The sequence below is a fragment of the Mesoplodon bidens genome (genome assembly GCF_964165515.1).
Source record: "Mesoplodon bidens genome assembly, chromosome: 12".
NCBI classification, from domain to species: domain Eukaryota; kingdom Metazoa; phylum Chordata; class Mammalia; order Artiodactyla; family Ziphiidae; genus Mesoplodon; species Mesoplodon bidens.
The window spans coordinates 65,251,446-65,323,534 of record NC_138168.1 but is presented as its reverse complement, the minus strand read 5'-3'; the positions used below and the strand labels follow the sequence as shown (position 1 = coordinate 65,323,534).

General features: G+C 38.0%; 1 long non-coding RNA gene across 1 annotated transcript; it reads left to right on the top strand.

The window, feature by feature from the left end:
* The first annotated feature begins 13,084 nt into the window (after positions 1 to 13,084).
* Positions 13,085 to 44,199, top strand: LOC308625971. The gene is made up of 3 exons (XR_014017175.1): positions 13,085 to 13,465; positions 35,723 to 35,763; positions 44,048 to 44,199. It is a non-coding gene; the product is annotated as an uncharacterized lncRNA (long non-coding RNA).
* Positions 44,200 to 72,089: the final 27,890 nt, after the last annotated feature.

The window sequence follows — 72,089 nt, the reverse complement described above, 5'->3', positions numbered from 1 at the left end:
CAAGCTAAAACCAGAGAGACTGATTAAAATCTGTTTAAGAACAACTAAGTGTTCATAATATTATATAACCATTGAATGTTAATTTTATGAACAATTGTCACATTCCCTCAATTCATTGAGAAAACGAAGAAAATGAAGTTATGCATGAAGAGTGGGATAAGGGTGTAAGAAAGTTAAATTCTCATCATCCATAGTATGAAATTAATGAAAATACCTAAAACTGAAAAATCAAGAAAGAGAAGCATAAACGTGTTATTTTTTTAATAGAGGGGAAATAGCAAAAAAAAGCTATAAAAAAGTTGGAAATTGTTGTATCTCAGGGACAGAGTAAGTGATAACATGGAACTGTTATTGTTTGCAATAAGCCTTGTCCAATATTTAAATTTAAAATTAAAGAATTTAAATGTACTCAAATGGGATCTTAGCAATGCAGTTTGTTGTTCACCTTGCCTTTTCACTTAACTATGACTTGGTGTTCTTCCTAAAGCGGTACATATAGATCTACTTCTTTCTCTTTTTCTTAATAACTGCATAATCATCTGTTTTATTGATATAATGCAATTTATTTAACCAAGCTTATACTAATGAACATTCAGTTTGGTGTCAGATTTTTTTTAAATAAAAAGCCTTAGTGGCAAATCTCTCATGGCATATTTTTGCTTGTATATATTTAGTATAAACTGCTAACAGTGCATTTTTAATAGATTATTTGAAAAAGAGTTTTTTTTTTTTTTTTTTTTTTTTTTCTTTTTGCGGTATGCGGGCCTCTCACTGTTGTGGCCTCTCCCGTTGCGGAGCACAGGCTCCGGATGCGCAGGCCCAGTGGCCATGGCTCACCGGCCCAGCCGCTCCGCGGCATATGGGATCCTCCCAGACCGGGGCACGAACCCGTATCCCCTGCATCGGCAGGCGGACTCTCAACCACTGCGCCACCAGGGAGGCCCAAGAGTTTTGTTTTATGTTTTGCATTTTTTAAAAATAAACGTTTTATTTTGGACTAGTTTCTTTTATTAATAAAAAATGTGAAGGTAGTACAGAAAGTTCTCATATACTGCACATTGAGTTTCCCATTTTAGTGTGGCCCATTTTACATTAGTGCACCAATATTGATAAATTATAATTAACTAAAGTGCAAACTTTATTCAGATTTCCTTAGTTTTTAACTAATGTCCTTCTTCTATTCCAAGATGTTTGTTTTTTGGTATTTATCCTGCATTTTTTTTTTTTTTTTGGTTTTATCAGTTTCCTGGATCTGAGGTTTGGTGTTGGTCATTAATTTTCGAAAATCCTTCGCCATTATTATTTCAAATGTTTCTTCTGATCCATCCTCTTTTTCTTCACCTTCTGATATTTTAACTACATGTATGTTATACTTTTTTAAAATTATATTACAGTTCTTAGATGTTATGCTCTGCTGTTTTTTTTGAGGGGGGGGGAAGTTTCTATTGATCTAACATTAAGCTAATCGATTCTTTTCTCAGCCATGTCCAGTCTACTAATAAGCCTCTCAAAGTCATTATTTTCTATCACAGTGGTTTTTGTTTTCAGCATTTCATTTTTAGCCTTTCTTAGAGAGTTTACACTCTCCACTTACATTACCCATCTCTCCTTGCATGACAGTTCCTTTCAACATCTGTGTCATATCTGAATCTGCTTCTGATGTTTGCTTTATCTTTCCAGAGTGTGTTTTTCCTGCATTTGGCCTGCCTTATAATTTTTTGTTGAAAACCAGACATGTTATATTGGGTAATAAATAGGAACCGGGGTATATTGGCCTCTAGTGTGAGCTTTTATGTTAATTTGCTAGGAGTAGGGCTGTGTTTAATGTCTGAAGTAGCAATCGGTGCCAGTGACTTTGAATTTCTCTGGTTTTCTTGTTTCTGACTTCCCTCTTGAGTGATGGCTCCCTGCAAATGCTCCCCACTCAGAGTTTGCAGATTTCAGCTCTAACTCTGCAACTCCCAGTCCTTTCTCTATTTCAGGCTAGACCACATTCAGACTCCAGCAATGTGTCAAAATTGCCTTGTAAGTGTTCCTACCAGAGTGGCACCTGCTTCTGATAAGCAGATGTGACTCTCTGGATTCTAGATTTTGGGGTGCCAATTTGTTCTGTGACCTCAGCTCTCCAATGAATCTAAGAAAAGTCATTGATTTTCAGTTTGTTCAGTTTTATCTTGTTGTAAGAAGGGGAGTGACCACTTTCAAGGTCTTTACACATCAGAGCTGAAACTGGAAATCTCCTAGCACAGGAGATAGTTGGCTAGATATTGGCAAGTTGCTTTCCAAAAAAATTTTACCAATTTACATTTTCATCAACGTAACTTAAACTTATTTTTAAATAGCTTGACATCCACACTTCCTTGTATTTGACCTTGAGACTGTGAGACAAACCCTAGAGAGTAGATATTGGAGAAAGTCTTAAAAATAACTTACATCAAAATGTAAATGTATTTTTGTTATGCATTCACATATCCTATTAAATTTTATTACAATGGTGGTTGTTGTCTATTTTGATTTCCAAAGGGACTCATTAGTTTGACTTAAAGAAAGATAAAGTAGGGTGAGGTGGGTTGTATTCAAATGTATTATAAGTTAAGAATTCCTCCAGTTATTCTCCTTCTTAATAGGTAATAGGCAAGTAATAGGCAAAAACATTGATTTTTCTATCAAATTGATAGGTTTACATGTATCTGGACTTCCAGATACAGGATGTGTCACAATTTTCCATAAGTTAGGAATCAAAACTGAAATTTCTGACTTTGGTCTGGCTTCAGGAGAGAGCATAGCTCAGCTATTGTGTGTATGCAGCTGACTTTTACACAGGAATTAATCCTCAACAGTTTCAAACCCTATTTCTTCTTTCTCTTTTAAAACAGAAATATCCTTCACTAGAATTTCTGTTTCCTTGATTATTTGCCAGGAAAACAATGAGTGCTTTTTCCCTATCTATCTTTCTGTGCAGAGATGATGAAGCAGCAATGAGTAGATTTTTCTCTTTTCCCACATGAATGTTATTTTTCCATAAATATTTTTTCTGTAAGTGGAAAATACACTTCAAAATCCAGTAAATGCTTTTTCAGTCAGCAAATGGCAAAATTCTAGCAAGCCAATGATGTTTTTTCTGTTGAACACAACCTTTCAACAATGATTTCACCTCACTGAGTATTTTATCCTGAAAATAGGTATTCTTTGCTGTAAGGAAAAATGGATGAAAGAAAGTTGTAATATATATTACAGAGTCAAAATGAAAAAGAATTGAGTCAAATAGATTTGAATAACCAAGCCATCTTAACTCAAGCTTAATTTACTCCAAAAGTGAAAGAAGTGAAGACAATATAAGGGCTACGTAATTATTGTTAAGAATCACAGTGTCATTTGTTCACTCACTTTAGTATAAATGTCTACAAATAATAAATTAATTCTATATTCCAAGGAATGTCAAAAGGCTCTCCATCCTTGTAAATAATAAGTTATGGAAAGGAAATGAATATGAAGTAAAGCTAAAGTTTTTACTGCAGCTTTGTTTTGTTAAGCTCTATACTCATAAGAAATTGAGCCACAGTGAAATGTGACTTTACAAAATGTTATCATTTAATGTCTTAAAAAATGAAAAAATGAAACAAGTCACACTAGATGCTGAGATGGGACAAACTGAAGAAGTTTCCACATTTATATGGTAATGCTACTATAAACAGTGTTGAAAACTGTCCAATATTCAAGTTTTTAAAAAATAATTCAGGTCAAAGCCCTCTAACCATGGAAGTATATCTATTTTGTAGTTTAATCCATCACCCATCTGGATACCTATCCAATTCTTTTAGACATTCACCATCTTTTACTAAAACCAATTTTAGAACCTAAAGATTTGAGGTAAATATGAATTATGCTTTTTAAAAGAGATCATGCTGCCAGTAAAAGTGAAATTACCAAAATGAAAGCTTACTATCTGAACATAAGGCTTTTCACTCCCAAATCCCTCTGCTTCTGTTTTAACAGAGTTTCTGAGTGGGAGAATGTACCGAAATCGCCCACTTTACAGCTCACTTTCTAAACCAGCAGCCTAGAATTAGAGGAATTTTATCCATGTACAGATAGGCAACAATAGTTAGAATATCTTCTACATTCAGGCATCAGGAATTTCCCTTGCTCTATTATTTTTCCTCAAGTCAAAAAAAAAGTTTCTCAAAAGATTCTCATGCTACTAAATTATGCTTCAATGTTTGTTTATGTCATCAAAATTGTGGCACCTATAATTTATGTGTCTTTTCTTTTTCTTGGTTTGGATAGAAAATATCATTCCAGAGAAAGTGCTCAATCCTAAAAATTTTTTTATCATGAGAGAAACAATAACAGGAATGATGGTGCCATTTAGATGTGTAGCCCTGTCAAATAAACACTAACCCTAAGCTTCTGACAAGAGTCTTGCAGATGAGACTAATCCATTTCATGATGGTTTGGGGGTTAAAATTTAGTGTATGAACTTATAGAGTGGAGACTAGCTACTTTCAATAAGTGGAATGTCAACTCTTTATCTGTGGGTTAGATCAGAGATTCATTTTATTCTGAGAAGGCTAGGAACAATGGTAGGAAATGAGAAAGAATGGAGAGAGAGAAGTGGGAAATACAGTTGACTTTTTACTGTTGGAAAATCGGGCATTTCATATAGGTGATCTACTCTCAGATGCAAGAGTGAGAATGTGCTTGCAGTAACAACCAACCCATGTGCCAGTAAAAGCCATGCTAGTGCCATGTCAAGCACATGTGTAGTAAGCTACCAACTCTTTTTGGAGACCCATTACCTCCTCTCTTTTTCTCCATCCATCTAACTACGTTTCACCTTCTCCAAAAATGTGTTGTTGTTCACAACCAATGGTTTGGGGTTTTTTGCCCTCTTTTTACTGGTTTTGCCTTTTTGAGCTCTGATAGCAGCATCCTGAAACAATTTGGACCTAAAAAAGTCTATACAGTTCAGTAATCTTTTTGTTGAAAATGTATTATTCCTAGCTTGTGTGATGCTACCAAATACAGCATCTTCTGGTGCAATGAAGTAGGAGTCAATGTAGAATAATGAGTAAGAGCTCAAGCCCCAATGTGAGAAAGTGTGGGGCTGTGTCCCATTTCCATCACTTTATAGATGAGTGTTCTTAGCAAAGTACATTTATTCACTGAGTCCTTGTTTTCTCATTGGCAAGTGAGTGTGAAAATAAAAACTTGTTTTGTGGGTTTTGAGTCAATATTAAATGAGCTCCTCGCTGAATATCACTTAGCTTAGAGCATGGGATATAATAGACACTCAGTAAATGTTACCATACAAAAAAGTTTCAGCAAATGACATAAATCTACTCTAACTGGAAAGAAATTGAATACAGTATCCATACCTTGTTTAAAGCAATTCCTTGGAAATGTGGTGAGGAGTTTAAGGTTGATGGATATGCATCTTAGAATCATGTGCTGAGTGTGCAGCTTTCTGGATTCATGACACAGCTTAGAGGGCATAGAACAGTAGCCAACTGATTCTGATAGGCGACAGAGCCTAAACGTAATCCATTACGCCTAAGGCGTCAAATCTGTGGTATTCTTAACATCAGTCATTCCTAATTCATTTAGATATTAAAGCAAGATTGCATCACAGGGAGAGTTCCTGCCACTCAAGTAAGGTCCAAAGGCTTTTATCAAACAAGGTCCAAAAATAGACAGTCCATTTTAAGAAGCTGTTCCTTACAGGATGACTTAAAATACAGTGTAGAACTTTAAGAAGCTTCCCTTCTAGAATCATTGAGACTTGGCCTTTTAGTTACACATCATGATTCAGACACAGACATGATACATGATAGGGACACAGACGTAGAGAACAAATGTATGGACACCATGGGGGGAAAGGGGGAGTGGGATGAATTGGGAGATTGGGATTGACATATATACACTAATATGTATAAAACAGATAACTAATGAGAACTTGCTCTATAGCACAGGGAACTCTACTTAGTGCTCTGTGGTGATCTAAATGGGAAAGAAATCCAAAAAAGAGGGGATATATGTATACATATGGCTGATTCACTTTGCTGTACAGTAGAAACTAACACAGCATTGTAAAACAACTATACCCCAATAAAAATTAAAAAAAAAAAAGAATCTCCGATTATTTCCTAGCCAATTACTTCTTGCTAATTTTGACTGAATTCACATTTCTATAATAATGTATGACTTGGAATTTAAAAGCTATGTGCTAAGTGATATAAGTGTTCCTCCAAACAATAGGCTCAGTGCTCCAGTTTTGTTCTTTGTGAGCTCCTATAGTTGTATGATATAGTCATGTAGAGTCCAAGTAAATTAGTCATTTTTTTCATAGCAATGTGCAATAGTCATTTGCTTGTTATCCTTTGTTTGTTTATGGCTACCCAACAATGCTCTGATCCAGTCTTTGACATTTATTCCTGCAGGTCAGCAGATGACATAAAAAGAAATTAAACACTGAGTTGTCAATTGACTCTTTGTTAGTAAGTCTGGTGGAAATTTTGATAGAAAAGTGACAGTCAAAAACAACTGTTTAAAATAAAGTTTGTGAATGATGCATGGTTTCCAATGATCTATTCTTTCCTTTTTCTCTTTTACCACTGATAATCAAGATTTGGCTATAAATACCTCTCCAGATGCAGAGGCTAAAACAGCCAATCAACATTCTCTGCAGTGTCTTTTATGAGTTCCTGGATGAGTGCCTTCCCATTTTTTTTTCTGGTAAGGAAATGTGTCCAGCATGCCTTATGCTGGGTACTTCAATATTAGCTCTTTTCCCTCAGGACATTCTAGTTTAATATACACAAAGTCATAGATGCTAGCTGACATATACAAAAAAGCCATGTAAGATATTGACATTATCACCAAGAAATTTCTTTAAAGTGAGCCACGTTCTAAGGCAGTGTTCCTCAAAATGATACCACTGCAACTCAAAGGAGGCAAAAGAAGCAATCCTTACTTACCTTTATGATCTCCTAGGAAAAGCCCTGCAGTGTCCTGGTGCCTTATACCCCATATTGAGGAATCCTAAGGTAACACTTAGCCTATTTCCTCTTGCTTCCTGGTTGACAAGGGAGCCCTATGGGCTCGGACTTCCTCTGCCCAAGATGAAAAACAGACAATGGTCTAGCTACAAGGGTCATTGTTGCAGGGTCTTGAGTGAGTGAGGTTAAAATTGGTAATAGTCATTAAGATATTAGAGCAAATCATTTCAATCTTCATCTCTAATTTAATAAAAAGTCTTTGACTCAGGTAAGTAAAGTATTTCTCCACGTGTGTTTCCCTGCAATTGGTTTGTCTTACTGCCTAGTTTCTATGAGGTTGAGTTATAGATTGCACTGCTGTTAATCTTGCTGCCTTGTCTCTGTGGAGCAGGGTTGTAAACTGGAGGAGACTTTGCTGATCCCAAAAGATTTTCTGAAATAGCTCTGTGGTCAAAATAAGAAATAATTATAGGGAAGAAGCAGTTTCTCTAGACAATAGTTTAAAAAGCTTTAGGAGTATTTGTCAATTGCCCCCAGAGCTGGCTTCATGGGCATGCAAAGTGCTCAGGAGAGCCTTGGGCTTGGTTTAATGCTCTGCTATTGCCAATTTAAGATTCTTAACTTTATTCTTGAACTTGTGTTTAAGTGAAACCAACAGAATAATGGAACACATGCATGAGCAGAGAAGATACATATGCTATGCATGATTGCTATGATTCCTTTTGCTCCATTCTCATCGAGTGTTCATGATAAGCCCTGAGCACAGCAAAAGAATTCACAGCATAGGAATTCATTGAGACTTGAAGCAAGTACAAGCGAGCGAGTTAGGTCTATGACTAAGTAAGGGGTGGGGGGCGGGCAGTCTGGCAACTATGAGAGGCCATGTTTTCCTTTCGAATGAGAACTTGCTTCAAACGTAGATAGAAAACAATGGAGTTCTAAGAAAATTGAACAACTAAGGAACTCTATCATATCCTTTCTTATTCATGTTTACTTCCCTGTTTTAGCCGATCGCATGTGTTAGAAATCATGACATAAAGGAAAGAGAAAGATAGTGATCCATTATTACCTTTCCTTTTAGTCCTTCCTTACCCACCTGTAAGTTGAAGTAGAGAGTGTTAGTAGAATATAATGAATATTGAGAAGTGAAATAAAAATAGTTGAGTTTGTATACTGTAGCATTTCTACTTTTCCACAAAATATATATTCATGTATGAGCTACAAAATACATATTATGTAATTTTGATGATTTTGATGAGTTAAGTGCTTTTATATTTGTTTTTAAGACTGGCATGCACAACATAAAGATGAATGGTAAAATTCATGATAAGAATTTAAAATTTTATCTTTTCTCTATAATGACATTAAATTAAAAATTAATAAAACACCATAAATCAAGAGAAAGACTGTGGAAGAAAGGAAAAAGCTTTATATCTAATATTTCTGATAGTACATTGTTTTCTGCTTTTTGAATAAGGGGTTCTGCATTTTCATTTCATTCTGGGCCTGCAAATTATATAGCTGGCCCTGGTTGCTCCAGAGCTGCCTCTTCCTGATTTTGCTAAGTCATTAAGAGATGGGGTTTGGGAGGAATGGAAGGGGAGGTGAGGCACTGAGGAATCCCTCAAACCTCTTCTCTCCTGAGGCCCTGTGGACTTTATTGTTTTAATGAAGGTCTTTCTTGCCTTATTCTGAAATTATTTTAATAGTAGTAGTTTCTATCAGTTTCCCAACCAAAGAGTGTTCTCAATATTCCTCGTTTCTGACTTTCTAAACACACACAAACTTAAGTCACCTTTGCTTTCATTGCTTCCCATAGGGCAAGTTCAAGAGGCTGTATTCAATCATCTACCTTCAAAACCATTTCCTTTTCATTCCATTTTTAATCTCATAATTTGAGGTCACTAAAAATATGCTGTATGTATCCTGCAGAGTTTGATCCTCTCCTTTCTCCTTTTTGTTTGTGTTCCAATTTCTTTCTCATTTATTCTTAGGTGCAAAGAACTGCAGTCAGGACCTAGGCCTTTGTAGATGCCTTGTTGGTTTCTAAGGAAGAAAAAAAATGAGTCACGTTGCTAATGCTCTTTAAAGTTCTCCTAAGAGATCATAACCAACTGACTAAGATGTCAGTAATGTTTTAACCCTGCCTTCAATTCTAGTTGCCTTTCATAACCTTAAAGTAAATTTTTTGATCTTAGCATAGGCTCTAGTCTTGCCTTTTCAGTTGCTTTGATCCCAAACCTCACACTGTCTAATTCCTGGAGTCTTAGTATCAGAAAGTGCTAAGAACTAAATCGTCTTCTGATTTCTCTTATCCATATCCTAACAGAAACTTTAAAATCTCAGAACAGTCTTCATACCTGGCCCCTACAGATGTACCCTGCCTCATTTCTGCCTTATTGTCGACAATCCAGAAATACCAAGTTATGATAGTCTTTCAAATGTGCCTAGTGTATCAGGTCCCCTTACTTTTCTCATATTAGTCCTTCTATTTAGAATTTCCTTCCCTATCTTCTTCACCTAGATAATTACTTTTCAAGCCTTGAGTGTCATCTCAGGCATTACCTCCTTTAGAAGAATTTCCTATTCCTTAGTAAGGTGAGTTAGGGCCCCAGTTAAGGCCCATGCTAACCTGGGTATCACTCCACTCAGCACATGCTATATTATACCAAAATCATCTGTTTATATGATTGCCTTTGGACCCCACTGTGAAGTCCTTGAGAGCAGAGATTTATCTTTTTATTTTCTAAAAGTTTTAGAGTCCTGGGCACACAGCAGGTATTTAGCACATATTTTTTGCCTGAATTAAAATGAACTGATGAATCACTATGTTGTGTACCAGGAACTAACATAGTGTTGAAGATCAATTATATTTCAAAAACAAACAAACAGACAAACTCATTTTAAAAAAATATCAGATTTGTGGTAACCAGAGGCAGGGGATAGGGGCAGGAGGAATTGGATGAAGGTAGTCAAAAGTTAAAAACTTCCAGTTATAAGATAAATAAGTACTAGGAATATAATGTACAGCATGATAAATATAATGAACACTGCTGTATGTTCTATATGAAAGTTGTTGAGAGAGTAAATCCTACCAGTTCTCATTACAAGGAAAAATATATTTTTCCATTTCTTTAATTCTGTGTCTATATGAGATGACGGATGTTCACTAAACTTATTATGGTTATCATTTCATGATGTATGTAGGCCAAATTATTATGCTGTACACCTTAACTTATATAGTGCTGTATGTCAATTATATTTCAAAAAACTTGAAGAAGGGCTTCCCTGGTGGCGCAGTAGTTGAGAGTCCGTCTGCCGATGCAGGAAACATGGGTTCGTGCCCCGGTCCAGGAGGATCCCACATGCCGTGGAGCGGCTGGGCCCGTGAGCCATGGCTGCTGAGCCTGCACATCCGGAGCCTGTGCTCCGCAACGGGAGAGGCCACAACAGTGAGAGGCCTGCATACTGAAAAAAAAAAAAAAAAAAAAAAAAACCTTGAAGAAATAAATAAATAAAATAAACTGAATTACATGTGCTCTAATCTACCATGTTATATATCTTCTGGATATTATTTATGTGGTCCTAACCCAAAGAACACTGATAAACGTATAGGAATTATATGCACCAGCATTATTCTCCTAGGATTTTTACAGCTATAAAATCTTAAAATTAGGAAGAACCCCAGAATATCCTACTCAATGCAGGAATCCCTTTTACAAAGTTTTGATCACTAGTTATCCATTTTTTTAAATTTATTTTTTTATACAGCAGGTCCTTATTAGTCATCAATTTTATACCCATCAGTGTAGTTATCCATTTTATTTTGTCATTTCATTTTATTTTATTCTTTTAACCAGGGTTGAGGGAAAAGGATGATTGAGGAAGTGATAGTTTCATGTGTGCTTTCTACCCAAAGACAACCGTTAGCATAAATTTTCTTTTCCAGAAGACCACTGCAATCAGGAATGAGCTCTTCAAGTCAGATGTAGGGGAAAGGTCACCAGAAACTTTTACTATACCTAGATTCAGGCAAATCCTTTCCCAAGAATATCCCAGAGAATACTCCACAAAATTTTCAGGTATTCAAGAGTTCTGGGGACTTCTCTGGTGGTGCAGTGGCTAAGAATCCACCTGCCAATGCAAGGGACGTGGGTTTGACCCCTAGTCCGGGAAGATCCCACATGCCATGGAGCAACTAAGCCCATGCACCACAACTACTGAGCCTGCGTGCTACAACTACTGAAGCTCGTGCGCCTAGAGCCCATGCTCCGCAGCAACAGAAGCCACCACAATGAGAAGCCCGCACGCCACAACGAAGAGTAGCCCTGTTCGCCGCAACTAGAGAAAACCCTCGCGCAGCAACGAAGACCAAGCACAGCCAGAAAGAGAGAAATAAATAAATTTATGCAAAAAACTGAGTTCTGTTGTTAGCTCAGCTAAAGATTAGCCATTTAGAGAGCAGTTGTGGGTCCTTCTCATGGGGTTTAGCTAGAATTTTGATTTCTTGGGACTCTTTCAATTCTTTCCTTCCTGGGAAAGTTAACTGCATGGGTTGTCATTTTCTTGTGTCCTGCACCACTTACAAAATTGACGTCTGTTCTTTTTAGACTAGAATAAGTACACTGGATTCCACGAAATAACTTACAGGTTTTTCAAGTTTTCCAGTATCAGTATCTCCTTGTATATCTGTCACATCTACCTTCACATAAACACAGAGACATATGTAGGACTTTAGCCCTCTGGTGGTGATGAAAGCCAGGCTTGAGGGTCAGATTGAAGACTGATCACCTGTCCACATGTCTAGGGGACCCAATCTGATGAACAGGGCCTGGGCCAGGAATCCCACACATGAGTTTTCCTTCATGTACTGCTTGCCAGTTCTTTATGAGATTTAAGGGTCTCTGAGCCTTTTCTGTCTCTCTGCCGATTCCCACTATCGCTGAAATAGGCAATGCCTGCCTAACTTCTCCAGCTTATTTTGAGAGTCGATGGGAAAAAATATATATATGCAGAGTTAAGTGCCATGGAAGTGGAAAAGTATCATGTCCACTCTTCTATCCATATTGAGAGTTAATTGTTTAGCTTACTTTGCATTATAAGTTGGTTAGTCTAGGTGGAGTGGAGCAGAGAAGGAAGGTCAGTGATATATGGGAGGATGTGTCTAGAAAGAAGGAAGAATGGACTAAACAATATTGGCTTATTTCTCCATGTATTGATTTAGACCTCTGCTTCTTTTTTTTTTTTTAATTTTTTTTAAGATGTTGGGGGTAGGAGTTTATTAATTAATTTGTTTTTATTTTTGCTGTGTTGCGTCTTCGTTTCTGTGTGAGGGTTTTCTCTAGTTGTGGCAAGCGGGGGCCACTCTTCATCGCGGTGCACGGGCCTCTCACTATGGCGGCCTCTCTTGTTGTGGAGCACAGGCTCCAGACGTGCAGGCTCAGTAGTCGTGGCTCACGGGCCCAGCCGCTCCGTGGCATGTGGGATCCTCCCAGACCAGGGCTCGAACCCGTGTCCCCTGCATTAGCAGGCAGATTCTCAACCACTGCGCCACCAGGGAAGCCCCTAGACCTCTTCTTAATCGGAGAGACTCTTTATTAATCCAGAATGTTTTTCTCTGAAAAGAAGATGAATTGTTAGTAACTTAGGACAATAAGATGGCGAAACTTCTTACTTATGATTTGACACTATGGATTACTTCTTCCTCCCCGTTTTTGTCTTTTGAGAGCCAGAATCACCCCACAATGAATAATGGAGAACAACATGCTACTGGGCAGGTTCTCTGAGTGTCCACAGCACTCAGACCATAGTTAAGTACCACTATTTGTGGCCTGTGGCATTGTGCTCACTGCAATAACTAAAGCAGCAAATACTTCCTGCTCCAAAAGTCACCAAGCATACATGTGCTGCCCAAGAGTCATCCGGGCAGCTTTATGTTCCTCCCCTGACAGAGCTAGTGCTTGACCAGTGAGCCAGGATGGCGGAGGCTTTGACTGTTTTTCTAAATTTTATTTTTAATGTTCCTTCTAGGCTCCAGACTCACTGGAGACATCCTGACACAGTATGCTTTGCCTAGCACAATGTGATGCCCTTTACCTAGTAAGAGTGAGTCTCATAAAGGTGCTGCCTTCCCCCGCAGAACAAACAGCGGAAATGCATCAGGAGAGCTCAGCTGCAGACAGAATGCACATCGTGAAGCAGGAGCCACCACGGGATTCCTTAGATGAAAGCCAATTTCAATGAACATTGTGTTTCAAAGCCTGCTTCCTCTTGCGCCGTATGAGCTGCAGAAGGAACATCCCACTTGCGTCTGCTGACACAAAAGAATGCTGTGGTTGGGAGATCTTATCAAGTCTTCCTGTGCCACAGTAACAGAGCTCCACTTGTGTCTTGTAAGAATTGCTCATTGTTTCATGGGGACGACTGGCTCCTTTGGGTGGGATCTGACGGCATCTCATGGAATGGAGGTAGGTGGTGTTGGGAGATCAGCCAGCCACATGACCCAGCTTGCTGGCTTTGGGGAAGTCAGAGAGAGGAACAGACTTCACCCAGGTCTGTTGAATAGCTAAGCATTTAAGGTTAAACTATTAAAATAGGCTTATGCTTTGTGTTTACTACTATCTTCAACTGTATATGTTAAGAACAAAAAATAAAAATGATGGTCAGAGTTTCTCTGTTGGTATAAGCTGTTTCTTCTCTTTTAATCAACTCACCTAAAGCTGTCTCATTCTGATAAAATTGAAAAGAATAAAGGAGATTTTTTTTGAAAACAGAAATATATTGATTTAAAGTCATCTCTGGAAAATTTAGATGCTAATAAGTAAATACATTAGCGTTTATCACATAAACCTCAAAAACATTTTTTTATGAGGATGAACCTCAGGTTTAAAATTATTGCCTTTATATTTAAAAGTGTAAGTTAATAATATTGGATTAATTAAATTTGGCCAATTCTAGATGATGTATCCTTTGCTTAGAAAGTTTGTGGCTTCCCAGTTTCGGCCTCTTCTAATAGCGAAAATTAATGGCTACTTGTTTAGCTATATGGAGAGTAGGATTAGAATTTTTTTCTCTTTTCTCTTCCTTTCTAAAGGCTTGCTGAGTAATTAGTACATATAAGAAATATATAACTAGATATGATATGATATGGTATGATATGCCAAGGAAAAAGGGTGACCATGAGTTTCCTAAAGGGACAATGCTTGAGATTAACATTTTTAATCTCTCCCTCCTGTATCTCCATGTAGTACTTTCTGAAGTGCTCTTTGCCCTAAATGTACTCATATTCAGTTATTTCAATAACAAAAATTATCTTCCTCTTACTCTGTATAAGGTTCTGAAAATCAAAATATTACCAAAACACCATCTTTGTTCTTAATGCATTTATTAAAATTATCAAATGTTGTAATTTGTTTTCTCTTAGTGAACTGTGAGCCTCTTGAAGAAAGGCGTTGGGTCACATTCATCTTCTTGTCTCCACTGTTGAGCACAATGTCTTGTACATATTGGTATTGACTAAATATTTACTGAATGGATGAATAGATGGATGGATGGATGGAGGGAGGGATGGATGGATGGATGAATGGATGGATGGGTGAATGGACGGGTGGATGGCTGGCTCTGCTGTAGTGCCTAGAGTTACACATGGGGATTTGACTCCGGTTGTCTACGTGGTTCTTGGCATGACAACACCTGTTCCTTCTCTAGGCCTTTATTATCCCACTCTTAGATGCATAGACTGAAGAGATTTTCAAGATCACATAATCCAGCTCCTTCAGTTTACAGTTGAGGAAATGAGACTCAGAAACAGAATCTGATTTATTCATAGTCCCACAGCTAACAGGTGCCAGATCTGGGTTAAAATCCAGTTCTCCTGCTTTTCAGTCAAATGTCCACTACATTATGTTGCTTTCTATGACTCATATTTGGAGGCTTTAAGGAACCCTTTGTGGCTGCTGAATTCATATGTTGATGGTGCTGAAGCAAGGTAAGAACAAGAGTGACTCATCTGTATTCAGGCTGATATCATTCCATGTTTTTCTCTGAAGGTGCCACATTCAAAATTCAGTGGTTGGTGTCTGGTCCCTCCCTAGTCTCCTAGATAAACTTTGGAGATGGCGCAGTCCAGCCCTATTCCACTGGTCAAGATTTCTGTTTTACACAGAGTCCAGCCTTTCAAAGCTCTTTCCAAAGAAGCTCATGCTCCTCCCATCTCTAGGTCTTCCTGCCATCAGGAAGTGCTCCCAATGTATCACCTCTGATTGCCTGGCCTCCTGTTTCTCTGAATTATGCCCAGTCATGCTGCATCTAAATGCTTGTGTTTGACCTATATTTAAACAAAATGTTGTTCATTAAGAATTTAACCTTTTATTTTGTAATAACCTATAAGGGAAAAGAATCTGAAAAAGAATAGATAGATAGACAGATAGACAGATAGATAGATAGATAGATAGATGTCTAACTGAAATACGTTGCTGTACACTTGAAATTAACACAACGTTATAAACCAATTATACTTAGATTTAAAAAAAAGAGAACTTAACCTTTTAGATTCAACTATTTTAGAATGAACACATAACAACAGAGATGAATCTCAACATAATTATGTTGAGTGAAATAAGAGAGACAAAAAAGAGCATTACTGTATGATTCCATGTATATAAAACTCTAGAGGGAATTCCTTGGCAGTCCAGTGGTTAGGACTTGGCACTTTCACTGCCAGGGCCTGGGTTCAGAACCTGGTTGGGGAACTAAGATCCCAAAAGCCGTGCAGTATGGCCAAACACAAAAAACAAAAAATGAACTAAAAAATAAAATAAAACTCTAGGAAATGCAAACTAATCTAGAATAGGAGAAAGCACATCAGCGGTTGTCTGAAGAGGTGGGGAGGGAGAAGCAGTGAGGTGTGGGGGGAGGTTAGAAAGAGGATGAAATAGATTTTTGAGGCTGATGAGTATTTTCACTCTCTTGATTATAATGATGGTTTCATGGGTGTATGCAAGTGTCAAAACTTATCAAATTGTACAATTTAAATATGTGCATTTTATTGTATGTCAATTATCCCTTAAAAAATGAGTTTTTTTTTTTTAAAGAATGTAACCTTTTAAAATTCAACCAAAATACTGTGTTAGTCAGGGTTCAATTACAGAAGCAGAAACATTAGGGGATACTTATATAATATAGTTACAGGGATTTGACCCGATGTAATTGTTATGTGTGGTTAATTCATGTCTGTAAGGTTGTTGTCTTCACATCTGATGTTGGAGCTTGAAGTCCAAGGAAACGCTGTCAGGAAAAGAAGGTGCATGTAACATGGGGAAGAGCCTATTTTAGAACAAGTTGGAATCCAGAGGCACAAGCTGTAGCTCAAAGGGAGAGATTGAAACTTGTATCAGTTCTTAATGTCTCTGACCTTGATTGCATGAATGTCCTGCAGAAGCAGGGCCCTTCATCACAGAGCTAAACACACACACCTGGCCGAGGAATTGGAGGAGCTGGAGGAGGATCCAGGGAAGGCAGAGCAGTGACAGGCCCAACTACTGTCTCTGGTAGGAGGTGAGACAGCAGAGAAAAGGCAACTGTACGAGGTATGAAATGGCTGCAGCCTCACACACCCTCCAAATTTTTCACAAGAATGTCCCTCTGCCCACTCTAACCAGAAATATACAAGAGAGAGATTCTGGGAAATCTAGTTCAGCCTCCTCAAGTTCACTCATTACAAAGTTAGTTCTTGACAACTTGCACTTGAACACATTTCTTTACATCATACTTACTCTCCAAATAAAGATAATAACACAGCCATGTCTCTACCTAACATGATGCATCTATCCCAAGTACAACTCAAACACATTAACCTTTCCCCAGAAGAGGATCCAAAATTTTTTTTTGGACTTTGGGTGATGTTTGATTTTAGTGTGCTCCTTGCTAATTCACATTTCCTCTCTGCTATCCTATAATTTATATACTGAGATATTAAGTCTACTACTATTAACACATCTTACATTAGATAAGGGCATGAGAAAGAGGACAAATACAAAAATATTTGGGTAAATATATATATATATAAATATATTTATATGCATATATGTATATAAACTGTATATAATTATTCATACATATACAGGGTCGTATCATAGTAAGGAAGAAATACTCATAACTATTTCAGTACTTATATCTGCAACTGGTTGTGTGGTCATAGCTGGTATTTATAACTACTTCCTTCCACTACCTATTCCATATTCCCTTCATCTTCAGCAAACACTTCAGCTAGTTGTGGATCTTTGCCTGGTGGGGTGAACCAAGTCTTCAGTCCTGAAGGGTCTGGGTCGTTAGGAGTCCTGTTCATTGAGTTGATGTAGCTTAATCACAGAGTATGGGAATACTGAGAGGCAACCTAGAGGATCTTTAACATTGGAGACACTCCCCTTTACCTCTTTGTGTAGAAGCAGCGCAGGTTCAATCACTCCCTTCTGTGCCTCTTGATTCAATGGCATGAGTCAAGGGGCACTCCAGTTCAACAGAGTCATCATTGTGTGCCCTGGTAGAAGCACTCCTCCCTTTGGAACCCTAGACAAGCATATTCTAACATCATAGGGACTGGAAGCAACAGTTTAGTGGATCACCAGGGACAATAGTGGAAGGAGCCTTTCTCATCATCACCCCTTGTTCCCAGGCCCATGAATACTGGCTGTGGGAGAAACAAAAACAAATATTGGATGATGATTTAGAACATATTTGCATCCTGGACAGCTGACCATAACTGAGTCTTCAAAGGGCCATTCCATTATTCTATCGAGCCAGCTGCTTCAGGATGATGGGGAACATGATAAGACCAGTGAGCTGCATGAGGCAATTGCTGTACCTCATTTGCTGTGAAATAAGTTTCTTGGTCAGAAGTGATACTTTGTGAAATACCATGGTAGTGAATAAGTCATTCTGTATATGGTTTTGGTGGTGGTTTGGGCAGAAGCATTGTGAGCAGGGAGGACAAATCTGTATCTAGCGTCAGTGCCTATTCCAGTAAGAACAAAGCACCACCCCTTCTATGAGGGAAGATCTGATCTAATGTAATCAGCCTGCCAACAGGTTGGCTAGTTAGTAGCTGGGAATGGTGCCATGAGAGGGGCTAACTGTTGACCTCTGCTATTAGCAGATTGGACTCTCTGCAGCAGTCATAGTCAGGTGGTCCCTGGTAAGTAGACATCTATGCTGCTGTGCCCTCGCATAACTTTCTTCTCTGCCACCATGGTCACTTTACTCATGAGCCATTTGGGCAATGACAACAGTTGCTGGAGAAAGAGGCTGACTGATGTCCACAGAATGGCTCATGTTCTTCATCTGATTTTTAAAATATTTCTCTGTTGAGTTCACCCTTTGCTGAGCATTCACATAGAACACAAATATCTTCACATACCATGTCTGTTTGGAGAAATCTGTCAAGCTACTTTGTGTCCAGATCTCTCTGACACCAATTTTTCAATCACATTTCTTCCAATTCTTTTGACCTTCCAGCCAAGTATTAGCCATGGCCCATAAATCAGTGTAGACTTGTACTTCTGGACATCTCTCCTTCCAAGCAAAATGGACAACCAGGGGCAGTGCTCAAAATTCTGGCACTGGGAGGATTTCCCTTTACCACTGTCCTTCAGTGGGAAATCCTTCAGGGACCATTGTCCCTACCATTAGACAGCTCAGGTCGCACAGTGCCTTAGTGACCCATGGCCAAGCATTCAGTTTCTACTAAGACCCAGTAGCAAAATGTAAGCTATTTCTTAAAAGAAGAATAGTTATCCACAGAGGAGGACTGTATTCTAAAATCCTAAGGATTTGCACTGTGAGCCACCTATTGGAATCTGAAAGAGGCTCTAAATAGCATCCCTATCTGACAGTGACATTTCAAGCACCATTGGATCTTCTGGATTAGATACTCCGAGTGTAACTGATCAGGACGCTATGGGGCCTTCCTGGGACAGACCCGTCCTCTGCTGTAGCTTCTCTCTGAAGTATCTAGATAATAGTATGTGATGCACACTTCCTGAGTTGTTTCACAGATGCTAAAACCACCACCAAATGGAAGAAATTAACTACTTGATGACCATAAACCCCTAGACCTCCTAGGGCCTAAGGATTGATAATGTGAACCCCTGTGACACTGCCCTGTTACTCAACATCAACCAATCAGAGAATTGTGCACAAACTGATCATATATGTTGCGACCACCCCCCGCCCTCACCTGGCCTTTAAAAATGTTTTGCTGAAACCCTTCGGGGAGTTCAGGGTCTTGGGAGGCATGAACCACCGCGCCTCTTTGCATGGCCCTGCAATAAACCTTTCTTTGCTCCAAACTCCCACGTTTATTTGGCCTCACTGTGCCTTGGGCACATGAATTTGCGTTTGGTAACAACCAGTGGTGGTCTGGGCTTCTTATAGATCTTGCTCTTGTTCTGGGCCTCTGCTCACACTCGTAGGTTATGGGGTCACTCAGTAAAGGGGTCAGAAAGGACACCTTAACATGCCACAGACTGGACACCTAGACATTTCACTGGGGTTGCAGGTCCCTGATTTTTAATGGGATTTATTCCCTACCTTCTGGCAAGCAAATGTCTTACCACTGTGTGGAGAGCAGGTGCTCCTTTCTGCTCACCTGGTGCAGGAATCAGAGAAGCTGAAGGAGGATCCAGGGATGATGAGACAGTTGTAAGTCTGGCCACAGCCAGCAGGTAAGCAACAGTGTGGATGAGCGAGAATAGGGCTGCTGTTTCCCTTCCTCCTTCTGCATCTCCCACAGCAGCTTTCTTATAGCCCACCTGCACTTGAAACATACAGGAACAGAAATTTGGGAAATGTAGTTCATCCTCACAAAGTTGACACATTACCAAGCTACCAGAAATACAATTTATAGTAGATTATTATAGGGTGGAGAATCTAAATTTAAAAAAAAAGTAGATAGCTATCCTGGCATGATCTTCTTTCCTGAGGAATTCATATGACAAAAATAATTTCTCTTACCTACAAGGCCTTGATTCCACAGACTATATGTACGTGATCTGACCCTGGGGAGATTTTCAAAAGAGAGCTCTGTCCAGAAACATATATTATTTTTTAATAAGTAAATGCTTAACAGTGTGAAAATATATTCACAGTTTGAGTGTATTTATCAACTGCTTTTCCAGAGAGACTGAAATTTGTTGAGGTTTAAGGGTGTTTTTTTTTTTTTTAATGTTTAATCTTCAAAGAATAAGAATTTGCTTTTAAGTTAAAAAGTGTGCTGCAGGCCAATGGCAGTGCGATGGACTTTTGCCTTGTAATGAAAAGAAAGCCTCAGAATTTGCTCACCAGGCTGCCTGGGATGCAGCTCATCCTGGTGCTGGTGAAAGACCAGTGTGATTTCAGAACTGATTGCTTGTGCATCTTGGCATGTAGAATCTTTTTCTTTTGTTTCTGAAGTCTATTGTCTAAGAGAGAGCTCACACCAACTGTTGTTTCTTACCATATGAATCTACAACTTTCTCTTAGAAAGTGGTAAGATGATTACAAGGAAGGCATGTGTATGTAGGAGAGTGCCAGCAAGACAGGCTTTGCAGAGACTTAAAGGGCAGAATTCTCAACAGAGAGCAACAAAAGAAAGAGAAAGTCCAAATGAGACCAAGGGGAAGATGGTTTTCAAATCGACCTTTCCTTATCACAAGCCAATTCATGACTTCCTGATGAAGACATTTGTCCACCCAACTGTGCTGGTGTTTCTAAATATTCCCATCACACAGTAACAATTGTCAACACCTGCCTCAGACACAGGAATTGGGAAAAACCACAAGTGGAAAAGAGACATAAGTGCACAACCAATGTGACCATTTTAGTGATGAAATTGGTCACCTCAGTTAATTTGCTGAATTGAAGGATTAAAAGAAATGGGCATATGGTGCCTTTGACATAGTATTGGCTGAATAACCATTTAAAAATATAATTGGATGGTTGAAGTAAGAAAAGTAAGAAAAGAGTCATATCTGCTCTTCATACAGACATTTGGCAAACGTTTGACCCTATTCCCCAAAGAGCTCTGATTTCTTTTTTCCCCACCATTTTGGTCCTTGAAGCTTTAAAATCTCAAAGTTAATCCCTAGGATTAGAGCATATTAGGATCACAAGAGAGACTCTGAACCACTGAACAAAGGAGGGAAGGACATAAAACAGAATCGAAAGAATTATGGAAAATTTCCACCTATGTACAGGACACACCCTCATGCAAACAAGGCTCTTAGGCTAAGGCTATATTTTATAAAAATGAGACAAAACACTTGATAAGCCCAGAGAAGATAAGCAATATTTTTGTTTGTTTGTTTGTTTGTTTTTTAATCCTCCAAAATCCAGTACCACAAGCTGAGCAGTTGGAGGGAAAAGCCTTTTGTCATCTCTGTTTCCACATGTCTATTTCCTTTATGGAGCCCCAGCAGTTTGAGGGGCTGTCAAAGGCGAGAGGCCAGTGTGTCAGCAGCTCTGATCCTGCATTCGACCTGATGCTCACTGCATCCATCTCTGCCCCTGGCTGGCTCGCTCTGACAGGAGGCACCAGGCTGGGGGGTCGCAGGAGGATCTGTCAGGCTCATTTCTCTCCAGCTCTGCAGTTGGCTCTGCGTCACTCAGGAGAGGGCAGGGATCGATCCCAGGCTAGAGATCCAACCCGTGCCCTCTGCATTGGCAGACAGATTCTTAACCACTGTGCTACCAGGGAAGTCCCAGCCATTTTTAATATGAAATTCCAGGACAGATTATCCAAAATTTAGGAAAGAAAGAAGTCAGAATTGCCTCTTCACTATTATTAATACCTGGTAATTTCTCACATTGATGGTGTTTTTTAAACACAAATTAACAGTCAACAAAACAACAAGGAAAGAAGAATGAGATGGTCATTCTAGGGCTTTATTTTTCTGGTTTTCTTTGTTAAGCGAAGTGATGGCAGGTGATGGGGGTGATAAAGTACAGACTAGAAATGAGCTACATTTAGACACTGTCTACAATGGGTTTTCCTAGGATGAAGCCCTTATTTAATTTTAAATCCATGGTTCTATAGACTTGTGTTCTCTGAATGCAGCTGTGTAATTAGTAATCATCATTAATCATTTCTACTTCTGTACTTCTACCAACAAAATTATAGCAACCTATATTTTTAGTAAACTCTAACTGCAAGTTTAATTTGATATTTATTTATTACTTTAAGAAGCAGTTTGCTGAACTGATTATACACATCTAAAATAATGTATCTGAAGATAGAAATAAAACTTCCCATCAGGAATAAATAGGGTTTTCAAAAGAAGAGTATCTGCCTCTTGGCAAAAGGAAAGGAAAACAAAACAAAACAAAACAGAAAATTAGGCTTCCAGGCTTTTTCTACCTTTAATGTGAAAATGAATATTCACGTGGGATGGTTTTAGACTGTCTATTAGAAAATGCATATCAGGTAACAGATGTATAATTTATGGACCTGATTGCTTTAAGCAGAGAAGCTTAAAAATGAGTTTTTGCAACTCAGGTTGTTCTCATGAGGCAAACGTATGCTAATTATTCAGAATTGAGACCTGACTGTGAAACATAAAGCCAAAAGGAAAAGAAACTTAAAGAAACGTTTGAGAAGTAAAATGTCCCACCCCTCAGAAAGATTTTCTTGTCTCTTTCTGTGGGAAGAGATTAGGTCGTTGTTTATATTCTTGAAAACTCCATTAGATAGTGAGAACTGAGCAGCTGAGATTCTCTTATGGGACAGTACGTAGACATTCCCTGGGTTCCGATTCAGGATTTCCAAGCTTTCCGGGGTGGATGGGTAAATAGATGTATCAACTGGAGCTGAGAAGCGTTCTCTGAGCGAGCCTCAAGATGTGAAGGAGACAGGGTTTATTTCATGTATGAAATTGAATCATTCATAGACTCAAGCACAAAAGTCTAACAATGAAGATGACTAACATGAAATTATCACTGTCAGACTTACATTATATCTGGAAGAACTGGATTATAAAAGCCAAGTCACGTGTTGTCAAGGGCCTGAGGTTTGCAAGGAAATTCTCTCAAAAAGACCCATGCAAAAAATGTCCTGAAGTAGAATCTGAGACCTGGTAGCACAAAAGTGCCTTGAATGTTCTTAACTGGCAGCGTGAAGACCAGGGGACAGGGGCAGCCTCTAAAGTAGCCACAGCCTTTCGATCACATTCAGGAACTGGTGCTTCGAAAAAACAAACCACCAAAAAGAGTACAGATAAATGTCACAGCAAATCAAGTTAAAACATGGTAAGCCAAACTTTATACTCCTGTAAGAATAAGGAGTCCCAAGGAGAGATACACTGGACTTTTCAAATATTCTACAAACAAAGAGCAATGCATCCTTCACTAGCATCTTATTTCCTGGTTTTTGTTTTATTTTGTTCTGTTTTGTTAGTATTCATTTTAATGTCTTCTTTGGAAGAGGTAGATTTTTCTCCAATTTAAAAAGAAACAGGAATGACCATCTAGAGTAGAATGGATAACATACAGTAGAACCTTGCATGAATCTTAGAAGTGTAATATTAAGAAAAACAAGTCACAGAAGAATATGTTTAATATGATTCCATCTGTACAAAGGTCAAAATTAGGTAAAATTAAATAATGTATTTATAGAGATCCATATGTAAGTGGTAAAACTATAAAGAATAGCAAGGAACAACTATATATAATGCAGACTATATAAAATGCAACTATATAATGCAGAATTATTGTTATAATTATAAATGCAATTATATAATGCAACTATATAAAATGCAGAATTATTGTTTCTTGGAAGGGGGCAATAGAGAGAGGGAGATGTGATCAAGGAGGCATGGGTGGGGGTGTAAGGGGGGTGTCCCAAATATGGACAATATTCTGTTCTACTTATGTTGATGGTGCATGCCTGAGTGTTCATTTTATTATTCTTCTTTAAACTGATCATAAATGTTATCATATTCTCTTATAAATGTATAATTTACAAATTTGACTTTTTAAAAAAGAGATGGATCAATTTTTATCATTTCATTTTGCTTCTTGAAATCCTAACACTCCTATCTTCTGAAGGTAGTCTTCACCTAGAGAAATCTGTGAAGAAACTCAAGATGCAGGTTTCCAGACTCGTAGACAATGCAGCCATAGAGCAAAAATAAACAAATACATTAAAAATTAGGAAAAAAAATCACTGGTTGGATGATTTTTAAAAGTCGGCCTCCATATATACTGCCTGCCATGGCCTGACACTCAAGGCCTTTTACCAGTGGAACCCAGTCTTTCTAAAGAGTATTTCCTAGAACTTCCCTGTGAAGCTTCTTTCCTTGTGAAATATGATTCCCTATGCAAGCCTTACATTTTCCACCCTTGTGCTTTGATGATCTCATTCCAGGTACCTACACTTCCCACCCTCTTGATGATTGGCCATCACAGTTTGACCTCTTCTGGGAAACCACCATGATAACCTCATAACCTCAGTCTGAAGTGCTCTAGCCTTTTCCTGAACTTTTCAACAACTGCCTATTTAATTTTTCGAGCAGTTAATCTTGTGTGCCTTGTAACACTGGCATTTTCACCAACCAGATTTATTTTCCTCCTTGGCAAGGAGCTGGACTGTATTTCCTGTCCTCCTTTGCAGGTAGCTGTAGGCACGTGATTGAGTTCTGCCCAAAGGAATGCAGATACCGGGTGCATAGTTCTTCTCCAGGCCCTTTTCTAACACCTCCCACAAAATCCTCCACACCCTCTTTCTTCTCATCAGTGGTTACTTACAGGAACCCGAAGAAACACTTAAAGCTCTAGGGAATTGTAGGCTCACATGAGGGGTCAGCAAACTTTTCTGTAAAGGGTCAGATAATAAATATTTTAGGGCTTTGAGGATATATAAGGTTTCTATTGCTGCTGCTACTGCTTCTACAACACTTTAAAAATGTAAAAGCTCTTCTTAGCTTCTAGAATTGGGCTGGGTTTGACTCGGGGGCTGTAGTCTGTCAGCCCCTTCACCGATGAAAAGGTCTTAGATTTCAGAATGCCTATGTAAAGCACAGCCCTCTCCCCCCTACTCCCCCGCCTCTTGTGTCTGCAACTGACTCACTTGGATTATGATGGGAATGATAACTTTTACTGTGTTTCGCTTTCTCTGAACTATAGCTATGAGAATTTCTATCTCAAATGCAATAAAAAGATAACTATTCGGGGAACTTGAACAAACAAATTTTGGGGAGTTGCTTATTCTAGAAGCATCTTGTTTGCTACGCTGCTTTGTCTAGTCTTTGCCTAGGGAACCATCATGATCAAACAAATCTGCCTAGGCCAGAGCAGACTGCTTTAAAATCACAGCTTTAAAATCCAGCAGAAGAAATTCCCAAGTTGGAGGAGGATCAAGAGGAGAATCTGGAAGAGTAAACAAAGAAAGAAGATGTGCGCTTCACCACATAAATTGAATCTGCAAAGCATATGGAAACCTCAGGTGTATCTGAATCATAATATTAATATTTTCCCTAAGATTTACAGTCTCCTTCCTTCTCTTCTCCACTTTTCTGAAATAACCCACATCTGTGAAGTTTCTTCTTTTTTTATATTTCTCAGTCCCTACTGATGCACAGAACTCACTAGTATCGACAAGCCCAGGCAACTTTTGGTAGCAAGTCAGGGTGGCGTAATGAAAGGTGGCGTAATGAAAAGTTTCTTCTTTTTTAATATTTCTCAGTCCCTACTGATGCACAGAACTCACTAGTATCGACAAGCCCAGGCAACTTTTGGTAGCAAGTCAGGGTGGCGTAATGAAAGGTTTGGGGAAAAAACTCCCCACCGCAGTCTGGTTCACTCAAACAGCTTGCCAAGATGATGCGGTTCTCATGCAGAGAAAGTGCTCCTTCACCTGTACCAGAAAGTTGTTCCCCCTAAGACAGCAGATTTCATTTGTTTTGACACTGAGTGAGTTGCTCTTTTCTTTCATAGGCTGACACTTGTTCTGTTCCTTGAAGCTGCAAACTACCTCAAGGACAAGTTTTTCTTTCTACACGTACTGTCTTCACTTACTTACTGATGTGCAAAACTTGAGAAGTACAAAAGGAACAGGAATACCAAGCAAAAAGCCAACAGACTCTGGTACATGTTCTTGTAATGCACTTCCATTACCAAAGGAAGACGGTCTCTTTTTGATTGTGATGTGAAAAGTAGACAAGTGATAGCTTCCTACATCTGGCTTAGTCAAAGGAAGTTCAAAGCCTTCTCTATATTCTGGATTCCCACCTTCCTATCTCTGAAATTATATTTATAGAGACTATAGAGTAGATCTTAATTCTCAGCAACTACAAACAATGGACTCTGAACAGTTATTTATATGTGAGTTTTGAATCTACCGGCCTCTGTTCATTATTTGATGAGCTAGTATTAATAAAATATTCATAGCTCATTTGTTAACTCTTCCAGGGAACCAGCATTTCACTCAGACCTCTGAAAATCATCATTGTGTGCTTTAAGAAGCAACAGAAAACCCAACTGAATAAGAACTGACCTCCTTTCTGGCTGCCCTGGTAGATCACGCTTAGTAGCTGCAGTCTTCATGGTGCCTGTCCCCTGGACCAGGACACCAGATGCCCCATGACTAAGTCTAATGCATCTAGGAACCATAGATGGAGGTGGGGCAGGATGGGGAGAGAGATGACTGACTTTTGCATCCCATCAATGAATGAATGCTGGTCTACTTTGTTTAGACTAATCTAGAAGAACCCAAAGGGATAGAGCAGAATTAACCTTGTGTTGAATCTCCTAATGTCTTTCTTCTAATGCAATTATTTAAAATACATAACTCAATAGAAAAGAGCAGCTCTCCTATAAATTTCTTGAAATGTTTATTCATAGGAAGGGTATTGCAAAGTTGATTAATTTTTAAGGATTTGTTAGATATTTTCCCCCCCAAAATGGATGAAAAGATGAGCAGTTTTAAATTTTGAGTATCTTAAGAGCAACATTGGCCCTAGTAAATTTGTTTGAGAAAATTCATAGAAAGTTAATGTGAAGCAACCATATTCTTAGAAAGCTTCTATTTAAGACTCAGTTGGGTCAATTCTGAGGTTATTCTGGGAGTTGGATACATTTGTTCTCTCTCCAAATCACAGTTTCTGACGTGTTATTTTACAAGTTCTTGGTCTTTTTCTAAAAACTGACAGGTTTTTGGAAAAGTTAATAATTCAGTGAGTAAAATATGCTTATGTCTGCAAACAACAGAGATGAAACAATGTGCCCCATTTTTATGTGAATCTTCCTAACGGTATTAAAAATGCAAACCCAAATCTGACATAGAAAACGTGCAAAAGACTTTAGCCTTTAAATCTTCTCTGCAGGTTTTCCTTATCATACAATGTTTTCAATTTTCCTTGAGGTGAAACAATTTAGAGCCCAGCTTTAGACCACTCTATCCTATACTATAGAATTTAAAAAGGTTCTTAGAAAAATGTGGCTTCTATGAAAAATAGCTGTATTACACCAAAATGACTATTTCTCCATTTTTTCAAACTAACGGAAAGATAAATTTGAGGATGCTTCTCTTATAAGTGATACTAATATCTTTTATGAATGCATCAGTGCAAATCAGATTTGATATCTTGTAAGGAGATATGAGTAGGACTTATCAGGTTTTGCAATGATATTTCAGTTATATCTGGGATGTAGCTGTCAAACAATAAGAATAGCCTCCTAGTCCATAAAACAATATGCCATCTTCAGACTAAAGATGAATACTGTATTTTAGAAGACAAAAAGTTCCGTTTCTTAGGTTGCTATTCCACCTGTCCATAACTTCACAGAAAATTACCTACTAGAAGCTCAAACTCAAGTAAATAATTTGTGAAGTCATACATAAATTCATGGAAAGAAAGGAAATCCTTTCTGCTGACAAACTTTGCTGTGAGCAGTGCGAGAAGCACTGCTCTTCTCCCCTGGAACCCTTGGTTTCCTTTGCCTGGAATCCTCTTTCTCTATCTTTGCCTGGCTACCTCTGTCTTGTCTTGGGATCTCAGCTTAAAGGTCACCCTACAACGATCTTTCTGATCATCCAGTCTAAGTAGGTGCCCTATTATATAATTGTCCATGTAGCCCTTATAACTAACTGATATTCTTGGGTTTTGTTTAATGTCAGTTTCCTTGCACTTGGAGAGCATGAACTTTGTGATATTCATGTTGTAATCCTGGCATCTAGAACACCTGCTAAGGCAGGTGTTATGGGTTGAACTGTACCCCCAGGCCCCCCAAAATACGTGTTGACATCCTAACCCCCAACACCTCAGAATGACCTTATCTGGAATACAATTGCTGCAGATGTAATTAGTTAAGATGAGGTCATGTGAAGTAGGGTGGGCACTTAGTCCAAAAAGACTCTTTTCTAAGAAAAGGGAAAGACATACAGACAGAGAACACTACGTGAAGACACAGAAACATGGAGAAGATGGTGATGTAAAGACAGAGGCAGAGATTGGAGTTACGCTGCTACAAGCCAAGGGACACGTGGGGCTACTAAAAGCTGGAAGAGGTGAGGAAAGGTCCTTCTTTAAAGCCTTCGGAAAGAGCATGGCCCTTCCAACACCTCAATTCCCTTTTCAAATGCTGACGGCTCTCATTCCACCCCCTCACACGATGGCCAGATACATGCCTTAAAAATGATACTAAAGAAAAATGGGATTTTAGCAATAAAGACTTGTTGTATAGCAAATGGGCTGAAACATATTCTATTGCAGTTTTCTGGTTCAGCTTGAAATAATATTGCTATAATTTCATCAGAAGTACTTACAGGAGGAAAGATTTTTACCATAACTTTGTACTAATGTTACTGTAAATTTACATGTTTCAGTTAGCATTATTTAATAATTTTAAAATGCATTATATATATATATATATATTTTCTTTTTTGCAGCAATAAGAGCATGCCTTTCGGACAATGGATGGAATCAGAGTTGAACTGAAGCCAACTCCAGTTTTCTAAGGAAAAATTGTCATGACACTTCCAGGTGGGCAGATTCAAAGACAGCATGAATCAGTGTCAAAATGATAAAGGAAATATTCTGGGTTATTAATTCCCAAAGTCTGCATGACCAAAATAGTAATAGCTCAGAAACACAAATTCAACATGTACTCATTGTTAAAACTGATGTTTAGTGATTCCTTTTTAAAAAATCTGAAATCACTTGAAAACCAATCATATATGTGTGTGTGTATATATATACACACACACGTGTGTGTGTGTGTGTGTGTGTGTTTGAAACCACTAGCATTTGGGAACTGAAAAAGTTTATGATGAAATCCTTAGAAAGGCTACTATAGCCAGTCACTCCATTTATATCAAGTATATCTTCATAAATCAGTGGGAAGTGTGTTCACTTATTCCTCGGTGCCATAAGAGCAATTTCTTTAGCAGGCATATTATCCTATAATTGCAGTTTTCTCTCTGTCTCATCTGGACACAGTACATAGATTAAGTAAAAAGAAGCAAAGGGATGTACTGAAAACAAAGATCAGACTTTGTCGGGGGTCATGTGCAGGGTCTGAAAGCATTTCCTGTCTCATAGGAAGCATTCACATCATGACTTGTCATCTATACTGTCTAGCCCACTGTCTCCTAATTTCCTGGAATAAAACCAAACTAAGCAAAACAATAAAAATGACAATTTTTCTGTGTTTTGGAATTCCAAACTCTTATTACTGGAATGCTAAATCTTTCAACCCTACTGGCTATTGTGCCGTCCAAAATTAACAGTGGTTTTTAATGGTTTGTTTTTTAAAATGTTATGCTTCTATGTATATCCCATAAATTATAACAACTTATTTTAAATATTACTCTAAAATTCTGCAAAATATTGGTTTAGTACTCAAATCAACTTTTGTTTTTACTTCTGCAAATGGCTTGAACAAAACTCATTCTCCCTTAAATATTAATTGGGTTTTAGATGTAGGCAAATGACCAGAAAGTGAGTAAGAGGAAAATAGTCCTTAGTTTCGCCTGTGAATTTGCCATTCTTCCCCTCTACATGTTCTTGCTGGTCTAATGGTTTCCAAATCTGGTCCATATTTTATCTTTTTCTTATAAAAGAAACCATCCCATACGGAAACAGGGTTATATTTTATCAGTACCATCATGACCAACTACATCACCATCACCACTTTTCAATTTGCAGAAAATTCAGCATTATCTGCCAAGTTGGCAAGATGTCAAAAGTGCATAGATTGTTTTAATGAGAATAATTTCTTCCATTGTAGATGAATTTTAGGGACTCATGTCAGGTGTGGGAGAGCTTCTGTGTCATATGCTTTCACGTCGCACAAATTAGTAGGATGGTACAGGTACAGAGGCTTGAAGAAATCAACAAAAAACTCTGCTTTTCAAACCAAGTTGAGAGTTGATTTTAAGACGCCCTTGGGAATGTGCAACCATGAGTGAGGTGTCCCTGGAGTAAAGGGTCAAACAGGAGCTTCAGGATGGGTTGAGGTGCGCGTGGGTCAGTATGTGTGTGGTAGAGGTTTGGCTAGTACACAATTTAATATCTATTTTTAAAAGAAACTCAGATTATGGAGGCAAACGCAAAATTTTCATAAAATTTTAGGACAAAAATGTTCTGTCCTACTTTCTGTTTGGAGCAAGCATTCATAGAGAGTACAGATTCATTTCGCTTAAGGAGAAGCATTTCAGGTTTATCCAGTCCAGTGTCATTATTATACTGGTAAGGAAATAAAAGTGACTTACCAAGCCACTAGAAGCTAGATTTTCTGACTGTTAAGCCTCAGCTCTGATTCATAGCTCTCTGAGGAAAAAGGAAATGCAGAATTAACATTTATTGAATATCATCCATGTGCCGCACACAGTGACAGCTGCCAGGTACTGTCTTCTTCCCAAGCGGAGGTTAAGGGCTAGGCTCCCAGTTAGATTTCTTCAGCAGGAAATTGGTTCTATCTCTTACTACCTTTGTGACCTTAGACAGGTCACTTAAGTTCTCTGATTCCTAGTTTCTTCATGTATAAAATGTGGTTCATGAATGAACCTTGCTTACTGACAAGGATTAAGTGAGATAATCCTTAAGCCTTCATAGTGTTTGACACATAAATGTTGGCTCAATGAATATTGAATACAAAAAGAGGAAAAGAAACTTGGCATGTCATGGGGTGTGGGGGATGAAGTAAGTGGGAGGAGATTTTATGCCTATTTTCACAAATGAGAAAAATTAGAGTTGGGTAAAACTCAGTAATTTGCCAACAAATTGCAAAACCAGAATGTGAAGTTTTATCTGTTTCAACCCAAACTTCAGGTTGTGTCTGCTATACCACAATGCCTTATAGAAAGGTTAAGAGGCTCAGGGAACTAGAAAGAATGCTGGGATCATCTGCTTGGAGAGCCGGCTACTGTGCTCATGCTGAGCTCTGAAAGCCTCCTGGCAGCTTCCCAGTAACTCTAGAAATCTACAAAGCTCTGAACTGGGTGCTGCCCAAGTGGCAGAAGCCAATGAGAGTATTCAGGTGACAGTGCAAATATCACTCTAGGTTAAAGTCTGGAATGTAAAGTTGGCTTCCTTTAGCTAATTACCAGTCCATTCTCAAGGGCAAGTACTGTGTGTGCTCTCTTTCTGCACAGCTGACTTACTCCACGCCCAGAACTCTAAGAACTTGCTCTGTAAGACTTTGCTCTGTAAGAAATTGCTCTGTGTCAGCTCTGCCAATACTGTGACCTTGGGGAGGTCATTTAAGTCTTCAAGCCTGGTTTAGGACAAACGCTAAGGCCACACCTCCAACCAACTAATGCAGATTCTTACAGAATGAGACCCTGAAATATCTAATTTTTATGTAAACTTTTCACTGGTCAAGCTTACATCAGAAAAAAAAAAGTACAAAGTGTACAGTTCCACTAATTTTCACAAAGTGAATACAGTCTCAAATCAAGTAATAGATCAATCCAGACCAGAAGACACCCCTCTAGGCCCCCTATTAGTCACTCTCTCCCAAGATAACCACTATATATTCTTACTTCTAACATCATAGCTTACTTTTGCCTTTTTTTTTTTTTTTTTTTTTTGCCGTACGCGGGCCTCTCACTGTTGTGGCCTCTCCCGTTGTGGAGCACAGGCTCCGGACGTGCAGGCTCAGCGGCCATGGCTCACGGGCCCAGCCGCTCCACGGCATGTGGGATCTTCCCGGACTGGGGCACGAACCCGTGTCCCCTGCATCGGCAGGTGGACTCTCAACCACTGCGCCACCAGGGAAGCCTCACTTTTGCCTATTTTTGATATTTATATAAATGGAGGCACACAGTGTATGTTCCTTTGTATCTGGCTTCCCTTACTCAACAGAATGTTTGTGAAATTCGTCCATGTTATTGCATGTAGTTACAGTTTGTTTGTTCTCATTGCTATATAGCAGGGGGTCAGCCTCCTGTTTTGTGAATAAAGTTTTATTGAAGCACTGCCAGGCTAATTATTTGTTTTCCCTCCCCCTCCCCCTCCTTCTCCTTCTTCTTCTTCTTCTTCTGATGGCTTAGCAGTGGTAAAGTTTTATTAGGATTTTTTGAGCAAATGTCAAGAGGAGACTGTAATAGAATTTTATAAATGAATATTCTCAATTGAATCACATTCTATCAGGGTTTGGCACTACCTATCTGTGTGAAGATGAGATATATAAAATCTCAGTACAGATCAGCATTAGATGAACATTTGCTATTGATTTCGATCATACTTTGAACTTCAGTGAAGCAAAATGTATACTCCCCAAAAGAATTTCACTCTTCATATTAATAGACCTATATTATCAGAAACTGTATTCAATTATTATTTTGTTTTGAATGGTATCAATTTTAAAATTGTGAAAACTGTTTCTCTGTTGTGATATAAGTACCTGCATCCTACATAATAGCCTCCATTTTGATTTTTCTGGCCCACAAAGCCTAAATATCTACTGCATGGTCCTTTACAGGACAGGTCCTTTACAGCTCTAGACAGTGCCCAGTACTAAAACTAAGTGTGCACACAGTAATTTCTTTTGCTTGTTTCTGAGTCTTGGATAATTGTTTCCAACAGAGAGAAGCACACAACTTTTCTCTTATGAAGGTTATGTTCTGCACAGGGAAACCAGGCAATAATTAAAAATGGATAATAGATAAGGGAGTGCTATGATGAAAATAAGGTGATGTGATAAAGATGATGGGATAGAGTGATGGGGATGCAAATAGATTGGCTGGCCAGTGAAGGCATTCCTGTGGAGGTACCTGAGAGTTAAGAATGATAAAAAGGGGCCAGATGGCGAAGAGTTTGGGGCAGACCGTAGAAGCATTGGGAATAATAAGTGCAGAAATCTTAAGGCAGGAATGAATTTGGTGCTTTTGAGGGAAATAAAGAAGGCCAGTGTGGCTAGGCCAAGATTAGAAGTGAGCTATAGTGAGAGGGCTGGCAGCACCCAGGGCAGGTCTCCTGTCTGCCTCCTGCATGGATCATGAAGCCTTCAGGCTAATTTGTTTCTGTATTGTCTACAGCTGCTTTCACATGACAGTGCCAGAATTTAGTTGCCACAGAGACTGTTTGGGTGCCAAAGCTGAAAATATTTACTATCTGGCACTTGACAGAAAAAAGTTTGCTGACCCCTGCTCTATAGTATCCAATCACGAGTATACCAACCTTTCTTTATCCACTTTACTTTTGATGGGCATTTGGATTGTTTCTAGTTTTGAGTAAATACAACTAGTGCTGCTGTGAACATTCTTGTACATGTTTTTGGTAGCATGTGTACATATTCCTATTGGATGTATGGCATGTGTATTTTTTGAAACCTCTGATTGATTCTAGTGTACAGACAGGTTTGGGCACTTCTACTTCAGAGATGTTTAGAGAGTTGAAATCCAAAGTGTTTAAACTGTCGTGCCCAAGGTTACACAGACAATAACTGGCAGAGCTGAGACTGGCAACCAAACCCCTGTTTCATGGAACAGTGCTGTTTTTCCACTGTAGTTCCTATAGCTGCTATCTTTAGAACATTAACTTAGAAGGGTCTTTACTTATCCAAGGTCCTTCACAAATACGACTCTTTTCTATCATATGTGGTTGTACCTTTTAAAGAACAGGAATGGATTATATAAATCACTTAATCCAACCCCTTCATTTTATAAATAAGTAAACTGAGGCATAAAAATATTAATAATTTGCCCAAAATAGGCATTTGAATCATGACTTTTATCATGTACTACAAAATGATTTTTAACTTGCTGTTGCATCTGCACTTGTCTTTACATTTAATACTATTCCAGTCAATTAACTGACACAAGGAATGCCTATTTGCTTCAACTATTTAAATTTACAGAAATATCTAAATTAAAACTCATAATTTCTCCTTCCCCTTCCAGCTCTATGACCTCTTCCCTGCTTCTAGGTGATCCATTTTAACAATTTGTATTTTCATCATCTACATATAAATATATTAAAATGCCTGTAACTGGTATGAGTCCACAACTTTGATGAGGAAGACATATAACTTAATTTTTCTTTAACTCAAATTAATTTCTGGCTTGAGGTTCCATCCCATCAGTTAGGTGGCCACTCAGTCTCAGTTAATTTGGAATAACCTCCTTTTTTCCTATAACTGGGTCTGCATTTCAGGGAGGAGGTTATGTAGTACCAAGAAATTGAGTGGGAGGGAGAGCATGAATAGCATCTGATTCTTGGTAATCATAGCGATATTGATACTTCCTTCATCTGGGCCTTGGTCACTGGTTCCCACAAATGCATTGGCCCCTGTTGTCAGACCCTGTCAGGTATGGTGGTTTCTGTGCCATGTCTGAGCCACAGCACTCTGTGCCAGGCTGCGTGACGCCTTACCTGCCTGGCTCCCTACAGCCATTTCCTCTGCAGGCTCTTACCAGCCTCCCTGGCCTCCACCTGGAAATCGAGTGCAGTTTCCTCTGGTCTTAGATCCCACCATCCTAGCTGTAGTTTTCCAGTTACACAGGCTCCATCTGAGGCTTTTGGCATTGGGCCCCTTTCTTCCAGGCTCACCTCCACACTCACTGCTTTCCTTCCAATACACTCTCATCTCTCCCCAAGCTGGGAGCATCTCCTCTCCAACCTTTAATATGCATGCTTGTACACATATTTTGTATTTTCATGTCTGTCAGATACCTTTTTCCAGTCAGGCAGTGGGGAGACCCCTCTCTTCTCCAAGCCTCAAATATTTGCAAGGTTGACTTTTTGGAAACTGGTTGCTAGGACGATTCTTTTGTCTGTTCATACCTCATTGGGAACAACATACCTGGGCCTGAATGGGGGTAATGGTAGAAGGGGGTAAAATGTGAACTACTGGAAGAAAAAAAAAAACATGGTTAATATCACAATCTTATCCTACTACAAAAGTAGGCACATCTGTGAAATAATTATTTAGTTTTGCTTTTATTCTAAAATTAGCATTATCAGTATATCAAGCTGTAGCTTGTACTTTTTCACTGAATGTATCTTGGACAAATACATGCATACAGATATGACTCATTATTTTTAATGGCTTCATAGTACAGTTTGTTCAATTATTCTCCTTGCTGATGGATATCCAGGTTGTTTTTGTTATTACAAATAATGATAGTATTAACCAATATTTATTTGGTATTAAAATATAGTAGACAATGTTTTAAGCACTTAACATGCATTCTATCGTTTAATCTTTAAAAAAATTTCATGAGATAAATATTATTTTGCCTTCTTTTTTTGCAGATAAGAAAATTGAAGCACATAAGGATTGAATAACTTACAAGGTAAGTTATGGATTTGAATTTCACTGAGTCTAACTCTGGTGGCTGTGTTTTTAACCATCACACGGTTCTGCGTTTTTCCTTCAATAAGCACACCTGTATACAGGTTTATATAGTTTATTTTTATTTCTGCCATATAACTACACAGAACTGAGATTGTAGGTAAAGTCTCTCTGCATTTTTATATTTTGACAAATGCTGGCAGATTACCTTTGGACTGAAGCAATTTACAGAACCATTCCAAGTGTTCAAGAGTAAGGATTACCCCCAAGACTTACCAACAGTGGGTGTCAGGCCTTGTCTGAAGTTACTTCATGCTGGTAGGAACACTCTCCCTCCATCCCAAGTGATGATCAGGTGTTTCAGTTTTCACTTCCATGATTATTAACGTGGGTGTCAAACATCTTTTCTTAGGTTTATTGGTCCTTCGTATTTCCTCTGCTGCAAATTGCCTGTTCCCATCTGTCATTTTCTAATTAATTTGCAAGAGCTCTTTTTGTATTAGGGGTATTAAGCCACTGTCTTATATGCACTGTAAATATTTTCTCTTACAAGATCATTTGTTTTCTTCTTTATAACACACAGTAGTTATACATGTTAATTTAATTGACTCTTTTCATTTTTTCCTTCATAAATGAGTTACATAGTAATCTATAGTATGAATAGTTTTTAAAAAATATAATATGATTTACCCTGTTTCCTATCTTGTTAAAGAAAGCTTTTCTCATTCCATACCTATACAAATGTTTTCCTGATTTTTCTTCTAATACCTTTATAGTTTTTCGTGTTTTATATTTGGTTCCTTAATATAGCTGGAATTTACTTTTGAATATTATAAGATAGGAGTTGATGTTATTTTCTTGCTAATAGATAGCCAATTATCCCAGTTTTGTTTATCATATGTACTTTGAATTGTATGTATAATGAATATTCTACTTCCTCCCCTAATGACTTTCACTCCCAGATACACTTGGATCTACTTCTGGACCCTATTCTTTTCTACTGACTTATCTTTCTTAATATCAGTATCATTCCACTTTGATTCCAATAACTTTAAAGTAAAGTTAGATATCTGTTAAATGAAGAACTCTCTCCCATTTCTGAGACAGAACTATAAAGTTCATTAGATACTTTTCTTCTCCAGATATTTAATAATATCTCAGTAGACCAGGATGCTACCTTCTTATAAACTGGTTTTCTCATGAATGAAGAAATGCAACTTTTTTAGGCAAATGAAGCTCCTTATGTCTGAAAAGTTACACAATCTGACATTTTTCAAATTCTGCTATATAATATTATCAATGGATTGACCTTGAATTTGGATTAGAATTGGCATTTTCTCTCAGCTTTAGATGTCATCTAAAGTTCAGACAATAGAGAAATAAGCCAATAAGGGGAAAAAGCTAGCAAATTTATGACTGATAAAAATCATTATTTTGTTTGAATAGAAACAATTGAATTTAGCAATAATTTAACTGAAAAGTTAAATACTTATTACTCTTGTAATTCAATGTTTATTTTTGGTGTCCCTTCCCCTGTCCCCAATCTTTATCACTAATTTGCACCCGGCTTTAATTTTAAAAGCTTTTTATTCCAAGCTTCATTATGGATGTGAGAGAGCTAAAGTTTATGGTTTTTTTTAATGCCAGGGTCTTAACTAATTTTCCATCAAAGTCCATGGGTGTGTTGGTTCTTGTGACTTTTGCCTAGGCTATTCCTGTTTGTAAATGTAGCTCCATAGGCATATTTCTCTAGATCTATCTATGTTCAAGTAATCCAAATAGAACTGCCCTGTATGTTGTATATTACTAATTTATAACTGAGACTGGCACAACAATGATTCACGTGCCGTATGTAATATCTATTACTGCTTCCTACGAACTTTGAAAACATTTTTTATTTTGAGAAGAATTCTGTCTGAATATCCACCACAGTGGATTTTTGCCCTCATTTCCGTAGTATTTATTTTGGGTGGTGTTTGTGAGACGATGAGGATCTATTTTGGTTGGGGACCCTATTCTCTTCCCAGAGGAGGAAGTGACAACCCAGTGCTTTGTCTCCAGCTCCAAAGCTGTTAGACAGTTCAGACAGGGAGCTCTGTCAGCCAGGCACCAGGAAGGCTTCTCTCTTCTGATGGAACAAGGGAACAATTGTTACTATTTACAATGGGCGAAATGGAAAAGTATTCTTAGAACAATAAGAAAAGGGAAAGTCAGCCACCAGACAGGAAAGAAGGCTTTCAAGCAACATCAAACTCAGAGAATGTGAATGTCTTTTAAATGTAAACAGTTTACCCATAGCACCTCTCCAAATAACAATACCAGGGGTGCTTGCCATGTGCGAGGCACTTGACTTAACACTATTATCTCTAATCCCCTAACAACCATACAAGACAAGTGTTAATCCAGTCTGACACAGAAAGAAACGGAGGCCAAAGAGCTTGTAATAACCACTCCATGGCTGGTAAATGTGGAATTCAAACCCAAATTTGTATAATAGAGTTAAGATATCCCCGTACTCTTACCTACCTTTTTTTTAAATTAAAAAATGCATGGAGGTTTACAGTTCTTACTGGGTGAATCTAGAATCTCCTTACAAAAAGCACCAGGTAGCGCTGAGGGCTCCATTGATACTCTGAAATGTGTTCTTTCTGAGTTTCTCTGAATACTGCAGAGGCAACGGGAATCAGAAGAAAACTTGCTAAATGCTGTGTGATATGACAACCCCCTTTGTCACATACATAATTATTCCCTCTCTATCACTCTCAAATTCTGCAAATGACCCGTGGGATGAACTCTTACTCTGCTTACAGTAACTTCAAACCTTGAAGACAAGTGTGTAGATTAGATATCTATATTCACAATAACCATCATACTCATTTTTAAAAGACCAATTGGGTTATCTATGGCACCAGTATGATATATGCATCTGAAAAATAATCGTCTGTTTTAAAAGAGTTGGCCTTCTTTCCATTAGAGTTTTAACATTTCACTGAAAGTTTCTATTCCATGCTAGATCAATGAAGCAAATCTTACCTTATTTGTAGATAATTTACAAGAGGTGAGAGGAGAAAATAATGGATCTCAAAGTGAGATGCTGACTGGGTTGTTTTGCCTATGTAGTAATATATGAGAAAAAATAAATAATTGATCTAAGAGCTATAATGGACCATGAAAAGTTGCTAGTTTTCTAGTTGCTTCAGATATAATAGCACAAATAATTGTATCGTTTTTTGCTAACTTTTTCTTTTGTTCCACTGGGCCCAACCTGGGCCTACTCTACATCTAGGTGGACAAAGGGGATGTTTGTGTGGTATTATTTAAAGCTCCTCTTCTCACCGACTAGTACCACGTTTTCATTCAAGATTTCCTTGTCCTCGGCTCCTGCAATGGCCTGCCACCATTTTTAGAAATATCCACTATGTAGAGGGGAAGGGAACTTCATGTTCTCACTAGCTCTTGTTGGTAACATTTTCACAGATAGGTTAGTCATACATTAGTTACCATCACAGAAAGCAGGATTCTGGGCAAATAAATCAGACAAAGCAGCAGTGTACAAGACAGGTATGTGAAGTTAGGGTGGTGAGAATAAGATGACTGGCATCTGGAACTCTGTTGAGGGCACTGAACACTAAGAGAAGGATGGGGTGGAATGGATAAAGAATGATAAGAAAGAAAGCATTAAAAGAAAAATAATTCCCCCGAAGAGGAGGTAGAAGACTTCCTCATCCTTTTGCCTAAGGTTCCCTGAAGTCTATGTTTGTTAAAATGATCAATCTATAGGACACAACAGACCTTAGCACGGCTGCCATTCCTACAGTCCTCCTCAGAGGGAAACTGCCGTAGCCACAGCACCTGCTGAGGAAGTTACTCTAGGAAGTTCCTCAGGGATAAGTGTCCGCATTTTCTCCACATCAGCCTGCTTCCCACAGACAGTTGGAGCAGCGTGCATGCCTAACCCAAAGGCAGTAATCTAGTCAGACCAACAGCCTCCAAGGTGGTCTGCTCTATGAATAATGGCGACTGCTTGCACAACCTACTTATTTTTACTTAAAAGAGCAATTGACAGACCAACTGTGGTTCTTCAGATTTCGGTATTTGGCAGACATTTTCTTGAAAATGAACAAAGTGTGTCTGTCATTTCAAAAAATGACCTGGCAGTATGTGCTGTGAATGATAAAATTTAAAATTTGAAGTGAAAAATAGAGTTTTGGGAAACGTGTAGCTGCCATCTTGAGCTTGACAGCTTTCCAAAACTTAAACACTTTTTTAAAATGCTGATGAGATAGGTGATATTAACAAATGTGATTTCTTGGATACCGTGTAATGATGTGTCAACATTTGCAAGATCTGCATATCTCATTGAACTAAAATTTCCAGATGACCAATACTTAATGTTACAAAAGCCACGAGTGAAATATTCATTTAAAGTTCAAGGTAGATACATGATTTTTTTTTTTTAGAATAGTGAATTTTAATGTAACCGAGTAAGCAAATTTCATTGATATGACTTCAAACTTCATGTTGCAACTAATCTTTAAGAAAGCACCACTTGCCGAGTTTTGGTATTCTATCAAAGAAGAATATCCATAATCATCTGGAAAGGCTATTAAAATACTCCCCCTTTTCCAAATACACATCTGTGTGAGGCCAGATTTTCTTCACATACTTTAACTAAAACAACATAATGCAACATATTGAATGCAGAAGCAGATATGAAAATCCAGAATTTTCTTTTAAGCCAGACGCTAAAGAGATCTACAAAACTGTACAATAAATGTATGCTTCTCCCTAATTATTTCCATTTCTGAATATACAGTTATTTTTCAGAAAATGTTATTTATGTTAACAGGTAATGAGTTGATTGTTATTATTTTAAATGCATTAAAAATATTTTTCAAACTTCTCAATTTTAATTTCTGATATGGTAAATAACGATTGATATAATCCACATAAACAAAACCTCTTTGGGTTCCTCACCAATTTTTAGAAGGAAGCTTAAGACCAAAAAGTAGAAGCTACTGCTTTTATTCCCATTCCTTCTTGTAAAAGGTAGGTAACTCTAAAGAGGAACTGCATTTATGGTTTCATTGCAAAAGAAAAAAAATCAGATACAAAAAATTCAGAAATGTCCAAAGGGAATTTCTGTTTTTGAGACCAAAGTCCCAAGTTAAATATATGAAAAGTAAAATAGACAAAGACCCACACAACCAAAATACTTTCTTGGCATACTGATAGCTCATTAGCTAGGAATCCAGCATATCGTATGAACGCAAAGTCAGCTACTAGGTTACATTTAAACCAAGACAATAATTGCACAAACAGGTTTAATCATTGACAGTGCAAAAAAAGTCATCTATTTTGAATCAAGTGAGAGACTTTCATATTTTGAAAATATATGTATTCTTTAATGCCACCAGATTTAGTCATTAAAAACTGGATATTAAACAAAGATCTTATTTGCATTGCCTTATTCATATACAATATTCAGATAACAAAAACAAAGCTAAAACTTTTAAAGTCATGCACAAGCAACTGCTCACCATTTCTTCAGAGGCTTTGATAGTACAAGAAAGATTATATCTTGGTGACGGTGGTAGTTTAAGTTTCAGTCAAATTCTGTCAATTACAATAAATTTCAACAATGACAGTCTCAATTGTTGAGCTTCCAGAATGTGTTTTGTCAAATATTAGCTTAAATAGGTTATTACCTCTGACTTAAAATACCTTCGTTATTAAGATATTTGTATACATACTCATTATAATAAATATCTGATCTGTAGCTTTTTTGAGTTTTGGTGCAATATTGATTAATGTTTTTCACTAAGTAAGAAATAGGTGTATTTTAAAGAATACAGATACAGACATGAGGTGCTGTCTTGCTGTTTTTATTATTGTAGTTTTACTTCTTATACAAGTGAAAAACTGAAAAAAATTTACAATGTAGCTACACTAACCAAATTCAATAAAATCCAAGTTAACTATGATAGTTGAATCAATGATGTGGCTTTCCAGAAGTTAAACCACTGCTGGCAGCAAGCCCCTGGCACTACTCTAGCAGAATTATTTTGGTTTGACATGAAGATACTACAGTGTTATTACATGGTAAGATGGCTGTATTCACTCACAACTCTTTGTTTTAACCAAACTACAGCAAAACCTTCCTAGGTACAGGATGCTATGATATCATTGTTCTTCACTCGTATTCCTATTAGCCAGAGCTCTTGAATTCATCGAGCACTGAATTCCCCTAATGGTACCAATTTTGACAGTGATCACCCAGATGATCCCACATTTGATCACATCAATTACTTTATTACCTTTAGAAATGAAATTGCAAACCTTAAAAATTCTGTAGAGAACTTGAGTGACCTCAACTGTGTGACCTCAGAGTCCAGTTGAAGAAACCATGCTTCAGAGTAGAAAGCCTTGGCTGGAGCTGCAGGAAATAGCCTGCCTGCAGAGGAGATAGTCAGGGATGATTTTATTCCTGAAATTGGAAATATACAAGCGTGTCAAAGCTTTCAGAGCTATCCTAATTGAAGGGCCACAAGGTAGAGAAGCTACTCCTCAAGAGAAGAGCCTTTCTTTTTCTTGGGAAAGCTAAAATTTCCACATTGATTTCCACTTACCATTAAAAATAGGAAGTTTCCATGTCAAGAACCCTTTTACTTGAAAATTTTATATAAAATTACTAGTGAGCATATTTTGGCAACATTTGACCCATTCTAAAATCTAAAGCAGAAGTCAGCAAACTGTACCAATTGCGAGTATAATTAAGCTTACTGTCTGTACAAGTGTGAGCTAAGATTGTTTTAAACATTTTAAGAGTGTTGTCTTAAAAAAAATAAAATAAAAAGGAAAAAATAAGCCAAATAATAAACAGAGAAGGTATGTGGTCTGCAAAATACAAAAGAGTTACTCTATGACCCTTTATAGAAAAAGTTTTCTGTAAACCCCTACTCTAAAGAACTGCCTATTTTTTTGAAAGTAATATCAGTCTTGTCTTGGGGAAGGGGTTGATAGTATTCATATTCTGTCCTCTTTCTTCTTTTTTTTTTTTTTTTTTTTTTTGCGGTACACGGGCCTCTCACTGTTGTGGCCTTTCAAGTTGCAGAGCACAGACTCCAGACGCGCAGGCTCAGTGGCCATGGCTCACGGGCCCAGCCGCTCCGCGGCATGTGGGATCTTCGCGGACCGGGGCACGAACCCGTGTTCCCTGCATCGGCGGGCGGACTCTCAACCACTGCGCCACCAGGGAGGCCCTGTCCTCTTTCTTCTTGATCCTCTTTCATCCTTTACCTTTGCCTCTCCTGTTATCAAATTAAAGGCTTTTAATATATTGCTATATATATTTGTTAAATAAATACTATCATTCAGTCCTTTATTTTAAAAACAGGTGAGAAGGCAATTTATATTAATCCTCCTCTTTAAAAAAAACACTAAAATGAAATAGTCTGCTTAAAATTTTTTTTTTCCTGTGGGACAGTAATCTTGAGAAAAAGAAAATGTGACCTATTTACCTTAAATACAGTAAGTATTAAAGCAAAACTATTCCTTATAGTCTTCAATTTGCCCTCTCATTCTTTTTTTTTTAGTAATATAAAAGTAGGTCACTGACGTTCCCTAAGTTTGGGAGTAACTTGAAAAATGTTTAACCCGAGCTCAGTGCTTCCCACACAGAGTAAGTAATTACTAGACCCGGTGAAGGACCACAGAACATGAACTTCGCTTTCTAAAGCTCTTTTCCCAGGAATTAAAGCATGAATAATATTTGTTTAGTAAAAATCTAAATGGATTAATACTCTCTAAGCCTGCAGAGAAATTCACTTTCAGAGCTTCAAAAAGGTTTATAAGCTTCATTAATAATCCATTTTAAGTATGATTAAGTGCTTAGAATATGTTTAAATAGCCAAGAATTAGTTGTTTGATTAACTAGTATGTTCTACTTTACCTGTCTCAGAGAACACATTTAAATAGCTGAACAAATGTCATAATTACTCACTAAGGAAATAAAATGTGGTGGGTAAGTGTCTGGGTTCTATGTCATCTTCAATGGATTATTTAGGAAAGAACATTTGAAACTAAGTCCACAAGAATATGCACTGGGACACAGACTGCTGATGAGAGCATTTGGTCCTCAATTCTGAACTTGAAAGACTAAAGAGAATAATGTTTTCTTCCCTGAAGGCAGATAGATGGGTACTTGCTAAGAGCTTCCTTAAGCAAGAAAGTTAGGATCCCTGCAGCGTCCTCCAGCCCCTCCGTCTTGGTTTCCTTCATTCCAGAGTTATCCACAGGAAGCAAGAAAGAAGCACCAGAAGAGAGAGGCTGTGGAGCCCCTTGGTTGTCTAAGGACTTGATCTACATTAATCTGTGTGCTGCCCGTGGGTCTAGATGGTGAGCCCACCATAACCGGAGACATCTCGCCTGTTAAGAAATGCTGATCCAGAACTTAACTCAAGAAGCCTTGGGGTCATTAGGGCTGCAACCAGCACGCCCCTGGCACATCATGCACACACCTCTTTGGACACTAACTGTTGCCAGCAAACAGCTCTGTAAGGACTTCGGAGGAGATCGTGCCCTCCAGGTCTCTGGAAAAGCTGGTAAAAGTTTCTGAGGACACAGAGGGCACTGCCTTCCCAGCACCAGGAGAATCCTGCCCTACACCCTACAGTCCTTATCTGCAGACTCAAAGCGTGGTGCTCAGACCCCCGTGGCTGTGGGCAGCAGCCTTCCCAGAGTCGGGACTACAGTCTGCTGCAGCTGCTCTCCTGGGTGCCTCACTGCTGCTCCTGGACTTCCACTTGAAGTTCCATTCTTTCCCTGACCCCTCAGGCCAGCTTGGACCCAAGTCCTGACATGTTCACGTTCTCAGACTTTATCCCTCCAAGTATGCATGAGTCAGGGCAGCTGGGATCTCTGGATCTTAAAGCACCTCCTCCTGCACCACTCCTACCCCTACCACCTGACCACACCTCCACCTTTGCCCCTGCTGGATCTTGACCTCTGGCACTCTCAGAGCAGCCAGCCAGCTTGAAGTCTGAGCTTTGACCTGCACCCTATAATTCAACCTTGTCTCCTCCTCAGGCTTAATGCTCCTACGCTTGTTTTATGAACTTACCCTCCAGCTCTGAGCTCTAGCTCTGCCTTGGCTGGCCTGTTACCTGAGCCACAGAGCCAGGCTGGCAGAGTCCCTAAAGTCTCTTCATGCTTATTCCCCAGGTTTACTGTAGCTATTTCTGTGCTTCCAGATTCCAAGGAATCTCCAAATATAGGACAAAAGTGGAAAGTAAGGGGAAGAGAGTTAATAGGGAGCACATTGTCCCGGTAAATTTCCACTGTGAATGCTGGATGAGGAATTACTGAAAGGCAGTTCTTACATCACCGTTGACAAGTATTCTTAAGGGAAGGTGAGGCTTGGGTGATAGAATGAGATAGATATTCACTGGAAGTAGAACAATCCTGAATCGAAAGTTCATCTCTTTTACTTGGCTCCTTTCATAGATAAGAAAATGGAGGACCAAAAATATAAATGGACTTGACCAATATCACTCTAATTAAAATAGAGCAAAGTTGGAACAAGAGTCTTGCTTCTTGGTTGGGTATGGTATTCTGCACCTTCGTTCTTTCAACAAGCATCCATTGAGTATCTACTCAAGGCCATGTTATTATAATTTACCAATTCTTGGGTATATAATACGTGTTAGAAAGATTCAAAATAAATATAACAAAAAGAGCCATTTTAAGGGGCATTGATCTGGTAAAAAAAAAAAAAGTAAATATATATTAAGGAGTTAAAAGTAATCCAAGGTTATTTATGCTTGTGTGGTAAGAGAAGTATATGTAATAAATAAATAGAAGTTTTCATGGGAATTCAGAAAGAAGAACCATCAAATTGGGCTATGATTCTCAAGGAAGACATGTTGGATGGTACAGAAATTAAACTGAGAGACAAAAGGTAAGATTTAGATCCTTTGAAAGGAATGAGAAGGATTTTTAAGTAGGAGAAACTGAAGTTTTTGTTGGGATTTAGAAGAAAAGGTTGTATTATATGTGTGGGAACAGATTATAGAAAACCTTGGGAAAAACCCATCACAAGTGTTCAGGGGCTTCCCTGGTGGCGCAGTGGTTGAGAGTCCGCCTGCCGTTGCAGGGGACACGGGTTCATGCCCCGGTCCGGGAAGATCCCACATGCCGCAGAGCGGCTGGGCCCGTGAGCCATGGCCGCTGACCCTGCGCATCTGGAGCCTGTGCTCCGCAACGGGAGAGGCCACAGCAGTGAGAGGCCTGCATATCGGAAAAAAAAAAAAAAAAGAAGTGTTCAGTAGGCACCGAGGAGCCACTGAGGTGTTTAGCAGGAGAGCAGTCATGTGCAAAGCAAAGTGTTAGGAAGACTGGCCCAATAAAGCTAGACTGGGAGGCAGTGGGAGTAGAGGAAGAGAGTGAGAACCCAGAGCTGTTAAGACAAGTTACTGGGTCATTAAAATAGCCTTCAACTATAGAAAATTCTTAAAGAAAGTCCATTATATCATTTTCAAGTACTTAGAGTAATGTCATCTCATGATGAAAACAGAACTGCCACCTTCGGTCCTGACAAATCTGCTGAAGCCAAGAATTTAGATTGTGTGTTCTTATCATGAAGATTTTATAGAAATGAATGAAGGTATTGCTCAAAAATAATTTGTTCTCAGATTAAGCAAACCACCTACTCCCCAAACAAAACTTTTTATCTTGAATTTGTGTGACCATCTCTTTCACAGCTGGCATGAAATGAAACAAGACTAGTTTATGCTCACATAACTAAAAATTCTCCATGAGTGTATTCTAGGTTAATAAACATTTGCTACTCTATCAGGAGTTTAAAGACACAAATAACATTAAAAACAACAATAAAAGATAGGAAAATGAAATTCACTCCCAGTCCCATTACTCCAATCCAGCTGTTTCTCCTTTTCCCAAGTCCTTTTTTCCAGGCTTTGTTCATATACTGTTGTGTCTCTTTTTAAGATGGTGAAACTGATTACCCATAAAAAGAAATGTAATAAAATTGACTATCTTTGTCGCTAACATAATAATTATCCTGCCTTTATTAAATAAGAATGGCTGGTTGGTAGATGGCAATATGAAGTAGATGGAAAATTGGTTTTCCTGACTCTGAGCTCTTCAAAGTAAAGATCATACTGTGTGGAATCTCTTACAGAAAGCCTGATTAAATCCAGCAAAGTGGTCTGTAGTTAACTGTCTTCTGCTCCAACTAGCTGACTAAATGATAAAGGACAACAGCTGCAGTACTTGCTTTGTGTGTGTCCTTGTGTGTCTGTGTCTTAATTGCCAAGTTAGACACTAATCTCTCTAGTGAGTTGAACATTAAGTAGGTTGTTATTCTCATGGGAAAAAAAATCTACATCTCTTCTTATGGATTTTAAAGAAATTAAACCCTGGCTATTTATTACTAATATGCTTTTGAGATCAAGTCATCATTGCTGGAAAGGAATGTTTTAATATTTACTCCATTAATATTTGAATACAGCTACATTCATACTCTAGTTATATGGATTGTGTGTAATGGTTCACTTGTCACTGATCAAGTCATTACCCCCAATGAACCAGATTTGTCTAGCTGGAGGCAATGTTCTAGGATGTACTCCATTTATTCAGAGGTTTTTGGTTTGTTTATTTTAATAGCCCTTGTTAGCAAAACCTGAAACTTGAAAGTTGTCCAAATTCACTACCAAAATGTAGCTAGAGCTCCAATTTGGTAATGAAAGTATAAAAAGGTCTTGATTCCCAATGACCTCTGTGTCTCTATTTACTTAAAGTTGCATACACATCATGATCTTTGCTTATGAGTTACAGAAGCTGAAATGGAGAACTTAGGTAATATTGCTTTCAACAGTTGAATACATGCTATAAAAATAAAATCAAATTCCAAAAAAAGCAAAAATTAATTTAAATGGTTGTTATAATTTCATCAGTGCAAATGTCCAATACCATTATAACTGCCATGAAGATCGTTTTACTGCAAAAATGATTTTTTGTGATATTTATTTTTAAGAAACTAAAATCTATTTTCATAGTTCCAGCTTTTATTCCATTAACTGATATTCCATGTGATGCTTATTCCACAAGAGCCAAAGCAAAAATGATCTGTGCAGAAGACATTGTTGTTATTGTAGTAATTGTCTCCACTAAGGATTAAAATGCTCACTATTTTACCTATAGTTTTGGAGAGAGATCAGTATTTTATACACAAACAGTTTTGGCCACAAATTAATTTTTCTTGTGCCTTGCTGTTTTTAAACTAAATACCTTCTGACTGAAAATTGTTTCTCCATAATAATTCGTAATAATAAAATAAATGTCTATTGGAAGATTTTCCACAAAGTTTGTCTCAGTATATTCTCATAAAGTCTTGTGAGGTAGCAATTACTGTTTTATTTTTTGATGGGTCAGGATATTGAAATCCAAATGAATTACAAATCTTTTTAATTCCTATAACAAGTCAATGGAAAACCCATATTTTGAGTTCATGGCTGGCTTCCCAGTACATTGTTCTTTTCATCAGCCTTGTATATCATGTGTTGATTGCAATGGAGCAATGATTGAAAGTCCCCATAAAGGTTACCTTAAAATTGTTTTATTGTTTCAGCCAAAGTATTTTGTCACAGTCAAACGTGGTGATTCGTACTCTTGTGCTTACTCTGCACTGGTCCACCAGCGCTTTGCTTGGCACAGTTTTAAAGCTCTCACTTATAAGTGGAAACACATGTCCTCCCTCATCTCCTGTGTCCGCTCTCCCCTCATCCAGTATCCTCCCTCTCACCCGGATGCTGCCACATCTAATGAGCTTACAATTATTTTTAAACTTCTTTCCATGAGGTGGTATCTGCATACCAGCTGGGGGGAGACAATGTAATCCATCTTGCAGAAGTTAAACCATGGGTTATGTGAAGAGCAGGAGGTGGTAAGAAGGGGATATTTGATGAAACTCTCCATAGAAATGTCAAACTCCATGTCACATTTCTATCTGACTCCAGATTTCAGAGTGCATAATGTTTGTGCTAGAACCAATCAGTGGAATCATTTCAAGTTCGGAGAAATATTTCTACCAGATTAACAAAGAAAGACAGAGAGAGAGTGAGAACAAGAGAGAGAGAAATAGAGGGAGAGAGAAAAAACAGAGGAATGGAAAAAGGAAAGAGAAGCAAAAAAGAAAAAAAGATGAAGAAAAAAAGGAAAGAAAAAGAAAAGAAAAAAGGGGGGGCAGGGCTTTTTGTGCATGCATGTTTTCCTACTCAAAAATATAATAATGGCTTAGCTAATTTGATTCATTTGGCCAGTGAAGATGGTTTTGGTTAGAGAACAATAAATTTCATCTGGCCAGTGGCCTTAATTGGCAAATTCCTATCAGAGGTTATTAATGGGTAAACAATGCTATGACCAAAGAAGTAGACAAGGGTATATACATATTCCTGTTGAAGAACAACAGAATCACATGTGAAAGAACAATTTGGATAATGGTCCAGTACCATGTAGTTGTTAGGAGCTATTGCCTGAGGTTTCCACCTGAGGTAAGGAAGGAATATTACATGGCCCTGCCATGGCCATGGCATTCTTATCTCAGTAAGCATCACCACCAGCTACTTTGGTCCAAGCCTGGGACCCATCAGTGTTTCATACTTTCTTCTCAAAAGAAAAACACCAGGAAAGGGATCTAAGAGAAAGAAATCTCCTTACTAATTGGAAGGTGGGTGGGTATGCTAACCAGTCCTCTTCATCTCTCTCATCTTTCTTCGCTGCAGCTGTCTTACTTTAAGCACCCATTTTGTTGTGCCAGTATAATTCCAACAGTAGCTTGACTCTTCCTTTCTCCCTAATCCAGCTACCATGCTCTTTCCAAAGCACAAATAAAATCCTTTCGCTAAAAGAACTTAAAATCCTTGAATGCTCTGCCCTGCCTCAGGATAAAATTCAAAGGCCTTCACCAAGAATGCAGGGCCTTTTATGAGCCAACCCTTACTTAATTGTCAAGTCTCTACTTCACGTTCTTTCGTCCCTCAAACTGCCCATTGAACAAACTTCCATGTGGTTCCAGAAAAGGACACACTGTGTCATGATGGCCTGTCTGTGCACTAGCTGCTCCTTTGGAAGGGTCCTCTTCCCTGCTATTTCACCTGGCTGGCTTGTTGACCTCATCTCTTTCAACAAGTCTCCCTGCCCCAGCCTGCCTACTGGTGTCAGAATCTGTTTTAGGTATCCCTCCAGAGGCTCACTCCCATCTCATGATCTACTTTCCCTTATCATGGCAGCTATCAGAATTTGTTCCCTTTTCTGTGTCCACACTAGATTTTTAACTCCTTCCTAGCAGGCACCTAACACATTCCTGCACAGATACATGCTCATTTCAGTAAATCCTTGTTTAATGACTTAAAGAATTAATGAACTAACAAACCACATGGTAACCAAAAGAAATGAAGAGGAGACAAGGATATGAAGTTTGGGATGGGCGGTAGTGGTGGTAGAGTTGTTTCTCTGCAGTGTTACCTAAACTGGATAAAATGGCAAGAGTCCAGAACTGGACTGGGTTCTAGTCTAACTTTGACCCTAACAGTGCACCTTCGGGCAGGTCTCTAAACCTCAGCTAACTTTTCTATGTATAATATGAACCTCATATGTTTTTTGGTATGTGTGTGTGAGGATAAATAAAATATCACAATAGCATGTTTATAACATTTGCTAGAACATACTAACAATCTAATAATTAAAAATCTAATAATTGAGAATCTAATAAATAATAACTACAGCCCCTTGAAGTTCTTTCTCTGATCCTACTGAAGTCAACCCATTCAAATCAGCAACGAAAGAGCTTTAGACTAGCAATTTACGATAGCGAATTATCAATTAAGCAAACAAAAACTTCTTGTACAGGAGAGGGCAGATAGCAGAAGCAAGAAGAATTACAATCCTGCAGCCTGTGGAGCAAAAAACACATTCACAGAAAGGTAGACAAAATAAAAAGACAGAAGGCTATGTACCAGATGAAGGAACAAGATAAACCCCCAGAAAAACAACTAAATGAAGTGGAGATAGGCAACCTTCCAGAAAAAGAATTCAGAATAATGATAATGAAGATGATCAGAACCTCGGAAAAAGAATGGAGGCAAAGATCGAAAAGATGCAAGAAATGTTTAAGAAAGACCGAGAAGAATTAAAGAACAGAAAAACAGAGGTGAACAATACAACTGAAATGAAAACTACACTAGAAGGAATCAATAGCAGAATAACTGAGTCAGAAGAACGGATAAGTGACCTGGAAGACAGAATGGTGGAATTCACTGCTTCGGAACAGAATAAAGAAAAAAGAATGAAAAGAAATGAAGACAGCCTAAGAGACTTCTGGGACAATATTAAACACAACAACATTCGCATTATAGGGGTCCCAGAAGGAGAAGAGAGAGAGAAAGGACCCAAGAAAATATTTGAAGAGATTATAGTCGAAAACTTCCCTAACGTGGGAAAGGATATAGCCACCCAAGTCCAGGAAGTGCAGTGATTCCCCGGCAGGATAAACCCAAGGAGAAACACACCGAGACACATAGTAGTCAAATTGGCAAAAATTAAAGACAAAGAAAAATTATTGAAAGCAGCAAGGGAAAAATGACAAATAACATACGAGGGAACTCCCATAGGGTTAACTGCTGATTTCTCAGCAGAAACTCTACAAACCAGAAGGGTGTGGCACAATATATTTAAGGTAATGAAAGGGAAGAAACTACAACCAAGATTACACGGCAAGGATCTCATTCAGATTCGATGGAGAAATCAAAAGCTTATAGACAAGCAAAAGCTAAGAGAATTCAACACCACCAAACCAGCTCTACAACAAATGCTAAAGGAACTTCTCTAAGTGGGAAACACAAGAGAAGAAAAGGGCCTACAAAAACAAACCTAAAACAATTAAGAAAATGGTAATAGGAACATACATATCCATAATTACCTTAAACGGGAATGGATTAAATGTTCCAACCAAAACACACAGGCTTGCTGAATGGATACAAAAACAAGACCCATATATATGCTGTCTACAAGAGACCCACTTCAGACCTAGGGACACATACAGACTGAAAGTGAAGGGATGGAAAAAGATATTCCATGCAAATGGAAATAAAAAGAAAGTTGGAGAAGCAATACTCATATCAGATAAAATAGACTTTAAAATAAAGAATTCTTCAAGAGACAAGGAAGGGCACTACATAATGATCAAGGGATCAATTCAAGAAGAAGATATAACAATTATAAGTATATACGCATCTGACATAGAAGCACCTCAATATATAAGGCAACTGGTAACAGCTATAAAAGAAGAAATCGGGGTAGGGGATTAAGAGGTACAAACTACTATGTATAAAATAAGCTACAAGGATATATTATACAACATGGGGAATATAGCCAAGGTTTTATAGTAACTATAAATAGAGTATAACCTTTAAAAACTGTGAATCACTATACCGTACACTTGTAACTTATATAATACTGTACATCAACTATACTTCAATAGAAAAAAATTAAAAAAAAGAAACTATTGATAAAAAAAAGAGGAAATCAACAGTAACACAATAATAGTGGGGGATTTTAACACCTCACTTACACCAATGGACAGATCATCCAAAATGAAAATAAATAAGGAAACAGAAGCTTTAAATGACACAATAGACCAGATAGATTTAATTGATATTTATAAGACATTCCATCCAAAACCAGCAGATTACACTTTCTTCTCAAGTGCGCATGGAACATTCTCCAGGATAGATCACATCTTGGGTCACAAATTGAGCATCAGTAAATTTAAGAAAATTGAAATCATATCAAGCATCTTTTCTGACCACAATGCTGTGAGATTAAAAATGAATTACAGGGAAAAATACGTAAAAAACAACAAACACATGGACGTTAAAAAAACGTTACTAAATAACCAAGAGATCACTGAAGAAATCAAAGAGGAAATCAAAAAATACCTAGAGACAAATGACAATGAAAACACAATGATCCAAAACCCATGGGATGCAGCAGAAGCAGTTTTAAGAGGAAAGTTTATAGTAATAAAATCTTACCTCAAGAAACAAGAAAAATCTCAAATAAACCATCTAACCTTACACCTAAAGGAACTAGAGAAAGAAGAACAAACAAAACCCAAAGTTAGCAGAAGGAAAGAAACCATAAAGATCAGATCAGAAATAAATGAAATGGAAACAAAGAAAACAGTAGCAAAGATCAATAAAACTAAAAGCTGGTTCTTTCAGAAGATAAACAAAATTGATAAACCATTAGCCAGACTCATCAAGAAAAAGAGGGAGAGGACTCAAATCAATAAAATTAGAAATGAAAAAGGACAAGTTACAACAGACACTGCAGAAATACAAAGCATCCTAAGAGACTCCTACAAACAACTCTATGCCAATAAAATGGACAACCTGGAAGAAATTGATGAATGCTGAGAAAGGTATAACCTTCCAAGACTGAACCAGGAAGAGATAGAAAATATAAACAGACCAATCACAAGTAATGAAATTGAAACTATGATTAAAAATCTTCCAACAAACAAAAGTCCAGGACCAGATGGCTTCACAGGTGAATTCTATCAAACATTTAGAGAAGAGCTAACACCCATCCTTCGCAAACTCTTCCAAAAAATTGCAGAGGAAGGAACACTCCCAAACTCATTCTATGAGGCCACCATCACCCTGCTACCAAAACCCGACAAAGATACTACAAAAAAAGAAAATTACAGACCAATATCACTGAGGACTGTAGATGCAAAAATCTTCAACAAAATACTAGCAAACAGAATCCAACAACGCATTAAAAGGATCATACACCATGATCAAGTGGGATTTATCCCAGGGATACAAGGATTCTTCAATATATGCAAATCAATCAATGTGATACACCATATTAACACATTGAAGAATAAAAACCATATGGTCATCTCAATAGATGCAGGAAAAGTTTTTGACAATATTCAACACCTGTTTCTCATAAAAACTCTCCAGAAAGTGGGCATATAGGGAACCTACCTCAACATAATAAAGGCCATATATAACAAACCCACAGCAAACATTATTCTGAATGGTGAAAAACTGAAAGCATTTCCTCTAAGATCAGGAACAAGAAAAGGATGTCCACTCTCAACACTATTATTCAACATAGTTTTGGAAGTCCTAGACACGCAATCAGAGAAGAAAGAGAAATAAAAGGAATACAAATTGGAAAAGAAGAAGTAAAACTGTCACTGTTTGCAGATGACATGATACTATACATAGAGAATCCTAAAGATGCCACCAGAAAACTACTAGAGCTAATCAATGAATTTGGTAAAGTTGCAGGATACAAAATTAATGCACAGAAATCTCTTGCATACCTTTACACTAACTATGAAAAATCTGAAAGTGAAATTAAGGAAACACTCTCATTTACCAATGCAACAAAAAGAATAAAATACCTAGGAATAAACCTACCTAGGGAGAAAAAAGACCTGTATGCAGAAAACTATAAGACACTGATGAAAGAAATTGAAGATGATACAAACAGATGGAGAGATATACCATGTTCTTGGATTGGAAGAATCAATATTATGAAAATGAGTATACTGCTCAAAGCAATGTACAGATTCAATGCAATCCCTATCAAATTACCAATGACATTTTTTACGGAACTAGAACAAAAAATCTTAAAATTTGTATGGAGATGCAAAAGACCCCAAATAGCCAAAGTGGTCTTGAGGGAAAAAAACGGAGCTGGAGGAATCAGACTCCCTGAATTCAGACTATACTACAAAGCTACAGTAATCAAGACAATATGGTACTGGCACAAAAACAGAAACAGATGAAGGAAACAAGATAGAAACCCAGAGATAAACCCACGCACATATGGTCAACTAATCTATGACAAAGGGTGCAAGGATATACAATGGAGAAAAGACAGTCTCTTCAATACGTGGTGCTGGGAAAACTGGACAGCTACATGTAAAAGAATGAAATTAAAACACTCCCTAACACCATACAGAAAAATAAACTCAAAATGGATTAGAGACCTAAATGTAAGACTGGACATTATAAAACTCTTAAAGGAAAACACAGGAAGAAGACTCTTTGACATAAATCACAGCAAGATCTTTTTTGATCCACCTGCTAGAGTAATGGAAATGAAAACAAAAATAAACAAATGGGACCTAATGCAACTTAAAATCTTTTGCACAGCAAAGGAAACCATAAACAAGATGAAAAAACAACCTTCAGAATGGGAGAAAATATTTGCAAACGAATCAACAGACAAAGGATTAATCTCCAAAATATATAAACAGCTCATGCAGCTCAATATTAAAAAATCAAACAACCCAATCCAAAAGGCAGAAGACCTAAATAGACATTTTTGCAAAGAAGGCATATAGATGGCCAAGAAGTACATGAAAAGCTGCTCAACATCACTAATTATTAGAGAAGTGCAAATCAAAACTACAACACACCAGTTAGAATGGGCATCATCAGAAAATCTACAAACAACAAATGTTGGAGAGGGTGTGGAGAAAAGGGAACCCTCTTGCACTGTTGGTGGGAATAAAAATTGATACAGCCACTATGGAGAACTGTATGGAGGTTCCTTAAAAAACTAAAAATAGAATTACCATATGATCCTGCAATCCCACTACTGGGCATATACCCAGAGAAAACCATAATTCAAAAAGACACATGCACCCCAATGTTCACTGCAGCACTATTTACAATAGTCACGTCATGGAAGCAACCTAAATGCCCATCGACAGATGAATGGATAAAGAAGATGTGGTACTTATATACAATGGAATATTCCTCAGCCATAAAAAGGAACGAAATTGGGTCATTAGTTGAGACGTGGATGGATCTAGAGACTGTCGTAGGGAGTGAAGTAAGTCAGAAAGAGAAAAACAAATATTGTATATTAATGCATATATGTGGAACCTAGAAAAATGGTACAGATGAACCAGTTTGCAGGGAAGAAATTGAGACACAGATGTAGAGAACAAACGTATGAACACCAAGGGGGGAAAGGGACAAGGCGGGTGTTGTTGTTGTGATGAATTGGGAGATTGGGATTGACATGTATACACTGATGTGTATAAAATCGATGACTAATAAGAACCTGCTGTATTAAAAAAAAAGGAAAAAAAACTTGTACAGGAGAGGTGCAAGAAAGAAGGAAATTGCTGAAGGATTAAGTTCAAAAATGAAGGGAAATATCTAATTCACATTAGTTTCCTCTATTCTTTAAATCTTCCCTCTCCTTTTCTTCTTGCAATACCTTGGTTTATTACATTTTATAGAGATAAAGTTTACATACAAATCTTATGTGTACAATTTGATTAATTTTGACAAATTTATATGCTTATATAACCAACAGCACAATCATGACAGAGAATATTTCAAAAGCTTCAACATTTTTCTTGTCCTCTCTTCCACACAATACCTCCAGAGAAAACATATATAAATTAATTCTATCTGCTGTTGAACTTTATATAATGAAATAACATTTCCTCTTCACATAGTATTAGTCTGTGAGGTTCATTCATATTACTGTATATATGAACGGTTCTTCAATTTATATGAATATGTCACAATTTGTTAATCCCTTCTCCTGTTGCTGGACATTTGAATTTTTTTTTCATTTTGGGGTTATTACAAATACAGGTGCTATAAATACTCTCCGATCAATCTTTTTGTATACATATATGTTTATTTCTCTTAAATATATGGAAGTAGGATTACTAGGTCATGGTGTAGCTGCATGTTTAATCTGATAAGAAAACAAAAAACAGTTTTCCAAAGTTGTTGTATCATTACATACTCCCATCAGCAATGATGACAAATGCAGTTGCCCATAAATCCTCACGAATATTTGTGTTTGTCAACTTTTAAATTTTTGTTCTTCTTGTAGGAGTGAAGTGATATCACAGTATGGTTTTAGTTTGTATTTCTTGTTGACTAAGGATGTTGAGCAAATTTTCATGTTCTCATTAAACATTTGTATATTTTCTTTTGTAAAGTGTTCAAAGCTATTGTCACCCGCTCATTTTAAAAAAGGAAAAGAAAAAAAAAAGCTTCTTGTAGGAGATGTTTATATACCATGGATACAAGTCCTTTGACATATATATTAAGTAGAGTTAGTGACATGTCTTTCCATATTTTTTAGGATTTTTTGATGAGCAAAATCTTTAAATTTTGATAAACTTTGCCTTCCTCAAGTTTACAAAGGTAGCCTCCTATGAATTGTACTAGAGATTTTATAGTTTTAGTCTTGACAGTAAGATCTAAGATCAATCTTAGTTTTATGTAATGATGTGAGATAAAGGTTGAGGTTCATTTCTTTTTCCTGTATTTTTATCCAGTTGATCCAGCATCATTTGTTAAAAGGAGGATTCATCTCCATGAATTACATTGGTATTTTTGTTGAAAATCCATTAACCCTACATTATGTGTGGAATTATTATCGACTCTATTCTACTTTTCTAGTCTTACAAGTAAGTACCTCACAGTTCTGATTTCTATAGTTTTATAGCAAGGCATGAAATATGATGTATATCCACCAACTTTGCTTCTTCTTTTCAAATTTGTTTTGGCTATTCTAGGTACTTTGCACTTGCATATAAATGTTGGAATCAGTTTGCCAATTTCTGGGGGGAGAAAACCCTGCTGGGACTTTGACTGGCATTATATTGATTCTCTAGATCAATTTGAGGAGAACTGAAATCTTAATGATATCCATTATTCCAGCTTATAAATATGGTGTGTCTTTCCATCTCTCTATTCATTTCAGTTTGCTTTTATTTCTCTCAGTAATATTTCATAACTTTTAGTACAAAGGTCTTGTACTTTACTTTGGAAAATTCAGTTCTTAGTATTTTATGTTCTTTGATATTATTATAAATGGAATTACTGTAATTTCTTCCTCAAATGTTTAATTGAGTTACTACGAAAGTCATTTGAGTCTAGGGATGTCATCATGAGGAATTTTAAAATTATGAATTCAATTTCTATATGAAAAGGATTATTTTACCAGTGAGTGTATTGTTAACCATAAGTTTCTCATTGACCCCATTATTAGACCAAGGAGATTTTTCTTTCTAATTTGCTGTGAAATTTTACCATGAAAGGGTTTGTATTTTTTCAAACTTTTTCTGTATTAACTGAGAGAATTATTCTCTTAGTGTGATAAATTATATTAGACTTTTGAATATTGAAGTAACCCTGCATTCCTGAGATAAAAACTACTTGGTCATAAAGTATTATCCTTTTTACATATTGTTGAATTCGATTTGGTAATATTTTAGTAAAAATTTTTGCACTTATGGTCATGAGGAATACTGGTCTATTATTTTCTTTTCTTGTAATGTCCTTGAAAGATTTTGGTATCAAGATTATGTTACCATCATAAAGTAAGTTGAAAACTATTCCTTTATTTTCTGTTTTCTAAAAAATGTTCTCTAAACCAGTGCAGTCATCTAGTCTGGCATTTTCTTTCTGTTCAGGTTTCTACTATAAATTTAATTTTCAAACCAATTTTGGACATTTCAGATTTTCTATTTCTTCTTGGGTCAGTTTTGGTAAAAATACTTTTCAAGAAATTCATCCATTTTACCTAAGATGTTAAATATATTGACATAAAGTTTTTTACAATATTCTCTTATGATAATTTTAAAAACTATTGGATTTCCCTTTTTCATTCACAGTGTTGGTTAGTTGTATTTATCTTTATCAGATTTCTAGGGCATTATAAATTTTTAAATATCTTTTCAAAAACCAATTTTTGACTTTTAAAATGTTCTGTATTGTTTTCTTCTTTATTTATTTATTCCCTTTTCTTTAATATTTCCTTTCTTCTACTTACTTTAGGTATTATTTTCTCTTTTTCTAGTACTTTAAAACAAAAATTTGGATTATTGATTTAAAAGATTCCTTTTTTTTTATTATCAGCTTTCAAAGCTTTAAATTCTTCTCAAAGTACTCCTTTAATTTCAATCAACAAATTTTGATAAGTTATATTTTTATTATCATTCCACTTGAACTATATGATCAGCTTTATTGAGATACAATTTACATAAAATAAAATTCACTCATTTTAATTGTACAGTTTGATCAGTTTTGGCAATTCCATATAATCACATAATCACCATCAGAATCAAAATATATATTATTTCCATTACCTCCCTGCAAAATCCCTCATGCCTCTTTGTAGTTAATGTTTTCTTCTGATCCTAGAAATGTTAATGCTTGTTTCTTTACATCCTTAATATTTCCTTAATGTTAATGTTTCTTTAATGTTTCCTTAATGTAAATATTTCCTCTGCTCCTAGAAATCACTGTTCTTCCTGACACTAGGGTTTTGCCATTTTTAGAATTTAACATAAGAAGAGAAATACTATAATAGTCTTTTTTTTAACATCTTTATTGGAGTATAATTGCTTTACAATGGTGTGTTAGTTTCTGCTTTATAACAAAGTGAATCAGTTTATAATAGTCTTTTGATTTGACTTATTTCATTGAGAATAATGTTTTTAGGTTCATTTATGTTATGAATTAATATATTAATATTGTGTTCCATGATAGTTCTAGTAGTATTTCACAGTATGAATTCATCAATTGATGGACATTCAGTTGTTTCTACTTTTATCATTTATGAATAATGTTGCTATAACATTCATATAAAAGTCTCTAGGTGAACATATATTTAATTTCTTACTTCAATACATAGGAGTGGGGGCATCCCTGGTGGCACAGTGGTTGAGAGTCTGCCTGCCGATGCAGGGGATGCAGGTTCGTGCCCTGGTCCAGGAGGATCCCACAGGCCATGGAGCGGCTGGGCCCATGAGCCATGGCCGCTGAGCCTGTGCATCCAGAGCCTGTGCTCTGTGACGGGAGAGGCCACAACAGTGAGAGGCCCGCATACCGCAAAAACAAAAAACAAAAAAAAACATAGGAGTGGGATTGCTGAGTTGGATGATAAATGCATGTTTACAAAAACTTGACACTGCCATACTGTTCTCCAAAATTACTGTAACATTTTGCATGTCCACTGTGTGGGAGTTAGAGTTGCTCCACATTTCTCACTGGCACTTGGTATTGCCAGTCTTTTTAATTTTAGCCATTTTAGTGAGCATGTAGTGGGATCTCATTGTGGTTTTAATTTGCATTCCCCTGATGACTAGAGATGTTGAGTATACTTTCATATGCTTATTTGCCATCTGTATATCTCCCTTTGTGAAGAATTTGTTCAAATCTTTTGCCAAATTTTTCATTGTGTTTGTCTGCTTACTATGGGATTGTAAGAATTCTTTATATATTCTGGAACAAGCCCTTTGACAGACATATGCTTTGCAAGTATTTACTCTCAATCTACAGCTTGCCTTTTATTTCCTTCAGTCAGTGTGTCTTTCTAGAGCATAAGTTTTTAATTTTGCTAATGTCCATTTTAGCAAGGTTGTCTTTTATAATCAGTGTTTTCTGTCCCCTGTTTAATAAATCTTTGATTAACTCAATATCACAAAGATTTTCTCCTATGCATTTATCTATGAGTTTTATTGCTCTTGTATTGGGGTCTATGGTCCACTTTAGTTCATTTTTGCTTATAAAATGTCATAAGGGTCAAGGTTAATTTTTTAATTCATAGAGATATACAATTATTTCAGCACATTTGTTTAAAAGACTTTACTTCCCCTGTTAAATTACCTTGGCACATTTGTTGAAAATCTATTGATCATGTAAGTGTGGTTCTATTTCTGGATTCTATTCCATTGATCTAATTGTCTATCTTTATACCATTGCCATACTGTCTTGAACACTGTAGCTTTATAATAAATTATGAAATTGGGTAATGTAAGTCCTCCAAATTTGTTCTCCATAAATAAAGGCTAATCTCCTTAATATATAATAGCTCCTAGAAATCAAGATTAAAAAACCACCCACCAAAAATAGAAATGGGCAAAGGACATGAACAAAAAGTTCACAGAAAAATAAATTAAAATGTCTCTGAAAGTTATGACAATATGTTGTCACACTCATGATAAGAGATCAAATGTTAAAACTACTCTAAGGCAACATTTGTCCTCTATTGGATTAGCCAAATCCAGAAGTTTGACACACATTCTCTTGGTAAGGATGTAGAGAAACAGGCATTCTCACACATTTGGAGGGAGAAAAGAAAATTACAATTCTTAAGGAAGGGAGGCTGGAAATATCAACATTACAAATGCATTTACCCTTTAAGTCGGGGAAACTGGATCCCAGAATCTAGCTTTTAGTTACATCTGTACCCAAACAAAATAGCATATGCAAAAGTTTGTGTCTTGCAGCATTGTTTGTAATAAAGAGACCAGAAACTATGCAAGAGTACAGCAACTAGGAGACTGGTTGAATGAAAACTAAAACATTTATATATTGGAATACTATGCGACTGTCAAAAAGAAAGAGGAGGATTTCTACATACTGCTATGGGGAAATCTCTATATTTTTAAATGAAAAAAAAGCAAAACGTAGAAGAGTGAACTCAACCTTTTTTTTTTTTTGGCGGTACGTGGGCCTCTCACTGTTGTGGCCTCTCCCGTCGTGGAGCACAGGCTCTGGACGTACAGGCTCAGTGGCCATGGCTCACGGGCCCAGCCGCTCCGCGGCATATGGGATCTTCCCGGACCAGGGCACGAACCCGTGTCCCCTGCATTGGCAGGCAGACTCTCGACCACTGCGCCACCAGGGAAGCCCTGAACTCAATCTTTTGTACAAGAAACAGAGGTATAAGGATATTTACTTGGATATGCATAAACAATAATATAAAGCTAAACAGAATTCGGTAATAACTTAGAGTGGGCATGAGGAGAAGGTGGTGGGTGGGGACAGAGGAGAGTGACACTTCTCAGTGTACATTCTTGTATAGTTTTAATTTTTGAGCCATGTTCAAAACGAAATTTTTTTTAAGAGAAAAGAAACTCAAGGAGATCCAGGGAAATAGTATAAGAATGTTGTAATAACATACTCGGGCTTCTGTCCTACTAGATGTGGTTTGGTGAGGTGGTAGCATGTGAGGGAATCTTGCCTTCCGGGAAGGAGGGGCAGGGTCTAGGGGGCTCAGTGTTCACAGGTGGCGTCTGGGCACCAAGCCATTCCTTACAGTCAGAGCATTAGCCCAGTTTATTTTGGTCCCACGCATGGCTTGATTCCACTCATTGTCTTGGCTCTCTACACTGGTAACTCCGGTCATGAAACTGCCCTGGGGAAAGAAGTAATAGGTTATCCAGACCAGCTTCCTCTCCCTGTCACCCGGCTCTATGAAGGTCTCGGGGAAACATTACCAAGTGTTTCCATCACTTTTCTTTGAAAGGACTTTCTATAATTACCTTTTCTCTCTCAGGAAGACAGTTTCATTGCACCTAATCTAAATTTGGGTTTCCTAATTCCATTACATATCTTATGAAAATAGTTTGGACAATGCACATAATCATCCTCTTTGCTGATGTTTCAAGGAGGAAAAGATTCTTAAGTGATTCCTCTAACCAGGGCTTAAGTTGGATGCTCTCAAGCTTTTCCCTTGGTAAACTCAGAGACGCAGAGCAGAGGATTGCCCATGCTGCTTGCTCAAGCAGACTAATGTTTCTGGGCATTTGGACTAAACAATCACTACTTCTGGAGTCTTCCTTCAGCTGTGGCCCCAGCATCGCCTTTTAATAGACCATATCTTCTATTATTCACAGCAGGGGAGGACATCATTGGAGTTGACAGAATGTACAGCTGTCCCAGGATGAGGAAGCAGATGCACCTAGGGCCAGATAAAAGTGCCATCTACCTGGTCTTATACTGTACAGCAGAGAGAGAAAGGACAACCATCCCCGATCCCCTTCTCTCTATGTGCCACGGATTTGAGGGGAACCATGAATAATATGCTTATGTTCCCTGTGCAAATCTGAAGGTAATTGGTTTAGGTGATTTGAGTGTGACCAACAGAGAAGCCGGGGGTATTATTTTTATGGATGTTCCCTCAGGACATATGATGAGAGGAATGGAAGCTCTTCTCTAAGCAACTGGATATGAGACCAAGAGAATAAAGAGAGAAAGGCAATGAAAAATATATGTGTAACTCAGGCATATAAGGTCCCTCTGCCACACGGTTAACACATCCTCTAGCTCCTTGCTACTGAACATGTGGTTTATAGACTAGAAGCACCAGCATCACTAAGGAGCTTGTTAGAAATGCAGAGTCTCGGGCCATACTGCAGATCCGCTGAATGGGAATTTGCATTTTTAACAAGATCTCCAGGTGATTCAAATGCACATTAAACCTTCAAAAGTGCTCCTCTGGGCTTCCCTGGTGGCGCAGTGGTTGAGAGTGGTTGAGAGTCCGCCTGCCGATGCAGGGGACACGGGTTCGTGCCCCGGTCCGGGAAGATCCCACATGCCACAGAGCGGCTGGGCCCATGAACCATGGTGGCTGAGCCTGCGCATCCGGAGCCTGTGCTCTGCAACGGGAGAGGCTACAACAGTGAGAGGCCCGTGTACCGAAAAAAAAAAAAAAAAAGTGCTCCTCTAACCAGCAGACGTAATTAGAATGGTATCTCCCTCTCACCTGAGCTCTCCCTTTTAGCCACTCTTCTCCTGTACTTCAGACATCTCCCAGGCTTGGAGTCTGAATGAACCCAACAGATGCATGTTCTTCCATGGGACCCACTGAAGTGATGGGATGTGATATACCTCCCTTCCGTTGCCATCCCGTCCACTCACTTGGCCCAAAGCAGAAACACCAGATGTTTAAATAAAGCAAACATCTTTATTTTAAAAATTGAGGACAGTTTTAGAAGCATTCCTAAAATAGGAGAGGAAAAGTTCCAACTCTCACCTTCTTGAACCACACCCCTCTCAAGACCCTTCCTCTATAATTCCATCCACCTCCCGGGACATCGCAGTGGGGGGTTCCCCTCACTTATGCCTCACACCATCCTCCCTACACCCTAGCAAGGAGCCAGGTCTGTGACATTCTTTCTAAAGTTGTGGATTTCAGCTGACCTGTGAGTGATGTGGGTGACTCAAGGACCCTTTGTCGGTGGTGGAGATGAAACGTCCTGATCCGATATGTGGCTCCATTTCCACACCAGAGTGAGCTGCAAACAGATGGGTCCTCTAACTAGGGGACTTACTGAGATAGTCTGTCACAGAAGAGGCAGTTCAGTGTGATGAACAAGAGCACAGCGTGGAGCTAGACTCCCTGCATTCCAACCCCGACTCTAGTTAGAACAGCAACTGGTAAGCATTGGATAAGTACATGCTATCATTACGTGGCGGCAAATAATTTCTAAAATTATTCAGAATGCTGTGGCCCTGTGAAAGTAAAGAGCAATTTGTCTGATTAGCTTAGAGCCTGATACAGATTTACAGGAAGGAAAAGCAACATCTATGCTGAAGAGCTCTAAGGTCTTTTGTGCTGGGCAAGAAAAGAAGTCAAGATTTCTTGGTGCTTCTTCCTCAGCCTCAGTCTCCTCACTTCACACATAAGCTTACTGCATCTGAGCACCTTGAGTCGCTCAGAAAATTGACACCACTTTCCCAGTGTTTCAAGTTTCCCTGTTATTTCACTTGACTCTGATAATATTCTTTCTTATTGCAAATATTTGTCACGTGGGGCATCGCTGTTAATTTCCTTCTTGAACATGATGGTGGAATGGAGGAGCTGGCATAGAATGATTTCCATGTAACTGTATAACTATAACGAATAGAATTAAGTACTCAAAGGAGCTAAATACAGATAGATAGAGAATTTTAGCATCGACATGTCTCTTTTTAACAATACGCTAATTGTAATAAGGTCTTTTTTGTCCAGGGTATTCAGAATAGCTCTCAGTAAACTTGGCTGATTAAGAACAATACTCCTTGAGTGACTAGATGTTCTGTGTGGTGAGTCAGCCCTGGGGTGGCCTCCTGTACTGTGTATCTGCTAGCGTGGCTCTAGGAATCATTGCCAGGCTGGTTAATTTGGTCCAGATATTAACAAGATGGGAATCCTATTTTGAAATATGCCAAGACTTACAAAAAGAGAGGGAGATCTTTACCATCATACCAGATGGAATTTTTGTGTGGGTTTAGAACATTTCTAGATTTTCTATGAAATTTACAAAGTTGTTTTTATTTTTTAAGTGGTAATGATGTGCTATTTAAAGAAATAAAAGGATTTTATTATTATATATTATTTTATATTTCACAATATAATTATGAAAATTCTAATTAGAAGAAACTCAAAAGATCATCTACTGCAACATTTCGTAAAATGTTGGCATTGCTTCAATGGTACCTTTGATGGAGATTATTCTATGATAAAGCAGAGAAATATGTAGTCTCAGGAGCCAAATGAACTGGGGCTTAAGTACCAGTCATATCATTTCCCAGCTAATATTTGACCTAGGTCAAGTTGATTAATTTCTGTTAGCCTCAGTCTCCTCATCTACAAAGTGGTACATAAAGCCTACCCTAGTGGGCTTCCCTGGTGGCAGAGTGGCTGCGAATCTGCCTGCTAATGCAGGGGACATGGGTTCAAGCCCTGGTCTGGGAGGATTCCACATGCCGCGGAGCAACTAGGCCCATGAGCCACAACTACTGAGACTGAGCATCTGGAGCCTGTGCTCCACAACAAGAGAGGCCGTGGTAGTGAGAGGCCCGTGCACCGCGATGAAGAGTGACCCCCGCTTGCCACAGCTAGAGGAAGCCCTTGCACAGAAACGAAGACGCAACACAGCAAAAATAAATAAATTAATTGATAAACTCTACCTTTAAAAAAAAAAAAAACCTACCCTAGAGTTATTAGTAAGATTTAAATGAGATAATATATACATAGAAAACACTCAGAACTATGCTTATGTGTGCCATGATGCCATATAAAGCATTTTGTCATAAGTGTCCAGTGAAATTTCATAAAAGCAAAACCATTCAAAACTTATAGTTCTGTGAGTTTTTTTCTTGTCTACCTTCTTTGAAGAGTTGTTATTAGGAATAGATTTATAATATTCAAAGCACCTAGCACATAGTAGATGCTCCATAAATTCCAGGGGTTATTCGTATTTCTTCCAGATGAATATTCTACATCTTTTATTTATTCATCAAATATTATTATTGTGTGCCAGTGGTTTAAGGAAACCCAATGAATAGTACACTTGTGTTTCCTGTCCAAGTGTGCAGGCAATTGGTTTGAAGTGCTTTGAGTGTGACAGGCAGAGAGAGGTCAGGAATTTGGGGCTAAATAACAGGTAGATGATGGTGCCATAGATTGAGCTAGGGGAGACCGAGGACAATAAGACTTTGGGATAAGGGGATGAGGAGGTGGAGTTAAGAATTCTACTTTTCACATGTTAAGTTTGAGATGCACATGAAACATTCAAGTGAAAGGTCATAGAGGTGGTTGAATATATGAGGCTGGAGATGATATTTGGCTGTAGAAAATCATGGGTTCATTATCACACATATATGGCATTCAATACAATGGAACTGGATGAGGTGCTTTAAAAAGTTGTGTAGAGGGGCTTTCCTGGTGGCGCAGTGGTTGAGAGTCCGCCTGCCGATGCAGGGGACACGGGTTCGTGCCCCGGTCCGGGAAGATCCCACACGCCGCAGAGCGGCTAGGCCCGTGAGCCATGGCCGCTGAGCCTGTGCGTCCGGAGCCTGTGCTCCGCAATGGGAGAGGCCACAACAGTGAGAGGCCCGTGTACCAGAAAAAAAAAAAAAAAGTTGTGTAGAAGGAAAACAGAGCCCCAAACTGGAATCTGAGGAGCTCCAACATTTAGAATTTGGTGGAGGACAAGGAGCTCAGGAATACCTCAGGAAGCTGATATCATTGATGGATGGCTTAAATGTTTAAGATGTTTCATTTTGAAACTGTCTCTTTGGAATTTCAAAATACTGGCCTTTTTAAAACAACATAGAGCAAGTCTGTTCCTTCAGGTAGATGAGGAAGGCTCTCTGAATGTCTATTGGATTTTTCTCCTTTAGCCTCAAAATACCCACATGTCCTAGAACGTGACTAAGAAGCAGACATCACCCAGATCCTACCCTCCCAGCTTGACCAGCCAGCCACCTTCAGGACTTCTAAGCAAATACAGAGTGAGATGAAGTAAAAGGAAAACAGAGGAATCACTTTCAAAATCCACTGCCGTGGTCTTAATGGATCGTGACAGTGGCTGTAACTAACAGAGCAGTTGTATAAAGCATGGAAATAATCTTTTAGAAATAACCATAAGGCTAAGAGGGCAGAGTCTAAAGTCAGTTGTGCTTCCAGCAGCTTTAAAAATATGGAGTGAGAAGGCATGTTCTGGTGATATAAAAACAACTACGAACCAGCTGGACTTCTACTGAAATTAAGATGGACTGTTCACATTTCTTCCTTGAGTTCATGACACTGGCTAATTCATATGTCTCTGCCTAGTCCTGGTTTTGATTTCCATTTCATAACTCTGATTTAGTGCATTTGTTACTCAGCTGTGTGATCTTATATTAGTATATCCATTAACTGACTTTGACATCAACCCAATCTCTGCCTTCCACGTTTCATTTTGGAAACAATATTTACCTACTACTTCCTTGATACTTACCTCAGGTTTTGGTCTCGCTGTATCCTGATATATCTAGAGAAAACCATATGTAAAACCAGGCACTATATGTTAAAACTCCAGCCATTAGGCAAAAGTCAGATTTTCTTCTTGTGCTCTGTGTAGAACTGGAGATTTATCTGCATTGGATTTTTCAGACACCTCTGCATATCTAGGACAGTGCTGTGCTACCCAGTAATTTCTTGACCAAGAAGCAGTGGCTAGCCAAGTCAGACCATTCCAGCCTGGTGGGTCTGTGAAGTGTGATCTCCATCTAGGTACTAAGTATCTGACCAGGTAGTTGGTTGAGGGGGTTCTACTCAAGGTATCATGACTCAGAGCTGAATTTACTTCCCTTTGTGATGCTAACCATCACCCAACTACAGGACCATAAGCTGGGTTTCCTTCTGGTGTGGCACTTGCCACTGCCTTTCTAAGGCCCACTCGCTCATTGGGAATCTCCTCCTAAGGACGTCTTCTATCTCCTTCTTTTCCAAGCAATGATTTTTCAAAGCTTGGCCACATCAGAATAATCAGAAAGAACTGTAAAAATATAACATATGTAAGATATTCTTTAGGAGGTTCTCTTTCGGTAGACTCAGGTGGATCCACAATTCCACATTTTCTAAAGTCCCTTCTAAAGCTTTCTAAACCTGAGTGACCAGGTTTGGAAACCACACTTCCAAAGAATCCAAGTCAGAGGCAGTAAGGTCATGGCTTCGTGGGCCGTATCTTCTCTCTGGTCTCACTGTGTCTGGTTACCAACATCCAGTAGCTGTATTGGCCAGTTTGTTCCCACTCTGAACAGTTCTTCATTCTCAGGTTCTGATTCTCAGGTCTTAATGGTCTTACTGGTTACTCCAGATTCTCTGATCCCAATAACCCTTTTGATTTCCTGTTCTCATTCACTGAGAAGATCTTAATTTAGTTTCTGTGGCTTGATACAGGATAAGCTGGCACAGACTACACTCATCAAATATCCATGCACCCCAGACATTTCCCAGCTCCCCACTCCCTGCCCCCCATCATGTTACTAGTTCTCTCCAAGGGATTGGGAGCAGTAGAGACACATATAATTTCTGGGATGAGGCCATTAAAGGCTGGTGTGAGTTTATATCCTTCTCCTCCTCCATAGCAGCAATCTTGAAAGTCACATACTGAGATGGCATCCTCACAAGATGGAGACCTCCTGCATGGCTGAGTCATGGATGAAGGGGATTCCCTGCCAGTCTCCATCAGTCTCTATGGGAGCAGTAAATAAACTTTTTTTTTTTTTGCTGAGCCACAGAGATTTCAGGGTTAATTTGTTACCACAGCATAGTTGACCCTGTCCAGGACTAAACAGAAACAACGACTTCTGGATAAGGTGCTCCCAAGAGAACTAAGCCCAAGCCATCACAACCCATCTTCTTAATTTCTTGTCCTCTTTCCCTTCCTAATAGCACATTGGAAGCACCCACTGGAAACCACAGAGGACAAGTCATGCTAGTTACATGGGATGGAACAGCTGTGCCTAACAGTGAAAAAAGTGAACCACAATATTGTACACCTATAACTTATATAATATTATACATCAACTATACTTCAATAAAAAAATAAAACTACAACTTAAACTGGGATTGACATTTCAGAAAAGTCATTTTCAATCATTTTTAATTCCTTTAATGTTTCCCTTAACTCTTGTACATTCTATATCAAAGGTGGCAAACTCAGGTGGGAAACTAAAATGCATGCAGTAGGCAGATATAAAATAATGAGCAATGGTAGGGCCTTGCGCTTGGAACAGAACAAACAGAAGAAGGCTTGACCACCTCAAGGTATTCTAAGGTACTCTGTAATGGCCTATATGGGAAAAGAATCTAAAAAAGAGTGAATATATGTATTCGTATAACTTTTGCTGTACACCTGAAACTAACATAACATTGTAAATCAATTTTATCCCAATAAAAATGTTTTAAAAATAATAAAGATATTCAAAGGAAATCGAAGAAAATAATAGCTCCAACTTAAATAAGAGGCTGCAACCCAATCATCAACCTGCCATGGTAGCTATGGCCTGAGGCTCTAAATTCCCCCTTGTAACTCTTGTCAAGTCTAAGAGTCATTTTTGAAATTTTACTATACATATGAAAAAATACTATGCAGCTATTAAAAATGTAATGTGAAAGAACAGTAGCTGGCAGAAAAAATAATATATATGTATATACATATATATATTTAAAATTTAAAAATAATAAAATTTTGCCATTTGCAGCAACATGGATGGACCTGGAGGGCATTATGCTAAGTGAAATAAGTTAGACAGAGAAAGACAGATACTGTATGATATCACTTGTATGTGGAATCTTAAAAATATAACAAACTAATGAATATAACAAAGAAGAAGCAGACTCACAGATGTAGAGAACAAACTAGTGGTTACCAGTGGGGAAAGGGAGGAGAAGAGGGACAATATAGGGGTAGGGGATTAAGAGGTACAAAATCTAGGTAGAAAATAAGCTACGAGGATATATTGTACAACAAGGGGAATGTAGCTAATATTTTATAGTAACTATAAATGGAGCATAACATTTAAAAATTGTGAATCACTATACTGTACACCCATAACTTATATATTATACATCAACTATACTTCAATAAAAAAATAAAACTACAAAACAGTTATAGTAGGATACCAATTTTGTGGAATAAAATGTGTAGAAAAAAAAGACTAAAGGGTACCTGTACCTAGTTAGCAGAGTTAATATTCACTCCAACCCAACAGAATGGATATCTCTGGGTTGTAGGATTATGGGTAATTCTTACCGACTTCCTTTTATTTTTGTGTATTTTCCGTCTTTTCTAAAATAAACATTTTAATCATCAGGAAGAAAATGTTATCTTAAAAATCCATATTTAGGGGCTTCCCTGGTGGCGCAGTGGTTGAGAGTCCGCCTGCCGATGCAGCGGACGCGGGTTCGTGCCCCGGTCTGGGAGGATCCAACATGCTGCGGAGCGGCTAGGCCTGTGGGTCATGGCCTCTGAGCCTGCGCGTCCGGAGCCTGTGCTCCGCAACGGGAGAGGCCACAACAGTGAGGGGCCCGCGTACTGCAAAAAAAAAAAAAAAATCCATTTTTAGGGATAAAGGGTAAATGTATAAGTATATTAGCTATGAGAATTTCTAGTATTTTAATTCTATGTACTTTATAATACAATATAGTGTGTGTGGTGCATTATAAGTCTAACGATAGTTTACTAAGTTATATAAAAACTAACCTGGAGGGCTTCCCTGGTGGCGCAGTGGTTGAGAGTCCGCCTGCCGATGCAGGGGACACGGGTTCGTGCCCCGGTCTGGGAAGATCCCACGTGCCGCGGAGCGGTTGGGCCCGTGAGCCATGGCCGTTGGGCCTGCGCGTCCGGAGCCTGTGCTCCGCAACGGGAGAGGCCACAACAGTGAGAGGCCCGCATACAGCAAAAAAAAAAAAAAAAAAAAAAAAAAAACTAACCTGGAAACTGCCATTCATTTACAAATTCTAGTTAAGTTGAAACGTACATCTCTATTATCCTTTACATATTTCAGAAAGAAATTACGCCCATCTTAATGATTATCGTAACTATCTTGCAACAACAACTTAAAAATATACCATCATGGGCACAAGTTGTAACAGGCAATGAAAAATTGCCTGTAATTATAATTACAGCTACCAGAAGAATGCAAATAATTGAGAAGAATTTTTGTTCTCCAAGTTTTGTTCCACTGTTTATTCAGTGGAATGGCTTGGCAATTGTGAGTTCACAACCGGCCTGAGACTGGTTCATTAAACTCTAATCTGATTAGGGCTTTTTGTTTCTTTGTTCTCTGTGTCCTCAGGTGGCAATTTTGGCTGAACATTGCAAATTTTTGCCGCATGTCAGGTACAGAAACATAACTTTGCCTGTGGATTACATAATAAGAACACAATTCTCAGGCCTCAATCCTAAAAACGCAACTCTAGTTAACAGAGTTCCACTTCTGTCCAAACAGTCTTCAACATGTGAATTTTGTTACATATGTAACAAAGCACTACACATGCATTTATGTATGGATAGCCAAATGTGTATAATTTCCCAGAGCCATTACCAGTTACATATAAGTTGCTTTTTAAAAATTATTTTAAAACATTCCTAAATGTTTTTTATCTCAAGAAATTAAACATTGATCTAATGTAATTTAGAGTCAGATAGCAAGATGGGTGGAAAACATGGTAAGGGAGGTCATTTGTCAGGAAAGGGGAGGGAAACCTAGGGTCGGTTAGAGAAGGAGAATCACAAAACCATCTGGAAAAGGCTTTACGTTAGATATGAAATATAACTAGGACCCAGCAAAATCTTCAATACCGAAAAGCAAGTATGAGTCAGTGTGCTATGCTGATGGGCAGAAAAGATCATGGGGGACCATGGCCAACAAGTACATTCTATCCCAACAGTCACTGCTGGATGACCCTATAGTCATAAGTAAACAAACATCAGAAATTTTCCACTTTAATAAATACACTGAGAATTTTATAATCAAGAAATCAGCTAGAAAAGACAAGTTGTTCTGCTAGACTTATACATTTTATGTTATTTCAAACAATAAAATTGTATTTTTGTTTATGTGCTTAATAGCTTAGGAGGTCTAAAAGTCTTATTCTGGTTCTGGCAACAATTCAGGTGAATATGGAAAAAAA